The 63,127-nt window shown below is 36.6% G+C and overlaps 4 protein-coding genes across 4 annotated transcripts; 2 read left to right on the forward strand and 2 right to left on the reverse strand.

Annotated features, from left to right (window-relative positions):
* Positions 1–20,808: 20,808 nt before the first annotated feature.
* Positions 20,809–22,843, reverse strand: LOC128211234 (actin-5-like). Its single transcript, XM_052915785.1, has 3 exons — positions 22,706–22,843; positions 21,967–22,100; positions 20,809–21,679 (listed from the first exon to the last, which is right to left on the reverse strand). The coding sequence occupies exons 1-3, from the start codon at positions 22,841–22,843 to the stop codon at positions 20,809–20,811; spliced, it is 1,143 nt and encodes a 380-aa protein (XP_052771745.1).
* A 690-nt stretch (positions 22,844–23,533) lies between these two features.
* Positions 23,534–36,124, forward strand: LOC128212398 (signal recognition particle subunit SRP68-like). The gene is made up of 12 exons (XM_052917837.1): positions 23,534–23,647; positions 27,577–27,643; positions 29,022–29,135; positions 29,406–29,601; positions 29,733–29,815; positions 30,793–30,979; positions 31,237–31,476; positions 32,404–32,625; positions 33,110–33,204; positions 33,519–33,654; positions 34,017–34,148; positions 34,793–36,124. Exons 1-12 carry the CDS (start codon positions 23,554–23,556, stop codon positions 35,024–35,026), a joined length of 1,800 nt encoding a protein of 599 aa, XP_052773797.1. The 5' UTR covers positions 23,534–23,553; the 3' UTR covers positions 35,027–36,124.
* A 7,514-nt stretch (positions 36,125–43,638) lies between these two features.
* On the reverse strand, positions 43,639–49,310 carry LOC128212221 (intraflagellar transport protein 27 homolog). Its single transcript, XM_052917558.1, has 7 exons — positions 49,187–49,310; positions 47,187–47,266; positions 46,242–46,301; positions 45,991–46,050; positions 45,657–45,774; positions 45,026–45,135; positions 43,639–44,060 (listed from the first exon to the last, which is right to left on the reverse strand). The coding sequence occupies exons 1-7, from the start codon at positions 49,221–49,223 to the stop codon at positions 43,956–43,958; spliced, it is 570 nt and encodes a 189-aa protein (XP_052773518.1). The 5' UTR covers positions 49,224–49,310; the 3' UTR covers positions 43,639–43,955.
* Positions 49,311–52,195: 2,885 nt separating this feature from the next.
* Positions 52,196–54,917, forward strand: LOC128212497 (ankyrin repeat and SOCS box protein 8-like). The gene is made up of 2 exons (XM_052917980.1): positions 52,196–53,053; positions 53,402–54,917. The coding sequence occupies exons 1-2, from the start codon at positions 52,864–52,866 to the stop codon at positions 54,211–54,213; spliced, it is 1,002 nt and encodes a 333-aa protein (XP_052773940.1). The 5' UTR covers positions 52,196–52,863; the 3' UTR covers positions 54,214–54,917.
* Positions 54,918–63,127: the final 8,210 nt, after the last annotated feature.

A 63,127-nucleotide genomic window follows, 5' to 3' on the forward strand; every position in this document is an offset into this window, starting at 1 on the left:
CCGTCCCTGCATTTTTTATGAAAAACACTTTCTATTAGTCCTTCATACATAAATACACCCAAAACTAGCTCAATCTGATAGTCTGTGTCAGGTTTTCCAGTTTCACTGCCTGTCACCCAAGTGCCTTTGCGTCTGTATTTTCTAAGGCGTTTTGGCCCAAAATGCCATTCTTTGAGGTTTTTCAACTGAACCTGGACTCAAACGGCATTCTAGGCATCAAATGGGGCAGTTCTACACAACTTTGCACACATTTCAAGTTCTCGCAGTCAAATTTTCACCAAATTTGGACATTTTCAGTGCTCGTAAGATTGCAGACGACTCAATTTAAAAAAAAAAGGCGAAAGTTGTGAAAACCAGGAAATAGCATATTTTGATCAACCGGACAAGACAAATGCATTTGATTGTGAAAATTTGCCAGAAATAGTGAAATGCAATACATTTCTTGCCAAAAATGACACTTTTTAAAAAAGCAATTTGGTCCCTTTTAGGTTACCCACCACCATTGTCATTTCCTCTATAATTCAATGTGAAATGATTATTTTTAGACAATATTTAAAGGCATTTCGAGCGAATGCAGACTATGATAAATATATATATTCTTAAAGTACAAGCTTTAAATTACCTTTTAAGCCAATAAAAAGGGGGGTCAAGTTATTCCTAAGAAAAATCTCTCCACTTGAAAAACAAACTCTAAAAATTGCACATTCCGCCATGACAGTTCTTCCAAAATGACCTTTCAACTATAGGGCAGCAGTTTATGCTTAAATCTCTATTCTAAATGATAAATCAAGCAATAATAGATACTCAAGGTATAAAAGTTTCAGGAATAATGATATTTTTTATTTACAGTGTGTTGAGCATGTGAAAACATGTCTATCAGTCATAAAAACATTATTTTTTTATTGAGCATTTTCCACATAACGGAAGTACATATGACGCAATGGTGACGTCATACCTGTAACGGTCATCCGAATTCCCGTCAAACATGTCCGAACCAAATTCAAACTTTGGATAATCACTGTCATTCATGATAAAATTCAGCACTTCTTGCCCAGTATATATATCCCGAAACAACCTATTTTCGACCACAACCTATTTTCGACCACCTCCTGAAAATCGGTAAAACACTTCTATTTTGCGTCACTTCTGGTAAAAATAAGTATAGTGCACAACATTAAAAGCGCATCAAAATATGGTATGTTGCTTATTCTAAAATTAATAAAATTCATCTACAGGTAACTATATATTAAATTGCATTTGGGCGCTCAGTTACCATAAAATTAAACATATTGCAGCCTAGGCAGGTCATATGAGGTTCATTCAGAGTTGGACCAGTGATAACAGGGTTCATGATGGGTGAATTTATCATTTTGTACCCATGTGAAAGCCATTAGAAGGGATGATGCATTCCTTTGCCTCTCTTGTGGTGATAAGTAACTAAAAAGTGACTGTATGGCAAATATGTAAATATTTAATTACTTTTTTTTTAAATAAAATACATTTAACAGTTTAAACAAGTTATACAAATTAAAATAAAAAAATTTGTGCACAAACTTTTGTTGCGAAGTATAGTTAAAGGTCATGGTCGAAAGCATGTTGTATCTAGGTCAAATACAACATGTGACAGCCGCCATTTTGGATTCAAAATGTAAACAACAGACGATTGAAACATATTTTATTTTTTTGTTTTTTTGAAAGATGAATGATTGCTTTAAATGGTACACACAAACAATTTTTTTTTATTCTCACTTATTTATGATTAAAATGTAAATAATCCTTAGGCGGTCGAAAACCCGTTGTTCCGGGATACGTTTACTTTTAGCGGGAGCCAAATTAAAACAAACACATTTGTCCAAAATTTAATCAAACTTTAAATGGTGGTAGAATTGTCATTTGTTGACGTTATTTTCAAGAATCAGGAAATGAAATAAATGTTTTCATGTTGCCAATTTAGTCTCGATCATCTAGACGCGTGTATCCGGGTCTATATCGTTCATTGACTCTAATTAGAGCGGCTGCATGATCGAGCCGGTGCTTTGATAATTGTTACGATCGAAAAACGCAGTTATAAGGGAAAAGGCTACATTCTATTAAACAAATATTTTTTTTTTTTTTTTGCTTTTCTGAAGAAATAGGTGCGGGAAATGATAAAAAGTTAAACAAGTTATTAATTTGGTGTGGCCTAAAGGAGCAAAGAAAATGTGTCTAATTCGACCTCAGGGACTAAAATAGGAGATCGACATAGCCAAAAATTCGAGATAGAAAAATGTACTCGTTATCACTCGCAACTACAAAATAAAATGTGTATCCTACAGTTTAATCGAGTACTAGTTTTTGGTTTCGTCTGAATCCCGCCCATTAAGAATCGGTCGCATTATTTTGTGTATACTTTTATGAATCAAAGCACTGAAAGTGCTGAATGCGGCAATGCTTTGATTTTATCGATTGTTTGTTAACTAAAAGCGAAAATAATATTGTCTTGAAACTAACAACTGGAAAACCTTTGGTTGAAATGGCAACATCAAAATTCCAATTGTGCAATCATATGTAAATTTTTGAGTCGATAATCATTCTTTTATAAAGATCCAGTAGACATAATAATTTAACATTTTTCAACGTTGAAATGTTGGTGAATGATGATTGGTATCGAAAGTGTTGTAGACGCTTTCAACATTTAAACAACTGTCAAGTGTGTTACCAAAAGTTACCTAAACTTTAGTGTTAGGCTTACATCAAGTCATCAAGTAATCAAGTATAACAACATGTACATGCAATTGAGACTTTTAATCTCTCCTGAATGGATTAAAGCTAAAAAAAAAAGTCATACTAAACCAATTTCCAATCTACAAGTCCCCATAATGTGGTGTTATGTTTATATATATATATTAAAACTTCTTATAATATAATGTTAAAAGAAAAGTACAATATATTTCAAACATAAATACAAAATGAAGATGTCAAAATATTAAAGTCGAACCCCGTTGGCTCGAACTCACAGGGACTGGCGAAAGTACCTCGAGTATTGGAGAATTGGAGCGAAGCGGGAATGCATAGCTTCAGTATTAATCAAAGCGCTGATAGCGCTGCATGAACAGGGTTTTATACGGGTTTTCACCATTATGATTCACGATGATGTGTGTTTTTATAAGGTGCTGATATGTTGCACAGTGAATCTAAGAGTCCCCGTGTAAAACAACCACAGGGGCCGCCCCAGGCTCATTGAAGCATGAAGGTAAATGAAAATTTAATATTTTATTGACAATAAAATTAATGTCGCTGTTTAAGAAGGCAAACAAGGATGGAAAATGTAACCAATCCAAGCAGAACTCCATCATATGGTGTTACATATGACTCATATGATATGAGTATATATATACTAATCAAACTTTACTCATTAGAAAGAGTTTGCCTATGTTTGTCTTGTTATTCACAAAAAAACTTCGAACATACAACACATTAAAGTAAAATAGTTTCTTAATTGAAATGATGAAAATTAAAATAACGGATTTCAAACAATTGTGGATGAAACACCTAAAACGGTTATTAAATCTTCGATATTTTCTCATATTACACCAAAACCAGCAAAAATAGAAATCGATTCATTTCAATAAAATTCCATTTTCAAAAATAAATGCACAAACATCCGTCTTTACGTACACTATAAAAAGTGTGTATATATATAGTTATATATGTCATATAAAGTTAGCATAAAATCTTTAATTTCAAAACTTGTTTTCCTTCATTGTCGATATGGTCAACAACTCTCATCTATTTCTATATCGTCAGATAAATCGTCAGAACTATAACACGTTTGTTATTCCCACGCGGGCTATCATGTGATGTTTTAAGCAGGGAAACTGCGTGATCATTGAGATCAATGACACGGTGCATATCCATATCGGTACCCTCTTTGCGAAATCTACTGAAACGGTACCCTCTTTGCACATGCCCCGGTCATTCTCTGCTGAAAACAAATCGGCGATGAACAACAAGCCAGTAATTGTTCATTCAACAGATGAAAGGAGGGATGTCATGTGCAAAAGAAGATTACCACGGAACACTAGAATGTTAAAGCTATGTCTGTTTTAGTAATGTGCCCATTTTTCAATAACTGCGACTCCACAATAAGCTACACAATATTGATATGTCTTGCCTCGCCCACCGCCTCTGCATGTTCTGCGGGCTTAAATGAACCACTGGTTTGATTATGTACACCCCATACATATTACTGTAATTACATGTATTAATTTATATATCATATTCATACAAATGGCAATTTAAAGTCTAAAATATGTGGTTAATTCATAAAAACACCCTACTTTCGGTTTTGCAGCGGCACGGGATACCTCTTTGCTATTGATTGTTTATATCACAGGTACCCTCTCTCTCATTTTTTAAAGCAATGGAGAATGTTTGGCATTTTTAAATTTTGATCACATATATATATATCGGCGTTCTCTGTCACATATTAAACGATCAACGCAAAAATACGATAACAAAGTAAAAACATGTTACTTAACTCATACATCATAAAACATATCATTGACATGGAACTAACTGATTTATGGAATCAAACACTCCTACTCCCTCGTGCTCCCATGGTGACTTCTGTTATCCATGCATGTTATCATCTGTAACCAAACCCACATATATTAGTATATGGAAAGAGGCTAAAAGAATATCACGGAACTGCCATTCTCGGTTTAAATACAAAATCTGCTGATGTCGTAAAAATACATGACAAAACTAGATAAATGCAGCTGAATGAAATAATGATCATTCCAATCCATTGCTAACCCAAAACAAACACAAAAGATTACAAATGCAAATCAATACTAACCATCACAACATCAGATTCCAAGTAAAACAATCAAGTTTTTTAAAACAAAGTAAAACAAACATCTCTGTAGACTTCAACTGTGCACGACAATCAATCAAACTTGGATTTCCCGCTTTTTCTGTACAAAGGCAAGGGAGAGAAATCTGATTAACTTACTGCATTATCTTATTATGATTATCTCTCTTCGACTGTAAATTCACTTGGCTTCATCATTGTGTCACGTGATTGAATGGCGCGCTTAGAGTGGGTAGTAATTCTTTGTTTACGTTTCGATGTTCATTCATTTTTTGGTGCAGGGATACTACTTTAATGTTATCTTTATCTTAGTATTACATATTAAATTATTTAAATAGATATTGCGTTATGATTGCTTCTTGCTTTGTCAAATCTACCTCGGTTATTTGAAACATAGCTTGCAATTTATATAGTCTGCACTTTCTCAAACTATATTTTTGGTGGTAAATCGGCTGGCGACATTTGTTACTATTAATAGGAATTTTCTGTTGAGAGTGTCGAGTTTGTGGCTACACTAAACAGGGTTGAAAACAACCCTGTTCAAAAAATCGGTCCTTTACATCCAGTTCGAGCCAATGAGGAAATTGAACCAAGTTCTTACTTATTGAGTATAAAGGAAACCAGGGACCGCTTAGGTAGGGCCTCTTTTGACCACAGGCAATGTTGTATAGTCTTGGTGACGGACCACTCCATGAGGCTGCATGGGTGAGTGGTCATCGAGTGGGACAAGTGAGTTTTCTACAGTGTTCGCCACAACACAACACAACACAACTCTCTCGCATACCTTTATGCCAATGAGAGTGATTTAGTATTCATTTAACAACCATAGTCCAATTCACTCCGAATTTCACGGACCAGTATGGAAATCGACAGACATTATATATAGTATCCAAGAACATGTTCGTTTGGCCAATGGAATGCTGGTAGAAAAAAATAACGTCCAAAATAGACCTACAACTGTAAACATAGTTGTGTATAGGGTGTTGAACAAGTGTACCAGGTCATTTATGCCTACAACTTGCTTGGTTAAAGGGTGATAACAAACCATTTCAAGCAGTTTAGAGTAGATTTCCATGTAAAGATGGTTGTTGCGGGCTTGATTGTTAAAAAAAGGAGTGCAAAATGTGAAGGATGGCGAATTTGGTCAGCACATTTTGAAAGTGAAATGCCTTCACAGCTTATTCCTACACTTTATATTTCAGGTATGCGAAATTTGATTGAAACAGACGAACTACATGACTTTTTTGTGTAGTCCATCCCTATATTGGGTTGTACCTGTTATAACCACTTATTAGCGCTTTGCACACTTATTCATCTGAATTTATATGGATGTGTGTACGGTTTCGTAGTAAATCATAATATTTTCATATCATTAATGTCCTATTAAATGTGCATGTCCTAAAAATTCGCTGGGTGTCCTTTCCAGGTTCTGTTTTTCAATTATGTGGCATAAACTATGCTGCAGCTACTGATGGCTATTTCATGTTTATGACCTGAATTTTGAGAGGATTATAAAAAGTTGATGATTTGGGAAAACATCTTTTTTAACACGCAGAGTTTTAAAGACACGCATCCTGCATGTTTAATATGACATATATGGTAATATCCTGATGGTCTGATCATTAAACTGATGGACCTGTTATTTTGATTATATACAGTTCATGTTTCTTGACTAGCAGAAGCGAGTCATTCAATTATTCGTCACATGATTTGAAATGCCAAAATTCTCTGACGTCTTGCCGAACAAGTGTGGAATGGGCTGTTGTGAAAAAAGTTATATTAATTGATAAATTAATACAACTTTTTTCGCAATCAAAGTAAAATAAGTTAAACTAATCAGTGAATGCTTGATAAGGTTGGAACTAAAATATATGGCCTTCTATTTAACTATTCAAAAATGTCAAAATTATGAGTTTTTTTACCATTATTTTGTGCTTTTGATTCCATTGAAGATATTATTTCGGCAAACTTTGATGTACCATATCAGAACACTACCAGGCAGTTACGACAGCTTCAAGCAAGACTCTGCATTAGTCTAAAATAATAAATGTGTTATACGGGATTCTTCTAATCCACGATTTGCGATTTCAAAACTCGTAAAAACATCTGTCAACACAAAAGTATCTGACTAGTCTCTGCAATAGGTAAACTGGATGATCAACTAGTTATTACCATTTGATCAAGCGTTAATGGCAAAATTTGCTGCTGATCGAGATGTAATAAAGATATTTTGATCCCAGTGCTGACAATACCTACTTGAAGTGAATAAGTTACATCTTTGTATTTATAACTGAATCCATGGTTACTAGTACTACACACGAAATATAAGTTTTTATCATCATTTCTATTGATGCAGCACACACCAGCGCACTTAGCTATGAAACCATATAATGTTTGTAGTAAATTTGTAGTAAATTTGAGCTTACCATGTTAATGTTACTTAATCATAATGTTTCAATAACTTGATCAATACATCCGTTACACCATCATCACTTTCTTGTGTTGATCGTTATCGTGCTTTTGCACATATTCATACATTTGGCTCATGTATAAGTATGTGCATATTCTAAATTCAATTCTATTTTATTTCCGTTTGACTTCCGTTTGCAATGTTGCAATTACATGCCACGAAATTGAATTGCATGACCTTTTTCGTGTCATTTATTCCATGTTACTCACGGTTAGTGTAAAATTAATCCATATGATAATGTAAATCATTCCATGGACATCTTCTGAATAAGTTCACTTGATTTTTGAAATAAAATTCATGCTAAATGCTTGTTTGTTTTGTTATTCGTAAAATCCAACATGGCTGTTGTTAAATTCAAACTGTGTCAGAAATTGGTACATGACCAAGCTGACGTCACAGTAGACTTACATGTCCGCAACACGATCTGAATATTTTGGAACCTTTAATATCGGTCATGTACATTTCATTTAAGCAAAAAAAAATGTTAAATTTGTCGAATTGTTTAAATTTCGAACATCATTACATAAATAACGTCTAAACGGTGAATGTCTCGACGATGTTTATTTTGAAACTCTTTTTCAGGCGGATTCACAATTCACTTTTTCAGAATTGTTTGGCTTTTGATATAGGCGTGGAGTGATATATTCATTTTTATTTGTGCATAACTAGTACGTTAAATTTGAATGACCACAGACGAACGCTAGGATTCAATATCAACTAAGTCAAATATTTAGTAAAACTTCATTGAATGAAATAATTGTATATGCTTATTATTTATGGCATGCAATCCGATTAGCTATATCAATCTTAGATCCAATTAAGATCAGTATTGAAAACCCGACCCAACTTAAGTCGGGTTATTTAACAAACCTAAACATGCAGCCCTATAGCTATATGCAAGTTACTCATACATGTATTTAGATTGCTAATAAAAACTTTGTAATGAAACAAATACCACAATGTGAACATGCCGATTTTACTAAGCCTCGAACCATAACTCTGCTGATTTTGGTCAAATAAATAAATGTTTAGTGTTGTTTTTCCTCCATTACATGTCCATTAACAATTCTGTCAAGTTTCTTTAATTAAGTTAAACTAATTGTTTCTTGTCTTGTTTGCTGTTGTTGAATAGATGAACGAAAATGCAATTTTGAACCTTATTCTTTGTCAAATTGAACCACGTCTTACAAAGTAAACATGATTTATTATGTTAGGGCTTTTGTACCTATTTTTAAATACTTGTGTATTTGCTCAGATAGCATTTTCTTACTATTTTACATATTTCATGATAGCAAATCTTTTCTATTTAAATCCGTGACTTATAAAAAGTAACTTATCAGTTCTCAACGACTGTTTTCATCAACCCGCGTGATTCTGTTACAGAAAACTTAACTGTAGTTCTTTTACAATGCCCGATAGGTTTCCTAACGCATGCTGAATGAGGTTGAATAACACGACTTTATTTTCATATTTCCTGCTTGGTAGGCATATTTTGAAAATCGAGGCTGGTGTGCTAAACATATAATTAGTATGGCCTTATTGAAGGCGTTTCTGAAACATATACTGTTCTAACGAGTACTTAAAATGTTTTATGTTTTTTCTACGAGAAAGGTGATTACGGAGACGCTGAATAAAGCGTTATATTTCTTGACAAATAAATCACCCTGCATTCATAAACTCCTATAACGAGATATTCGTTTCCTTTTATAAGTATGTACATGTTTTGCACGTTTCAGTTCGTATTAAAGGGTCACAGGTGTTCTCATACAGCAAAAGTAGAAGATTGCAGATTTTTTCTGCATAATGAGAACACAGAAGTATAATTGTGTTCATACAGTATAATTGAATTATCCAAAATTGCTCTGAGTGATAACATACATGTAGCAGCTGCATAATCTTACATCAGTCATGCTGTTAATTGATATTTTTCTAGAATTCGTATTATTATTTGCTCGTTATCTCTCAACTAACATCGCATGAGGTATTAGGTTGTTGGGCTTCGTTTCTAAGCTGATTCGAACTAGAATAGAACTGTGAATTATTAATTGTTAGCAAAGGAAAATGCTTGTTATTGTAAAAAAACGACAAAAAAGTGTAGATGTTTTGACATTCGATGTCAAAAGTAACAGTGAGTGTATTAAAATTTGTCTGCCGTATAAGTAATTTCTCCAAACAAACACATTCAAGGCAATGGCAGTTGTGTCGAATGTCCGCGAAGCGTTGGCCATTTCCGCGGAAGAAGCACCTTCTAGCTTGTGGTCGGCACAGGCGGTGAACAACCTGGGAAGCTTGGTGCGCGGACTGACGGCCGCCGACATCCGGTCGCTGCCGCTGGATACGGAACTACTGACCACCATGGAGATACTTGGGAAATACGAGGACGAGCTTGATTCCAGCCAGGTAGGGGGTGCCTATATCTAACAGTTTAGTATATATAGTGAATACTTTTGTCTGCGTCTTATAACCTGAAGTTTGTTTGTTCAGTTTGTATTATATTCTGACATTCAGATGTTAAGGTAAACCATAGTTTGAATGCTTTGGGTTTTGCGAACATAATGTAACATCCTGAATATGCAGGTCTGAATTTATAAGTAACATTTAACAATTAAGAATTAATTACCGAATATACATAATTTATTAAGCTGACACCTGAGTGGCAAAACGTTCTATTCCAGACAGAAGCCATCACGGACAAAATTCGCCAATACTTCGACATCGTGAACAGAAACACGATAGATAACGCAGACATCATTACAATAAAGCAGATTGGGAGATTTTTGCAATATTTAAAGTATGTTGAACAAATTCTTATTTGTTATATAAAATGACTATTATATATATATATATTATTGAGTCAATAAAATTCTTTATTTCGGTATTGACTGGCAATGGCTTCTCATTTTATCCTCACATCGTAATACAAAAATATATATCATAGTACATTCACAATATTTCAAGGAATACATAGTGTTTATTGTTGCTTTACCAAACCATTGATAAACGTATTTCCTTTACTTGAAACCGTACACTGATGTACTACCCACTGAATTGTCAAAACAGTGCTTAACTAAATGGAACGTTGGATATTTTTTCGTCATAAATGATGAAATCAGAACCCGTCCTGGGATATCATTCGCGGAGAGGTGAGCTAAAAATCTTAATACTTCTGTACCGTATACTTCAGTCCTGAGTTTGAGCTGAGCAAATTCCCTGTGCAGTTGCGGCCCGTAATGGCAGTGGAGATGGGCGTGTCACGGCATACCAAGATCATGGCCAGGAAACGACAGCAGCTGCTCCACTTTTCCTTGAAAAACAGGGTTTAAAAGATAATTATTCATTATTTTTACAAATACAAAACTTTGAATAAGCTAGAACTAAAACATTTAACCAGTAGTTCATACAAAAGTGAATCCCGAACATGCCGTTGTTCCAAGTACACGTAATTGATAAGACAAAATCCGACAATGTATTCACTACGTTCGATGTGTCTTATTTTGTTTACAAAATTTCTGTATATGGTCGACTTCAACCTATAATCACTTTTGTTTGAACAATGCTACGCGAAACGTCGGAGAGGGGAGATATCGGATAACCCGGAGAGGGGAGGAATCGGATAACCCGGAGAGGGGAGGAATCGGATAACCCGGAGGAAACTCACTTAACCGAACCAAATCAGACACGCACCCTGGACGGGAATCAAACCCGGTCCAGGACGGGTTGTTGAGAAGCAAGTGGGCTCACCACTCACCGGTCCATGTCTTCTATAAATTGCTTTAACTATAGTAAACATATAAACACATGGATATTTTAGCCCGGTGGAGTGGACGCGTCCGAGGGTGAGATAACGGCTGACCATCTGCTAGACCTCGGTCACTTGGTGTGTGGACTCACCCAGGATCAGGTGGGTAGACCCCGTTATGCAAACATTGTTGGGAACTTGTCCTTTCATTAAAAGGTACTTCCCCATTTGAAAGGACATGCTATGGTGTTAAATCATATACACGTATAGAAGCTGTCCAAACAAGGGCTATGCGTTTCCTTCTGGGTGTTGGGCTTTACTAACCAAATAATGTATTGTATGGGAAACTATCCACACATGTATTAAACAATATAATTGCTGATATCATTGGTTTGTTCAGGATTTTTTTTCTATTTTCGTGTATAAAGCATTTGCTCGAAGAACGAATTTCATAACTTTACATGATACATGATTATTGAATGTTTAAGTACCAACTGATAAATTGTTGTAAAATCATTCGTACGTAATATTATTTCTGAATGGAGTTTAAATGTTTGCTACTATGTATGTTATTGTAAAGAATCTCAATTAGTTGTAAACTTATATAAACTGCCAAGCAAATGTTTATTAATGAAAAGTGATCATGGTCTACCATAGCCTACTTCACTGATGTAAATATGTGTGATGTTATGTGTGGAAATAAACTTGTTTTATGTTCTGTTTTGTTCTGTAAAACAATGAGGGTCTGCAGGACTTCAGTGGTATCGATATTGTAAAATATTTAGATATTGTTGTAATAAGAGAAATAATAATGTTAGAAATTGGCAATATATATATTCTGTCGCTTGTTTGCTCAAATATGTCATCTAAATCATATTGTTTAAAGGTTTTTGAACAAGGCATGGCTATCTTTATACATAAATGGATAAATAGATTACATTGTATTTATGGTTCTTCTGGAGTTGGTAGAAACAAACTCGGAACATATATGCTTTTTATATGGAAAAATAAATGAAATATAAATTTATGTAACAATATGCGTTCCACTACAACACAGAATAGCCTACTCAAAGTTTAGATGTGGCCCTCTAAGATTGGAGAAGGGTAGATATGAAAGTATTCCAAACGAGTCAAGAATATGCCCTATGTGTAGTATTTCTATGTGAAAGCAGGGTTGATGATTGAGAGTACTATTTACTTTTAGATATTAAATAAAATATAAAATATAATCATTATATGTAATTCGTAAACCTTTATGTCTAAAAATTGTAACATATGGTTACACATAAAAGTTCAAATAACCATTTTCAACTTTATATTCTCATATACATGTATTTCCTGAATTTTGTTAAATACTATTAGAGTCCACTATCATTAGATAAAAACCTTTACGTAATACTATTTGAAGGAACTGACTGGGAATAGATCACATTTTGTTTTCTGATTGTCTACATTGTATGGATGGTATTTACTACATAGAAGATTTCAATTAGATTTTGTATGATTGATAAAAGTGTCTTATAACTCAATTTGAGTGGCAATACTTTTTATAACCGTTTTTTATATTGGAAATGTTTTATTTATGTTATGAGGACTTTAATGAAATATGAAACTATATTCGTTGAACTTGCAAATGTTCATGAAGCTGGAGTATGCGTTTGGTGTTACTCGACTGTCCGTCAGTGTCATTCAAAATATCCATAAAGTTAGTTTGAATGATCTGAGATATTTCAATGCTTGTAATGTTTTAAATTTTTCAAAAAGGCCCCTTTATTTTTCCGCAGATCAAACGTCTGACGGCGGACGCGGTTGAGATTCACCTTGAACAATTGGAGAAGTGTCCCTTCCTGGAGCAGGAGGCACAGACGCTCGCCAAGAGGGCGGTCGACCTTAACATGTACGGTTTCCGCTTCTTACATACAGGGCTTCCATTTAGATTAGTTTATACTTATTTAACATCGACTGTGAAACAAGATAATACAATATTGTATTAATAACTGTCGTTGGCACGGTGTTTCGCTAGGGTATGTTCTTGTGTTATGGGGGAAATCGAAGTACCCAAAGGAATCCCACTTTCTGGCTTAGTGACCACAATCCAAGCTCACATCCGGGAATGAAACCCGAAACGCCTCCTTTAGATTGGAGTTCGCTTATTCGATATGGCTATTCTAAACACACACAAATCCTGTTTGCTGCATATATTTTACGCTCTCCGATGTACGAATAATAATGTTAAAAACACTGTTTTTCGTGGCGAGTGGCAGTTGTTTTATTTGTGTGTGTGTGTGTGTGTGTGTGTGTGTGTGCGCGCGCGCGCGTGCGTGTGTCTGTGTGTGCTCGCGTGCGTGCGTGTGTGGGTGTGTCTGTGTGTGCTCGCGTGCGTGCGTGTGTGGGTGTGTCTGTGTGTGCTCGCGTGCGTGCGTGCGTGGGTGTGTCTGTGTGTGCTCGCGTGCGTGCGTGTGTGGGTGTGTCTGTGTGTGCTCGCGTGCGTGCGTGCGTGTGTGGGTGTGTCTGTGTGTGCGTGCGTGCGTGTTTGGGTGTGTCTGTGTGTGCTCGCGTGCGTGCGTGTGTGGGTGTGTCTGTGTGTGGAAGCAATCTATTCATCTAAATATTGATAGGTCCCGTTTGAAGGCGAGGGAAGACATATCCACGATGGGCTCACTTTTACTGCACCTCGATGAGAACGATGTCGACCAGCTTAGTCAGGTGTGTATGGTAATTGTATCGCACCACATCGTTTGCCAGTAGACTATTTCAAACTAGTTAGTAAGCTGTTGCGTCCCCCGCCTTCCCACAACTATTTTCAAATCCACGTTTTATGTCGAGATAAAATAAAATATGAATAAAATAATAGAATACACCAAAATGCATCATTTAAGACTAAAAACATATTTTGGAGGGGGAAGGACCCCAAATCCGCATACCCCATATTAAAACCATAAACTATTATGTTCAGTGGAAGGGGTGCCGGTCCGAAATGGCGCCCCAACTTGGACCACCCTATAATTATTATTCATGGATCCGCCCCTTTAGGAAAACACCATGTGTATTTGAAATGACATATTAACAAACTAATGATAATGTCTCTTTTGTTTGCAGGGAGAGATTGCCCTTATCTCTGATTATATTTCATCATCCATCGACGCACATAGTCAGGAGTTTGATGAGCGAAGGAAGGGCGGTTTTATACGGGAAATGACGTCGTCAGGTACATCCCGTCTGCACGAGAAGACGACGGCGCTAGGACGCAAGCTACACCAATCAATGAAATCAACGTTCGGTACACGTTTTTTGCCTATATGTAATTTGAAAATATTGAACTGTTATTAATGGGCGATTTCTTCTGATATTTAATACAATAAAAGTATGGCGTCCAGGACATTATTTCTTATTCTTATTTTGCCTTTATATTCATACTAAGTGTCCGCATTCAAGCCTCATTTTAACGATACTAGACATGTGTAACGAAGGAACAACTTCTCTGTTTACACACATAGGTCAGAATAAATGTCACCAAGTTGTTCGTCTGGGAAAAGCGGCTACGACGATGGCTGCGCAACTTGACAAAGCCCAGCTGACCCGGTGTCTCGACTTCTTCCGGTCTTTAGACTGGACAGCGGAAACGGCATCCGAGGTCATCAGTAAAATGCGAATGGACGGGGTAAGGCAGTTTAATCGTCGGTATGATTGAAATCAATACAGATGTGAAGTATCATTGCAACGACGAAACAGTTTCATGTCTAATTGGTTCAGAGACAAAATCAATGTCAAAAGAACATATTTTTTTAAATATGAAATATATGTTCATAAATTTTACAGATAATGGACGCAAACAGAACCGAAGCTGATTACCTGCTGGAGAGGGCTCCGGAGTTGCTCAGTGGCCTTGGGGCGGAGTTCATCAACAGCCTTGACCTAAACGACGAGGACACGCTTGCCACTCTGGGAGGCGTCAGGAACCTGCCCAATTCACATGTATGCCGTCATCTTTGTGTACTTAATCAAGCTAATGGTAATGGTCTTTGTACTGGTATAAGAACTGTTTTTCTCAATTCACATACATGTATCTCTAAGACGCATGAAAAGGTTTGGATTGTTATTAAAAGGTTTTTTCTTTTTTTTTAAAAATGTGCACAAACCAAATATTGAATTTTCCGATTCGATATTGTGCAATATAAACTAAAAATAAAAATACCTCAAAGATTCTTGTAGAGCAGTAGCATAATTCAGGATACGCAGTCATCATTGAACTACAGAACTAAAGTTTCAAGGTCAGGATACGTCGTCTAGACAAAATTTTGTGGCATAAAGTTTTGTGTTGATCAGGTGAGTTTAATATAATTTTTTCGACAGAAAACTGCGGGTTTCTCGCACTGGGTAGCCCAGCGGAAGGTCAGCGGACCGGTGCGTGTCGAGGAAGTGGAGCTGCTAGGTGGCCTCGTATGTGGCGCGGAACCCAGCGGCGTTGAGCCAGGGTCTCCAACATACATACCCGGGGATGTGATTAGGTTTGCGAATTAAATGATTTCGGTGATCTCTGCAAAACAGTGTTTCTCTTACATAATAATTCACATGTAATTTAATTTGACCTTCGGCGAAAATTTGAGAAAAGAAGTTTTTATCCTATTATTCGCAATTTGCCCGTTATTTGAAATAATTCAAAATGATATTTATTATAGGATTCATTTATCAAAGTTCGGGAGGTGTAAAGGGGAGGTGTTGAAGGCGTTCGCGGCAAATTTAATGGAAGACTTGGACAACGACACTCGCAGTCTGGATCCGGCCATGATCGTGGAGATGGAAGGATTATTGGGTAACTTCTTTCAATGAAATATATTTATATAGCATTGTCTAATGCTACGAAAAGTTATGTGCCAATCATTTGCAAGTTGATCGTGTGTTGGAACCGTTACTTGACCAATCAACGTAAAAATAAATTATATTGAAATTTGAAAAGCGATGTTAAGCCGGAATGCCATTAACATGTTTCTGTTTGTAAAAGAAACTGCCTGCTGCCATTAACTATCTTAAGGCCCAAGTATCCTGCACATGATAATGTGTTTAACCTGTATCACTTGAATTCAAATGCGGTAGACAATAACGTACCCCTTATCACAGGTGGGTTGACGGCGAAGCAGCTCCAGTCCCTGACCACGAGTCAGCTTAAGTCCATCGCACCCCACGTGATCTCCGATATGGACCCACTACACCTCAAGGTATGTGGTGGTGACTTCGACGACGAATCCGACGACAACTCCGATGATAAAGATGATGCTGATGATGATGATGATGGTGATTTATAAAAGCAGTATACTTATCATATTTAGACACCATACAAAACAATAAATTCAGAACAGCTTTAACACGACTAAGAGTAGCATCACACAGATTAGAAATAGAAATGGGCAGATGGCACAAGCCCCAAATAATTTCAAGAAATGAACGAAAATGCCAACTTTGTAATACCCTTGAAGATGAATTCCATTTTCTCTTAGAATGTCCTTTATATCATGAATTAAGAATCTTATACATTAAGCGATATTATTGGCGCAATCCAAATATTCCTAAATTTATCGAACTGATTTCGAGCGAAAATGTAACTACTATTAGAAAACTATGTTGTTTTGTCTATAAGGGCTTTGAAATGCGTCAGTTTAGACATTAGACACTTTTCTCCACTAACTATTTTTCAGTATTTAAAGCAAATGTGATATAACTTTACTTTGTTTATACATTATGATTGATTTTGAAAGTTGTTCTATCGGAAATGTTTATATACTGTACATGTTTATATTATATGTAACTGATGGGCTGTAAGCTTATAGTTAATAAAATCTTCTTCTTCTATACTTAAGGTCTTTACTAGTTTTTGATCTCAACACATCAGTTCATGGGATACCTTATACATTTATTAGTTTCTTCTCATCAACGTCATTATCATCTTATGTGCAAATATGCATTGTTTATTGCAGGAGTTTACGGCTAGCCAGTTGTCTGACCTCACTGCTGTACAGGTACAGGCGACAACGAACATGCAGCGGTCCTACATGACACAGGAACAGACAGACGCCATGGGCATCTCACCATTCACCAGCCGTACGTCCATATACTCGTATTGATTAATATGTTTCAAAGATACACTATATGTTAATAAATAAAATAGTAACAAAAAAGAAAAAGAAAAAAGCATCTTGTTTTAACATCATATGGCCTTCAGAAATTGGCGATGATGAATTAGTAAAACACGAATGAGAATTTGTGTATGTTATTGTTAAAAGCCGAAATCGAACGGAATAAGTTAATTCTCGTTAAGTATTATGTGTCACATCTGTCATGTTCTAGATGCCGGAATGCCAGTACAGTCGAGTCAAGCCCTGCTGGTCATAGTGCTGGCCATGTCCCTCTTCACTGCGAGGTTCACCAGCTAAACTCTCAGGACAGAAAAAACACATCTCTATACAAAATAATATAAAAATATTTTTAGTCAATTCAGTGTCAGATTATTTTTTTTCATTTTCTGAGTTTTGGATGTACACTAAAGGCATACATATACATTGCACCTGAGTACATTCTATATGTTTTATGTTGTTTGTTTGTTGTATCCTTGGTGAAATTCATTTTGAGGTGTTTACGATCATTTTTATATTACATTCACAATCCACCTTGCCATATTAGTGCTACAGCCGTCGTTGACGAAGTTTGAAAGTGTATTATTCTATGTTTAACCAGGTGATTGATTCCTTCTGATGGTTTGTCTCTCTATTGTATTTCTCAATAAAAAGGAGAACTAGCATGTTTTTCTGTAGTTGCTCTTTTCTTCCTTTTGAATCATTCCTATTTATACGATCGCCTTTTAAAGATGCACTCCCAAATAAGATTTACCACAATTAATAATATTGTTATAATATTCCAAAAAGGATTAATAAATGTTGAAAACAATGGTTCTTATGAAGGATACCGAGTTTAATTTGAAAGACACGAGCATAAAACACAGTATTTCTATCTCATGAGACTAAAGTAGACTACAGTAATTCAAGTTATCCCTTTAAGGATAGCTTTCGTTATTGGTATCTTGGTAATACATCTAATTAATAGTGCTCTACAACCATATCGCCAGCAATTACATGACGTAACTTAGTAGACTGTTCTGATTGGCCGCAGTGCGCGCCCCCTACAAAGCACATGGTTATTCAGGCCTCCTTTGCTCTGACTATCGTAAGAGAAAGGTCAGTCTGTGGCAGCTCTTATATTAAATTCTGATTTATTTTTAGAAACCGGTAACGGAATAACGTCCCAGGCACACCGTATGAGCAAACCTTATACAGCAAAATTGGTCCCAACGTCCGCACGTGCAGGGATGCTTAGCTATATCTTCGACACGAGGTACCCCAAGTTGCACGCGTTAGGAAACGTTAACGCCGGTACGTCAGAGATGCGCCGATGGTCGCGTCACGTGGGGAATGAGGATACCTAAACGCCAATACCGGTCCCGACCGCCCCACACTTGTGGTAATACCGCTGAAAAACTGTTGTTTTGGACGCACTTTGCGGCCTTAGAAACCGATGACCAGTAACGTCCCAGGCACACCAAAAATTGCGTCACGTTGGTATGAGCAAACCCTACACAGCAAAATTGGTCCAAACGTCCGCACTTGCAGGGATGCTTAGCTATTTTCGACACGAGGTGCCCCATTTTAAGGTAAATTCGCGTCATTTTAATCGTAAACGAGAAGGTTGCACGCGTTAGGAAACATTGACGCCGGCCCGTCAGAGATGCGCCGACGGTCGCATCACGTGGGGAATGGAGATACCTAAACGGCAATACCGGTCCCGACCGCTGCACATTTGTGGTTCCGGAGATATCGTCGGCAATAACTTTATATTATTAGGTATGGTAAAACCTCTGAAAAACTAGGGTTTTGGACGCACCTTGCGGCCTTAGAAACCGGTGACCGAATAACGTCCCAGGCACACTAAAATTTGCGTCACGTAGGTATGAGCAAATCCTACACAGCAAAGTTGGTCCCAACGTCCGCACGTGCAGGGATGCTTAGCTATCTTTGACACGAGGTGACCCATATTACGGTATTATCGCGCCATTTTGATCGTAAACGAAAAGGTTGCACGTATTAGGTTACGTTGACGCGGCACGTCAAAGATGCGCCAATAGTCGCGTCACGTGGGGAATTGAGATACCTAAACGGCAATACCGGTCCCGACCGTGCCGCTTTGGTTGGTCCGAAGATATCTTCGACATTAAAGTCACATAACAAGCCCTGCAGGAGCCGGTTGAAAAGTATAAAAGTAGCGTTTAGGGGACACTTTGCGACGTAAGTAACCGGTGGCCAAGCAACGTCCCATGCGCCCCGATGGTTGCATCTTGTAGGGAATTGGGTATTGGGCAATACTGGTCCAAACCTCTGCACGTGCGGGGATGCTGAACTATCTTCGACACTAGGTACCACAGTTTAAGGTGTTATGCGCCATTTAAGAGTATATTAGAAACCGGTACGCGAATGGAAACGGTGACGCAATTACGTCAGAGATGCCCCGATGGTCGCGTAACACAGGGAACCGAGATACCTAAAACACAAGGCCGGTCCCGACCTCCCCGAATTCGTGGTTCCGGAGATATCTTCGACATTAACGTCCCATAACAAGCTCTGCCGGAGCATTTTGAAAATTATGAAAAGTAGCGTTTTGGGGATACTTTTCGACGTTAGTTACCGGTGACCAAATTACGTCCCAGGCGCCCCGATAGTTGCATGTTGCATCTTGTGGGGAATATGGTCCCCTTAAGGGCAATACTGGTCCCATCCTCCGCACGTGCGGGGATGCTCAGCTTTTTTTGACACTAGGTACGATCATAGATGCCCCGAAAAAGACAAGACCAGTCCCGACCTCCCCGCGTCCGTTGTTCCGGAGATATCTTCGACATTTACGTCCCATTACAAGGGTTAGGGCTGTGGTTAGACCGTACCTGTGCCGATCTTGTCGATCAAAGTATCGATGGAAAGGTCTTTTTGAGAGGTCGGTCATCGTCAACATTGAAATCCACCTCAGTAGACACTCTTATATCAGCAACAACATTAAGTCTAGCAGCCGCAGTCACCCTCGTCCCCCGTCAGCAGCCACTTTATATTTGGCTGCCACTTTACAGTTGTTGACTGCCAGTTTATAGTTGGCAGCCACTTTAAATGTTTTCAGCCACTTCAAAGATGTAGAAGTAGTTGTAGTAATAGTAGTGGTAGTGGTAGTAGTAGTAGTAGTAGTAGTAGTAGTAGTAGTAGTAGTAGTAGTAGTAGTAGTAGTAGTAGTAGTAGTAGTAGTAGTAGTAGTAGTAGTAGTAACTTATTTACTAAGTTACTAAGACCAAGAGAGATAGCAAGTTTTATATAATATAAAGTGCAAATCATATACAAAAAGTTTATGCATAAATTATATAAAACGATGAAGTGCTTATTCACTAGTTAAAAATAGCTATATCTGAATGCTTACACCATTGTACAAAAGCCTTCGTAAAGCCATATAAAGTTTAAGCAAATCGACATGAGTGTTGTCAGTAAACATCAGAAAGTATCAATTGATATAGCACACTGCAAGCATCAAGTAAGGCTGGACTAGCGATGTCTGCTTTAACCTGTACCATGCTAATAATAACAACCAGTGTACTCCAAAATGCGGTAATTCTTGTAAAACATTACTTCGCAACCTTGTATGGCAAATAGTTTAAGACATTAAAATTCAAAAGCATTTTTTATGCACGATGGCGGGGCCACTCTCTTTGTACTCCTCGCTTGTAATCCAAGCTTGGCAAAACGACGAGAGGGACGCCAGGATGGAGCCGCCGATCCATACGGAGTACTTTCGCTCGGGTGGCGATATCACCTTCACCTTGGTTCCCCGGGACGCGATGCAGGACACCTCGTGAAGCATGCGTGCAGCGATGTCCGTAAATACCGTCGAGCCTCCGGAGAGAAGTATGTTTGCATACAAGTCTTTCCTAAGATCGACATCACATTTGACTATAGAATTGTACACGGATTCGTGAAGCCCAGGCATCTCCATCCCTAGAAACGACGGCTGAAACATGGCCTCCGGGCATCTGAAACGCTCGCTGCCTACTGTGATTATTTCTCCATCCGGTAATTCATATGTTCGCTCAATACTATCCGTATACACAGACTTCTTAATCTCTTCGTCAAAGTCAAAAGCAACATAGCACAGTTTTTCTTTGATATCTCGGACAATTTCTCGTTCAGCAGAGGTTGTAAATGAGTATCCACGTTCGGTTAGTATCTTCATAAGGTATTCAGTGAGGTCGCGTCCCGCCAGGTCAATACGCAATATAGCGTGTGGCAGAGCGTAACCTTCATAGATGGGGACAGTGTGTGTTACCCCGTCACCGGAATCAAGAACTATCCCCGTGGTGCGCCCAGATGAGTATAGAGATAAAACGGCTTGTACGGCGACGTAAAAGCATGGGTGCTTAAACTTTTCAAACATGATTTCCAACATTTTTTCGCGGTTTGATTTCGGGTTCAGTGGAGCCTCTGTCACGAGTATTGGTCGTTCTTCGGGGTCAACTCGAAGCTCGTCGTAATACGCATGTTGCCTGAAATTCAAGCATCAGGTTTAACAAGGGGATACCTTATACAATCTAAATTAAGCCCAAGTAAGCATAGGCTATGATACGCATGACTTAGACGTAGCATTTCGTTTCTAAAATAACACTTTGCATCAATCCAATATATAATGTTGTTATATGGTTGTGCAAAGAAATATCATATCCTACTAAGCTGTATCCTAAATAAGGTCATTTCGGTTATTGGTAATCATCAACATTATGGCAGTGTTCATTAATAAGAGACAGCGTCAAAACATATGTGGGATAGGCCCTACCACACGCGTTCCATGTCGTCCCAGTCTGTTACAATGCCGTGTTCGATGGGGTAGCGAAGGTTGAGCACGCCTCGCATGGCCTGTGCCGCATCACCCACGTATGTGTCCCTGTGAACCACGCCCGGCATCACATCCTGCAACAAAGAAGTCGGGAATCAATCGTCAGCACTCGGTCACTTCCGGGAAAGCTTAGAGGATTGACTGTTTTGCATCAGACCGCGGTGTTCAGAAGTGCCGAAAAAATCCGCGAGCGAGCATTGCGATAAATTAAATTTATGAATACAGTATACAATGTTTATATGACTTGTTTTGTATATATAAATTATCTGAGCAATACGTAGAGCTTAGATCAAAAACAAGTCCAAGGAATACGCCCCTAATATTGTCCAAGCGACCTTTACATTGATGTTTATATAAAAAAAAATGTGTGTAGAATGCACCAGATTTCACCTTTTTTTCCAAAAATGTTCTTTGGGTGCCCCCCCCCCCCCTGTTTAGAACCTATAATGTTTCGATTCCGATATGGCATATAACGTTGTATCCCTTAGCCCTACATATAGCCGAAGTGATTTTTATTTGTTATTTACTTGATAGCGTGTTGCTGCCATAATTGACCGGCATAACGACACGTTTATTATTTAATATGCTTTATCCATGTCTTGCGGTTTCGCGGCTTCAATCTCAATGCTTGAAAATATAAAGCTAAACATTCATATGCATACATTTTCATTGTAAATACCTGATGTTTCGGTCGTCCAACAATACTAGGAAATACACTCAATGGGGCGTCGTCTCCCGCGAATCCCACCTTGCACATGCCCGAACCGTTATCGATGACGATCGCCGACAGTTCGTCATCATGAAGGTACGCTGACATTTCTCTCCAAATAAGTAAAAACAAGTATTTTATTATTTGTTAGTAGTAATAAAATGGTTGATTGTCTGTTAATGGTAATTCAAATTATCGGCAAATACAACATATATGCCTATTGAGTGAATGCGATCCGTTTGGCGTCTGTCGTGACAATCGGTTTCTATGGAAACACCTCACACCATAGAATTATGTTTGTTATGGAGATATTTCGCGATAAGATGTATAGAAATATTGGACTTTTGCTTAGTGATGAGAGTTCTATTTTAACTAATTTTTCTGACGGTTATGATATATCGAGCTTTCTGTGCAGCTCGCTGTGTGAGGTGCATGATCGCAAAATGCATTCATATGTTACGCACATATAGATAATTCCAAATGTTAAGTTTATGATGTTCAGAAGGGAAATGCATTCAGACAATAATTACCTGTTTGGTTTATCTTTAAATCACCATACCAAACATAAAATGTTGTCTTGAAAGCTCAACTAACTCTGTGTTTTAACTCAGTTATTATCATTACACGACATCGCTAGCACAAATGAAACGCAAAAATTATGAGTGCTAAAATAAAATTTCATCGATTCCAGAACAGAACAGAAATCACTAAATTTAATAGTGACATTCTAAATCCCGTAAACTCTTTTCGCCCCAGGCCGTTATGTCGAAAGTGATAGTATAGTGCGGTGACGTTTTCTTCAGACGTGTCAGTCCAAGATGGCCGCCGAAGAAGACATGAGCACTGATGAAACCAAAACTTCAATCGAAAATGCCGGTAGTCATACAGGAAGTGATATTTTTTCAATCGAAGGTAATACATTTTAACATTTTTAATAGCTTTTTTCACTTCGCATTGATATACAAAACTAAGCTTTCACCTTTTCCTACTTTTGGTTGATTTTGAGAAGTCCATATGGTCTCCGGACATAATGCAAGCTATTCAAGCCTTCTGTCCACTTTAAACAGACGTCGATAATGTTTGCTAACGTTTACCTGAACTTTTATTCTCCATATAATTTGTTCATTGTTTTACTGGCGGTAACTTACTAAATATTGCACGACCTGGCAATTCTTGCTTTTCGGCTAAAATAAAATATCAATCAATTTTGCAACCTTGAAAGAGAACAGATTTGACACCATATTTGATAATGACATCCTAAACAAATTCAACATGTTTTGGTTTCTGTTATGAACAAAAAACATCAAGAAATTGAAACGTTTGAAAAGAAAGAACCAACACAAAATACTACATGCAGTGTGTAGAGGAAATATACTGTAAAATCTATTTAAAGGTAGAGATATTAATATAGCTGACTTATTCTTTTCTATCTTTCTCTGTTTAATGTCAACTCCTCTTCCGAGTGTTACTGACATGAACGGTGCGCGCCGACTTGTTAGTGAAAAAAATAAAACACTGAAGAGGCAAACCACATCAGAAACGTGAGAACTAGGGTATAATACCTGTAATACCTGTAATACCTGTAATCTTCAGGCCGTAAATTTAGCTTTCGCTATCGTGGCCCCTCTGGTAAATGTCTTCTTTAGTGGTTTCTCGACTGAGTGCGGTTATGTTAACATAAAAACTTTTTTCTATTCCAATGTTCAATGTTAAGCATTGATTTAAACTGGTTTATGGACTTGGCAGAAACAGTCTCTTCACTAAGGGAATTCCAGTACATAATCGATCTCTGACTGAATGAATAAAGTCTTGAATTGTGTTTGCTTTTCTTCTTGACAAATTTGAGATGATGTCCTCTTAGGTCTCCAGACGAAAGAGTGAAGAGATGATCCCATTTTAACTCATCGTGGCCATACACAGACTTATAAATCTGGATCATATCCGCCCTATCTCGTCTATATTCCAGAGTTGGAATTCCTAAGGCTTTTAGTCTTTGCTCATATGACAAGTCCGATACATCTTTAACTAATTTGGTGGCGCGTCTCTGAACATCCTCTAGTCTTTTTATGTCCTTCTTTAGGTATGGAGACCATACACAAGAGCCATATTCTACAATTGGTCTAATAATTGACTTATAAAGGTTGAGAAACATATCTTTGTTCATGAACTCGAAGGATCTCCATATCATTCCAGTAACTCTGTGTGCTTTGGAAGCAATTTCTGTGATGTGTTCTTCAAAAGTTAGCCTCGAATCAAAAATCACACCTAAGTCCTTTTCTGAAGCAACTGGCTCGACTTTAACGTAGTTTCCATCAATGTCCTGCATAGTGTATCTAGCACAATCATTATTAGACCCAATGTGCATGACCTTGCATTTGCTTGCATTAAAGCTAAGTTTACTTTCAATGCTCCAGTTACATAAATTGTCAAGATCCTGCTGTAACTTTTCACATTGTTGAGGATCGCTAACGGCCGAATAAATCTTAGTGTCGTCTGCAAAAATCTTCACTATACCCTCCACCACTTGCGGCAAGTCATTTATAAAGCACAAGAACAGCACCGGTCCCAGCACGCTTCCCTGAGGTACCCCACTGACCACGTTTGACCAAGATGAAACGCATGATCCAATACGAACACTTTGGACACGATGTTGTAAGAATGATTTTATCCATTTATGTACAGTACCACAGATACCAAGATTATTCAGTTTCATAGACAGACGATCATGTGCCACCTTATCGAAAGCTTTACTAAAATCCAAGTAAATCACATCAATTGGGTTACCTTCATCTATCAGTTGAGTCCATTCGTCTAATATTTCAAGAAGTTGAATTGCACAGGACCTGCCACTTCTAAATCCGTATTGGTCATTGGATAAAAGTTTGTTTTGATTCAAGTGGATCATTAATGCATCACGAACTAGCTTTTCACAAAGTTTGCAAATAATACACATTAAACTCACTGGCCTATAATTGCTAGGATCCTTTTTACTTCCTTTTTTAAAAATGGGTGTGACAATCGCCTTTTTCCAGTCTTCTGGGACTTCTCCTTCTCTCAAGGATTTACTAAATAGTAAGTACAATGGATAACTGATTAAATCACTTGTTTCACATAAAACTTTTGGGTGAATATTGTCAGGTCCAGGAGATTTATCTGGCTTCAGAGTTTTAAGCACTTTATCCACATGTTCAGGAGTAATATGTAAATCAATTAGCAGGTTCTGAACATTTATATCCCTTTCAATTGAGTCACTAATAGGGTCTGTTCTCACGAACACACTGCTGAAGAAATCATTTAGTACCTCAGACTTCTCTTCATCTGTCACTGCTGTGGTATTGTCACTCTTGTTAAGATCACCTATTTTGTCCTTTGTCTTCCTTTTAGAATTTACATATCTCCAAAACGACTTTGCATTCGTTTTCACTTCAGAAGCAATTTTCTGTTCGTAATTTCTCTTGGCACTTTTAACTTCTCTAGAACATTCATTTCTTGCCTCTGCATACTTATTATAATTTGTCGTAGATCTAGAATATTTGTATTTCTTCCAAGCTTTGTTTTTCTTTATAGTTGCAAGTTTTGTATTTCTGTCTAACCATAATGGACTGTTACATTTCTTGATACTGGACTTTTTCTTTGGTACATGTTTGTCTACACTCACATAAAGTGTCTCTGAACACAATCCACATTTCGTTTACACTTTTCCCCTCCATCAAATTGACCCAGTTTACACTAGAAAGATCTTCTCTGATTTTTTCATAATTACCTTTATAGTATTGAAATCTCTCATTCGCCACATTATGATTCACGTATGAAGCGAACACAATTTAGGTAACATGATAAAAAGTGATTGGTGAACTGGTAAAAGGATAAAAACACTGCTCGCTTATCTAATGCTTAATGGTTGCCACAGCCACCTTGAATGTGTCAGGGGTGGGGATAGTGACAATATGATTTGGCAAACTGTTCAAAAGTACAACCGAGTGAGGATAGAATGAAAATTTGTGATAGTCAGTTTTTACTTGAATTTGTCTGAAACATAGTGGGTGCATTAGTCTGGTAAATCTTATTGGTGTTTGAATATAAGATGGCAGCGTAATAGCAACATGATGATGGTATATGTTGTAAAACATTACAAGTCGGGAATCTAGTCTACGTTGTTCAAGTGAGCGCCAACCAAGACTTTCCTGCATGTTTGTAACACTGGAGAGAGGAGAGAAGTCATGTTTAACCCAACGGATAGCCCGACGTTGAACCATTTCAATTTTATTGGTGTTTGATCTTGTGTGTAGGTGCCAAATTGTGCTTGCATATTCTAACTGTGGACGGACAAGGGTTTTGTAAGCTAAAGTCCTGACACTTTCTGTTTTTGTTTTTATTTTTATTTTAATGAAGTTGAGAGTATTATTTCCATTGGTGATAATTCTCGAGATATGAGTGTTCCAGGTGAGGTCTGCTGATATGTCAACACCAAGATATTTAGCGAGGGGTTTTGCCAGTTAGGGTCAGGTTGCCCTAAACCTTGTACAGATATGTTTAAAGCCAATCTAAGGCTCTTAAAATGCTTCAAAGCCAGGAGTTGACTGAAGGTGGCTGTGACCCCAGCCAAGCAGCTGCCCTGTAATAATGGGGCTAGCTTGGTCCATGGTTCCCTAGTATAAGGGTCAGGGATTTTTGCATTCAGCCATATTTATCCCTGGTCAATAAACTTAAACTGTATGGGGCCCTTTGGTAATGCTAGAATATCCTCTATGTGGGCATAAACAGACTAAAGACCTTAAACCTATAGTTCCATGCAAATACAGAAGTGTAACAGATTCACTGTACTATCAGTTTCATTTCAGTGTTGCAGATTATCAAGGAAGCACAGCAGCAGCATGGGTTGCGACATGGAGACTTTCAAAGATACCGGTAAGCATCAGCTTATATCCATCATTGATGACACGATGTGCCATTTTGTATCTGTTTTTGTGCATATTTGGGTTATAACACTTTTTATGCCCCCGAAGGTGGGCATATTAAAATCGCACCGTCCGTCCGGCTCTATAACTTTCCCTTGTATGGACAGATTTTAAAATAACTTGCCACATGTGTTCCACATACCAAGACGACGTGTGGTGTGCAAGACTCGTGTCCCTACCTCAAAGGTCAAGGTCACACTTAGTGTTTATTTACAATGGAGTGCTGCATATAAGGACATAGAGTATAGGTTGTCGTGTCCGGGCTGTAACTTCCCCTTGTATGGACAGATTTTAAAATAACTTGCCGCATGTGTTCCACATACCAAGACGACGTGTTGCGTGCAAGACCCGTGTCCCTACCTCAAAGGTCAAGGTCACACTTAGTGTTTATTTACAATGGAGTGCTGCATATAAGGACATAGAGTAAAGGTTGTCGTGTCCGGGCTGTAACTTCCCCTTGTATGGACAGATTTTAAAATAACTTGCCAAATGTGTTCCACATACCAAGACGACATGTCGCGTGCAAGACCCGTGTCCCTACCTCAAAGGTCAAGGTCACACTTAGTGTTTATTCACAATGGAGTGCTGCATATAAGGACATAGAGTATAGGTTGTCGTGTCCGGGCTGTAACTTTCCCTTGTATGGACAGATTTTAAAATAACTTGCCAAATGTGTTCCACATACCAAGACGACGTGTCACGTGCAAGACCTGTGTCCCTACCTCAAAGGTCAAGGTCACACTAAGTGTTTATTCACAATGGAGTGCTGCATATAAGGACATAGAGTATAGGTTGTCGTGTCAGGGTTGTTACTTTCCCTTGTATGGACAGATTTTAAAATCACTTGCTACATGTGTTCCACATACCAAGACGACGTGTCGTGTGCAAGACCCATGTCCCTATCTCAGGTGAAAGATACACTAAGTGTTTATTCACAAGGGAATTCTGAATATAAGGACATAACAGTGTAGGTTGTCAAGAATGGGTGGTATTTTTTTATGTTTAGAGGTAATTTAAAATAACTTGCCATATGTATTTGACACGTAAAGGCAAGATCAACTTTTCATGTACTGACCTTGTTCGTAGGTCAATGTCACATTCGGGGGCATTCGTCACATACTGTGACAGCTCTTGTTTATACATGAACACAATTCCTTCGTCATGAATAGTTTTTTGTCCATTTGCAATACTGTTTATCATAGTTGATCTTTAAAAAAAATTTTTTTCATTTTCAGCTAGGTTTTAGAAAATAAACTGGTTTTCAATATTAATAAAACTGGTTATCACAAATGTAAGAAGTTGACTTTACAGTTTGCAATTGTTTTCAGGGGCTACTGTTCTAGAAGAATAAAGCGTATCAGAAAGTCCTTGCATTTCCCTCAAGGTGACAAACGGCGTGTGAATCCGAAAAAGGTCAACATAGAAACAGTCAAAGATGTTAGGTAAGTCTTAACAGAAATTCCAGGAAGTTTTATCTAAACCAGCTAAATATACACATATGCATAAAAAACATTTCCTTAAACATTTAATTACCAGTACAACAGTATTTGAACCTTTTGCTTAAATTATTAAAGACTTCTAATGTCACACCTTAATGACATTTTTACCAGCAGATTTAATTTAATTCCTGCAGAGAATGTTTCTTTTTAACTAACACTGAAAACTATTTGTTAAAATCGAACGATGTGTTTAAAAGCTGCTATTTCATACAGGTACCTGCATCTGTCCCTGTTCTCTGCGGAGAGGGCCTGGGCGTACAGCATGCAGCTCAAGGCAGAGGCAAACACCGAGCTTAGAAAGAAGTTTCACATGCTTGCTAGGATGAAAAAGGCCATGGCCTACGCTGAGGAGTTTTACACACTCTGTGAACATGAGAAATGTGACGCACGTACAAAACTTGAGAGCCAGGTAAAACAATATATTTCACTCTCTTCTTACATGTATTTGACCACATAAAATTTACTTGCCTACACATTTTCACAAACTTATGTTTAAAAGTGTAAAATCTTGTGATTGGAATATATGATTTATATTTTCAGGCATACAGATTTTACATCAAAGGAAGTATAGAGTTTGAACTGGCAAAATGGAAAGCAGCGATGGAAAGCTACAATAATGTGAAGTAAGTAGGTTTGGTTTCTGTAGTTTAATCTGATTAATTAGCAATGATTGCAAAACAAGTTATACCAATATGATATTTATGTTTCCTTTTAAAGCATGAAATTTTGGTCTTGTTTGAGAAACAACACAATTATTTATGAAAGCGGTTTACAGATTAAAACGATTTTTGGTACATATGTTTAACACTGTATAATACAGTACATACATAACTTGGGTTACAAACAACCAATATTTATTGAGTTTGTGCCATTTTTCAACTTGCGATTTGCCAAAAATTTGGTGTCTGGACTACTACTCAAAAAAGGGTTGATTGATTTAATGATTTCTAGTACACATGCTTCAGGCCATGAAAATCAGGTCAAGATCATCTTTGGTTGACAGAGTTAAGTCCCTTTTTCCAGTTAGAATTTGCCAAAAATATGGTATCCGGACAATAACTTTTGATAGAAGCAATGGTTTAAAGTAATTTTTTGTACAAATGTTTTAAATTATACTATAGAGATTCGGATACCCCCAATACACACTATGCTATTTCTTTGTGTGCTGTGGGCAATTTTGACGAGGATAATCTTGAATCATGAATAATTAATGAGGCAGTTTCATTTGTTCTGCAAAGTACCAGGTGCTTTACAGTTGAAAAATATTCTGGCGATTGCCGGGGTTGAACCGGGTCCACTGTCTCAGTAGAATAATATTTGGCAGTAGTCAAGACCATATGGCCACAGAGGATACTGACATCTCCGCATATTCATTAATACAAGATTTTGTCAGTCAGTTGTCCCACGGTATGTATGAAGTGTAACGGAAAAAGTACAGTGGTTGCTGATGATGATACAGATTATGTTTGACTTTGTTTTAATGGAGTGAAAGCCACTTTTTGAAGAAATATTTCACAATTCCTGTGTCAAGGCGGTATGATGTGTTATTTGTTACTCCTGAGACAGCTGCAGTTGTAATTCTTGTTTATGGCATTTTCAGAACAATTTATGAGCGGCTTGGTAAGGCGTTTACAGAGGAACAGCAGGTGTTGTATCTGCAGAGGGTGGCTGAGATTGAACCAAACATTCGCTACTGTGCGTACAACATCGGTGACAGCTCTGCGCTTAAGGACCTGCAGCAGATGAGGAGGATGGCTGGTGGGGATATGATGTCAGAGGAGCTGGATGTAAGTATTGGTTCCTCTTTTAATTTCTTTAGTATTAATGTAGTTTGAATTATTCTTGAAAAACAGACTTTATATGATACTATTTGAAATGATCTTGAAAAAAATTGCTTACACAATTACTAATGGACTTCATTTCATCACACTGAGTTCAACTCTTGCTCTTAAAAAAAGCAAAGAGTAATAGAAACAGGTTATATAATACCAAAGCTCTCTCAATCCTTGATCTATCGCAGTTAGAATTATTTTGCTGTATTTAGGTACTGCTGGCACAGACCCGTGAGAAGCAGACTGCAACCCTGTCTGAGGTGACGTGGCAAGGCCGGACAGTGCCTGTAAAGAACGAGCCTGTGAGACTGTTCCTGCTCAGTCTGCAGGACAGCACCCAAGAGGTGGAGAGGGCAGAGGGGATGGACAACAAGATCTCTATCTATGAGAGCCTGCTTAAACAATGCATTGACGCTCAACAGGTGCTCAGAGACTCGCTACAGGAGGACCAGGTGGGTGTGGCTCGTCTTTTTTATATTAATATCTTTATTTAGAGAAAAAAACTGCCAAACTCTATTTAATATGTCCACTATTTAATTTGAGACAGACAGAAATGAAATTGAGGAAATGATTAAAACAAAGTTGTATCTTTCCATTATTTCATAAACATAAATAGCATCGCTGTCAAGAAATAACATCATTGTATGTTTTTGATACACAGCTAATAGTGTAATAACTTTTGATGTGACATAACAAAATGTTTCGCATTGTAAATTGACAGTTAAATATAGTGACGTTCTTGTTATGAATTGGTTTAAACAATAAAATACTGAAAAACTTGGTTTCATATTTAAAATGGCATAGTTTACAAAAACTTTCAGATTTCACAAACCAATTAAATATGTAAAAACAAACATGGTGGCTGCTGATTTGGACTCTTATCCACTGTGTCCAATATATGCATTTTTCTTGTATTTTTTTGCCTGTGTCATATCAATCCTAGCATTGTATACACAGTATAATTGGGTAAAAATACACATAAGTGTCATTCATTTCAAAATGGATTAATATGTTGACTCAAGTTGATGAAAGGTTGTCACAGCTCATTTGAGCAATTTTAGAAAACTTGTTTAATAAATTCTGTATTAAATGACCACTTCTGTTTTGTCATATACAATTCAGGCTCTTTATAAAATTGAATACCGTAATTCACCTAAGAGTTCGGACACCTTAAAATAATTATTTTGTTTGGCTTTCGAAATTCATAGAAAATTACCATTTTTACATTTTTTCTATGTCCGAAAGAATAAAACCTACCTAATATAAATAGGATAATAATATATTAATACGTAACTTGATCTATCTGACTTCAGACCCTGAACACTGAATTCAACTAGTTTTTTTCTTCTATATTCTTATTCTTATTTATACAATTGCAGAATTTCAAGTCAGCGCAACGAGGACAGCCATTGGAGGGTCAGGTGTCAAACCAGCATTATCTACACAGTTACCTGACATACATCAAACTAAGCAAGACTATAGAGCGTAATCTGCTGCTCATTGAGAACATGCGGAGTTACCTCCCTGGAGCCCAGGTGGAGGAGGGCCGTAAAATCACCAAACCTCAGGACCTGGTCAGGCTCTACGATATCATTATACAGGTATGAAATTGTGTATAAACATGTAAGAAGCATCTGCATGTTTCACATTTTTAACACAAAGTGCACAGTTTGATGGAAAATGAAATGATACTGTACAATGAACATGGTAGTTTCTCGACAATACTTTTATAAAAATTTTATAAAAATGAACACATGTTAATTTGCAAGTAAATAAACGCAATGAAAGTAATTTAGTCTTAGGGCTTTTCCAGTAAAACATATAACCCATAGGAGGGGGGGGATGCAATTATTTTTTTAGTATATAATAAATATATATACATGTATGGGTGGGTGTCTTTTCGCTTATTTGGACCCCAAAAGGGTAAATTTGCTTCTGTATGGGGTATGTATAATTTATAAGTACCTTCCCCCCGGCCCGGGGGTATATGTTTAAATGGAATAGCCTTTATTTTATAAAATATAAGACAATGTAGTACTTCAGTTATGGTCAGAAATGAAGATTTGTTTTGGTTCACCTTTTCAGAATTTAGGAGAAATACCAAATCTGAATGGAATAGAAGATGATGAATCTTTTAAAGAAGAAATGACCGTAAGAGCATTAGGATTTAAAGCATTTAGGTAAGTCTTATGTGATATAGCGATTGAACATGATTTGAATTAAGATTTAAGATCATCACTGTCATTGTAATCTGTTGTAATCACTTCTATTGATCTAAGGTTTGTTCAGAATTATCTTGCATAATTGTGCATATATGTGTAATTGAAAGGGAAACTGATTGTTTAGAAATTAAGAAATTGATAAAACATTGCTCACATATTCTTTTCCAACTTTTTGAAGCCAATTTATTGCCGAGTGTAAAATTCACCAGCACTAGTTCTCTTATAAATATATAAAGAATGATAGCCTAACAGTTGTTGTTTGTACATTTCAGGTGTTTTTATATAGCCCAGTCATATGTGAGTGCACGGAAGTGGAAGGAAGCTATAGCCCTGTATGGCCGTGTGCTGGAGTATGCACAGGAGGCTGTAGACCAGTACAAACGCCTGGCAAGAAGCTCACTTTATAAGGTAGGAATGAAGTTAATAAAAAATGATTGGCCAATATATACTAAAAGTTTACAACAGGATTTCCTGGTGTTTAGGAATGTGGTTTGTAGAATTGCCATTTGAAAAGTTTGAACTATTTATAATTAACTTTGTAAATTGTGTAAATAATGTTTGGTTATTAATCTTATTGCTATGGTTAAGCTTGATGTGTGCACTGAAACTTAGTATGACTGTTATAAAAGGTAGTTACTCTGTTTAATGAGCTTAACAACCTTTAAACCGATTTGTTAACAAGTTGTTTATAATGGCATACTAAGATGTTTATGTACATGCTTGGCTGTATAGAACATGAGTATAATGGTTGACACTGTCTTACACTACAGGCTGAGCAGGAGCACTTGTCTGGATTGATCACTGAGGCTGATGGCCTGCAGTACTCGTCCCATGCCTCGGCCATCCTCGACACTGAGGCCCCTACAGAACAGATGGCCTCTCTCACTGTTTCTAACAACAAGGTTAGTGTACACAAAGTGTCACATTGTATATTGCTTTTCTCTGCCTAATGTTTGATCTCCATGGGGAGTCACTTTTCAAGTTTCAAAGTGAGGCCTTGAAATGAGTTTTTGTTTTGATTAAGATGCACGGAGCTATGTAATACTATATTATAGTCTAGAAGTTCTTTGTTGACAACACACACTTAAAACTTGGCATTTTAATGATTTTCAAAGTAATTGATTGATACAATGAATAATAATAGAAAATTCTTAAAATAAAATAATTCATGACAATTTTAGCTCACTACTTATGAACAATGTATATATCATGGAAATATTTACTTAATAACATTGATTTACTATAAAGCCTTGAACTGTTGTTAAATTAGCCATCAATATTGAATGAATATAATATACATGTATATCATTCCAACTCTCATTTTGCTTTACAGAGAACTAAATTTTGTATTTGCTACTTTTCAAGTAAAATTTTCAGTTCACTTGTCCAGTATCTCTTCGAAAACATGTTGCATACTTTTATCTAAAATAATTAGATGAAATGGTAGAAGTACCAATACTAGCATGTGCTGAAGTTACAAAATGGTACAAGTACCAACACTAACATGTGCTGAAGTCACAATCAAAATGTGTGTAAATGATTTCAGCCCTTGTCTGAGAGGTTGGAGCAATACTCCGAGGACACAAGTGTGGCCGGGAAGAAGGCTCGCCTGGTCAAATTTCCCCCGGACTTCAAGGCCATTCCCTGTCGACCACTTTTCTTTGACCTTGCTCTCAATCACGTGGAAATGCCAAATCTTGACGCAAAGGCCGAGCAGAAAAAAGCTGCCAGTGGTATCACTGGGGCCATCAAGGGATGGTTGTGGGGTGGGAAAAAATAGTGATCACTGTGTTTCTAGTATTTATAAGAATTTTTCCATTCAACATTGTGTTCTGGCATATTGTATCATGTGTAGCCTTTTTATACAGCAGCTGAATGGACCTAGTGTTCGATGTTTTATTTCAGTGATAAGAGGACTTGATAGAGTAAAAAAATTGATCATGACCATTGTTCATCATAAACTACAAATCATGTGTAATGATTTTCTTCAATTAACATTAAATTGTGTGTAAGGATTTGTTTCAATGAAGTGTTATTTATAAGTACTGTGTTGTACCATCAAATCTTTGCTTCCCCTGTCATGGTTGATGCAGCTCAAAGCTAGCCATGCAGCCTGTTTGGTGTTTGAAGAAAATAATATTTTCATTTCTGTGAAATAAAAAAACTTTTTGACCTCTATAATTAACAACCCATTCCATTGAAACACATGAACAAAACTATTTTTTATCATACTGTTTTGACAAACACTTTTCTGGAAAAAATGCTTTTAAAAAGTGTATAACTTTATTTGTCCTATCATACTTTTTAGCATAATTTTACATTTCTGTATAACTAGTCAATCAAATTAATGTGAAACCAACTGAAAACTGAACTATTTTTTGCCTTAAAATTGTACAAATGTATTCACTAATAAACTGTTGCTGATTGTACAGTATAAGGCCTGGTAGAATCTTTGAAACATTCAAAAATATAATTATTGCTATATTTGGAGTAAAAAGAAAAACAAGTGAAGTTGATGGAAACTTCTTATTGAATTAATTATAATGTACATACATATTTTATTGGCTGTTTCTGAATTTACCTAACTATAAATCAAAAAGGTTAGAACTATAGGTACATTGAAATTCGTCAAAAGTATTTATTGTTTTAATGAATTCTATAACTCAATGAATTTCAAGCAGAAAATTCATTGATTGGAAAAGATGGTTTTCAATTAATGTTTGAATATGTGTATTTCATCAATATATGTTAGGTTGTGTTGAGAACAGACCAGATTGTTATAGGTTAAGGTCTATTTTATCATGCTTATGTGTACAGTCAATCATCATTCAAAAGAAAAGTTACAAAAAGGAAATTGATATTAAAAAAAGAAAACTTGCTTTGCTTTCTTCCTTATGTGCATACATGTCCAGTGAAGAGTTAGCAGCAATAAAACTGCTAAGGAACACAATGTATTTAAGCCCACAGAATTGACTAAATTATTTCTCTTTTGGCATAAAAACTGTTGAATCTACTATAGACTGATTTATTATAATCAGCCTGTAAACATTTTGAAAACGAATTGGACTTGCACTTTACAAATTTGGTAAAACACTCAGTTGTTCAGTTAGCAGTAGTAAGTGCACCGGCTTCTCACCAAGGCATCCATGACTCGATTCCCTGCTTGCAAGGGTCGTTGGCTGTAACAAAGCCTGACCAGATTTTCTCAGGCCAATTGTTGTAAAAAAATAGTTTAAACTTCAAGACTAGGTCCACTTTTTAGCTCAACTATTCGAAGAATTAAGATGCTCTACCACTTACATCAACGTCTTCTTAAAATTTTAGGGCAATTTTGCATTTTACTTAAAAACTGCAATACCCTTCATTTAATTTACTTAATACTTCACACACAGTTGTTTAGGACAATCTCACAATGAGGTTACATAGCTCCATATTATCCTAAATCCAAATTATGGCCCATGATTGACTAAGGAACTTAGGATAAGGTTTTAGGGCACATTGTGTTTGGTTCAAGTATAAGAGCAAGTTGGGATTTACACTAATGACTCATAACCTTCATTCAATAGACTTGATACTTCACACAGTTGTTAACGGCCATCACACAATTGGTTTACATTATTCCATATTAACCCTAAACACAAATTACGGCCCTTGTTTGACCTTTCATTATTGCTTTTGACGCATATTTTTTTTTATTTTTAACCATAGTGAAACCTGGGTTATAAGAAAGATGCACGCCATTGCTTGGTTGGACTGGCATGAGGGTGGCATCAAACTCTCCTATGATGTAAAATGATTTTAATAGGGTTTGATGAATGGTGACCAATCCTGGTATGTAGGAAGAGTTTATGGAGACCTTTCAAGGGATTGCCTTTGGAGCCCTAGGGTCAAGGTCACTTCTAAAAAGAGAAGTGGTTGGTACTGAATAACTTAAGTTAGGGTTGACATATGGCAACCAAACTTGGTATATAGGAAGCGTTGATAGGGCCATATCATGGGAGTGTTTTTTGTGGCCACTAGTCAAGGTTAAGGCCACTGTTATTTAAAATAGAACAATGGTTAGTACTGAATAACTTTAGTTAGGGTAACATAATGTGACCCAACTTGGTATAAAGGAAGTTTATTGAGACCTTTTATAGAATTGCGTTTGGGGCCCCTAGGGTCAAGATCACTGTTACTTAAAATATAAAAATGGTTGGTACTGAAAACCTAAGTTTGGGTTGACATCTGGCAACCAAAGTAGTATATCGGAAGAGTTTATAGAAACTTTTCATGGGATGGCTTTTGGGGCCCCTAAGGTCAAGATTAGGGTTACTTTTACTAAAAACTAGATAACCTTTGGTACTGATGAACTTTAGTTTAGTTGACATATTGTGACGAAACTTGGTATGTAGGTTGTGTTTACCGAGGAATTCCTTTAGGTTGCATTTGGGGCCTCTTGGGTCAAGGTACAGGTCACTGTCAATATAGAAAAAACAGTTAAAACTGAATCTCACAACGAAGGTTGAAGTTCTTCTGTCACATTGCAGCCTTTCTTGTTTATTTTTTAATTTGTCCTTTTTTAATGCTTTTGATAGGCATATTACATTATTATTGTATTAATTTCTTAGATAAAGCAGCATATAGTCGAGTGTGCTGTCCTACGACAGGTCTTGTTAGTTCCATTCTCATTGTCAAGTAGTTACTGTCAATAAGATTTGTCTGTGAAAACGTGATATAACAAATTCATAGATAAAAGAGCTCTCAGGCTTGATTATATGCTGCTGATTAAAAGAGAAAAAAGACTGTTTAAAAAGTGTATACTTTCCACATTATCAGTTGGTGTGTCCCCTTCTTATTGTCTAGAACATGTGTCCCCTTCTTATTGTCTAGAACAAGGGGCACAATATAGGTTGATGCCAAAAAAGGCATACAATTTGTGCACAGATTAAAAAAGTAACAGCCTTAATTAACAATTAATAACTACGGGGCCACAAATTCCCCAGTTGATCAAGTTTCAAAATATCCTTACTACTTCTTTTAATAGCTGTTACAAAATCATATGCTTTTTTTTGTTTTGATCATGAAAGTCAAATAAGTAAAAAACAATGCATTATTTATTTTTTTTGAAATTGGCATCAACTTATATTGTTTGCCTTTAAGGTCAAGGTTACACTTAGTCAAAGGGCAAAAGTACAGCATTTTTGTGCTACTTCAACATATATCAATTACTGGATGGATTTTGAAGTAATTATGCACAGATTTAATAATCTTTTATTCAGGCCAATGGGCAGATAACCTGTTCATTCAGCAATGGTTCAAGGCATAGTATAAGCCACGATAGTTCAACACTTGGTTCTAGTTTAAGCCGCAATGGCACAATGCTTAGTTCTAGTATAAGCCATGATGGTTCAATGCTTGATTTTAATATAAGCCGAAATGGTTCAATGCTTGGTTCTAGTATAAACAGCAATGTTTCAATGCTTGGTTCTAATATAAGCCGCAACAGTTCAATGCTTGGTTCTAGTATAGGCAGCAATGTTTCAATGCTTGGTTCTAATATAAGCCGCAACAGTTCAATGCTTGGTTCTAGTATAAGCAACAATGTTTCAATGCTTGGTTCTAATATAAGCTGCAACAGTTCAATGCTTAGTTCTAGCATAAGCAGCAATGCACCTTCATTTTAGAATAATATCAAATAACAAGACGCCAATGCGGCAACGCCGTATTTAAGACGGATTTTTTATTTGACGATATTTTGCAAAACTAGGATTTGAGCTAGTGACCTAGTATTTTTAACCAAAACTAGAGCTATTACTGAAGGTGATTAATACCCCCGAACGCCGCCTCTCATTATGATTTATCATTGTATGAAGTTTTATGAAATTCCATCAAGTAGTTTTCAAGTTACTGTACAGACAAAAATTTTACCAAAAAACCCACAGAAAAAGGCACTCTGTAATTTGCTAAAATAGTGTAATGATTCATGTACACTGAACTCCTTCTCATTGTGCAGTACCATTTATAAAGTTTTATTAAATTCTATCTGGTAGTTATCAAGTTATGCTCAGGACAAGAAAAAAGTAACAAAGGGCAATAACTCTGTAATTGGCTGAAATAGAATTGCGGTTCCTGTACACTGCACTTCCTCTCATTATGATCTATCACTGTATGAAGTTTTATTAAATTCCATCCAATAGTTTTCAAGTCATGCTCCGGACAAGAAAAAGTCACTGTATGAAGTTTTATTAAATTCCATCCAATAGTTTTCAAGTCATGCTCCGGACAAGAAAAAGTAACAAAGGGCAGTAACTCTGTAATTAGCTGAAATAGAATTGCGGTTCCTGTACACTACACTCCCTCTCATTATGATCTATCACTGTATGAAGTTTTATTAAATTCCATCTAATAGTTTTCAAGTTATGCCCCGGACAAGAAAAAGTAACAAAGGGCAGTAACTCTGTCATTGGCTGAAATAGAATTGCAGTTCCTATACACTGCACTCCCTCTCATTATGCTCTATCACTGTATGAAGTTTTATTAAATTCCATCCAATAGTTTTCAAGTTATGCTCCGGACAAGAAAAAGTAACAAAGAGCAGTAACTCTGTAATTAGCTGAAATAGAATTGCGGTTCCTGTACAATGCACTCCCTCTCATTATGATCTATCACTGTATTAAGTTTTATTAAATTCCATCCAATAGTTTTCAAGTTATGCTCTGGACAAGAAAAAAGTAACAAAGGGCAGTAACTCTGTAACTGGCTGAAATAGAGTTATGGTTCTTGTGCACTGCACTTCCTTTCATTGTGCTTTACCATTGTATTAAGTTTTAATAAATTCCATCTAGTTGTTTGCAAGTTAATGTCTGGAAAAATATTTGACAGCAAAAACAAAAACAAATAAAGGGCAATAACTTAGTAATTAGCTTAAGTAGAGTTATGGTTCTTGAACACTGCACTTCCTCTCATTGTGCTTTACCATTGTATGAAGTTCCAAAGAATTCCATCCAGTACTTTTCAAGTTATACTCTGGACAAACAAAAGTAACAAAGGGCAATAACTCAGTAATAAGCAAGAAAAGAGTTATGGTTATAGTACACTGCACTTCCTCTCATTATGCTCTATCATTGTATGAAGTTTAATCCAATTCCATCCAGTAGTTTTTAAGTTATGCTCCGGACAAGGTAAATTGCAACGGACCGACCGACAAACCGACGGACTGACCGACCGAACACAGGGTGACTCCAATTTTTGAAAAATATGGGTAGATATGAAATTCATGATTGGGATGTGTGTATATAAAATAGCAATTAAAATTTAGTTGTTGACTGATATGGATAGGTTTGGTAAGCATTGTGTAGGCATGATTATATGAAATGGTTAACCTTAAATGATAATGGTAATCACTTAAAAGGCAATCCAGACAGCTTTGTGGTCAATACAGAAGGTTTCCATGACATCTGTTTTGTGAGGCATATCTGAGACATATATATGGTCCAAGCCAGAGTGGTAGTCTGTAGTTTCACATTGAGGTGAAGGCTTTAGATTGATAAGAGTCCATGTACCCCTGAAGATTGTGACGGTCTGCACTGGGCATCAGCTGGTCAATGTTGAAGTCCTCAAGGGCTATCAGTGTATTTTCATTGGCTGGAAGTTGTGTGAGGAGATCTAGGAGACCAGTAACCTGAGCATTTGGTCTACGGTACACAGTTAATAGTGAAAAACACTTTGTTGACAACCTTAATTCCAGATGAACAACTTGACCATGTTTATCATGCAGATTGGTAACACTCTGAAGTTCAATATGTGGTTTGAGGTAAATGAATATGCCATCATGTGGTCTTGTCTGGATCTTTTTGTTAGTAAAGCACATTATAGGTTGATCAAATCCGGTCACAAAGTAATATTCCTCAAGATCTGTTTACATAACTGTAATTTTTGCAAAAATTCTATTATACATTAATGTGACTAAGATATCCTGGAGAAAAAAAAAACTGTAATAGTTTCATGAAATTTGAGAAAAAAATTTACGACATCAGGAAAATATTCCCTAAGATTTAATCTAGTGACCTAGTTTTTGATCTGATGTGACCCATATTCACAAATGTTTAAGACATCATATAGACAAATATTCTGACCAAGTTTCATAAAGATTTGACAAACAATTATGAATTTTTATGACCGTGGAATTCTTTCTCCTAAGATTTGACCTTGAGAAATAGATTTTGACCGGGGATGACCCATATTATAGAACTTTCAAGATAGTATGCAGACAAAAATTCTGACAAAGTTTCATAAAGATTTGACAAAAATTGTTGAATTTATGACGTGGAAAGATTTTCCTAAGATTTGACCTAGTGACCTAAAATTTGACCCGGGATGACCGATATAAAAAATAAGCAAGATATTATGCAGACAAATAATCTGACCAAGTTTCATCAAGATATGGAAAAAAAATGTTGAATTTATGACGTGGAAATATTTTTCCAAAGTTTTGACCTAGTGACCTAGATTTTGAACCGGGTTGACCCATATTAAAACTAGAACTCCGGGAGTCGGATGTGTCGCCTGACGAATTATTTACTGTCGACATTATAGCTGTTAGATTGGCATTTTATTCATTTATAGACAATGATGTTGCCATAGATGTTTTTTAAAGCAAAACAGGAAGTCGGCCGTTTTGTTGTTGTTGTTGTTGATCAATCGTAACCCCTTGTTGTATTTTTGTAGAGGGACACCCAAGGAAGCTTCCTGTCAAGTTTCATTGAATTTGGCCAGGTAGTTTCAGAGGAGATGTTCTTTAAGCAATTGTTGTCGGACAGATGACAGACAAAGACCGTTCAAAATAGCTCACCTTGAGCACTTCATGCTCTGGTGAGCTAAAAAAGTGTGCAAGGTAAAGTTAAACATGAAAATTAACAAAGGGCAATAACTCTAATATGGAAGCAAGAGATACAGTTTTTATGCACTGTTATCCCCTTCAATAAGATCTATCTATCTATAAAGTTTCAAGTTGATAACTCTTATAGTTTTCGAGAAATGCCCCAGACAAAATTTAAGCTTGAAAATTAACAAAGGGCAATAACTTTAAACATATAGATGCAAGAGTTACGGTTTTTGTGCACTGCACTTTCCCTCAATCAGATATGCCTACGGAATAAGTTTCAGGTTGATACCTCCTATAGTTTACAAGATATGCCACGGACAAAACCTAAGCATGAAAATTAACAAAGGGCAATAACTCTAAATAAAATGGCAGCAAGAGTTACGGTTCTTGTGCACTGCACTCGCCCTCAATGAGATCTATCTAGCTATGAAGTTTCAAGTTGATACCTCTTATATTCTTCAAGATATGCCCCGGACAAAACTTTAAGCATGAAAATTAACAAAGGGCAATAACTCTAAACATATAGATGCAAGATTTACGGTTTTTGTGCACTTCACTTTCCCTCAATCAGATATACCTACGGAATAAGTTTCAGGTTGATACCTCCTATAGTTTACGAGATATGCCACGGACAAAACCTAAGCAAGAAAATTAACAAAGGGCAATAACTCTAAAAAATATGGCAGCAAGAGTAACGGTTCTTGTGCACTGCACTTGCCCTCAATGAGATCTATCTAGCTATGAAGTTTCAAGTTGATACCTCTTATATTCTTCAAGATATGCCCCGGACAAAACTTTAAGCATGAAAATTAACAAAGGGCAATAACTTTAAAAGTAAGAAAGCAAGAGTTACTGTTATTGTGCACTGCACTTGCCCTCCATGAGATCTATTTAGCTATGAAGTTTCAAGTTGATAACTCTTATATTCTACAAGATATGCCTCGGACAAAACTTTTAAGCATGAAAAATAACAAAGGGCAATAACTCTAAAAATATGGAAGCAAGAGTAACAGTTCTTGTGCACTGCACTTGCCCTCAATTAGATCTATCTACATATGAAATTTCAAGTTGATACCACTAATAGTTTAGGAGATATACCCCGGACAAGCGAAAATGGGACGCGGACGCCGACGCCGCCGACAAAAGTAACCCCTATATGTCGTCTTTTCAGGCGACACAAAAATATGCAAGACATAATGCAGACAAGCATTCTGACTATGTTTCATCAAGATTTGATAAAAATTGTTGAACCTATTATTGTGAAATATTTCTTCTAAAGATTTGACCTAGTTTTTGACCTGAGATGACCCATATTCATATATATTTAAGATAACATGCCGACAAATAGTCTGACCAAATTTGATAACCATTGGATAAAAACTCTTGATTTTATTACATAAAATGAAAAGTTTAACGCAGAATTGTTTAAACCCGCCCACCCGCCCAGTTTTCACCATTTTATAACCCGTAATTTTTCGATGAAAAATCTGGCTAAAAAGTGCTGTTTTTTTCAAAATGAGTACAGAAAACCCACAACATAGTCAGAAAAAGTTTGAACATAATGCATCAAATGCAAGCATCATCTCTTATGATTCAATTCAATTGCTTGGTATCTACAATGAATTGCTGCAATCCTTTAGGAGCATTTTAGGAGCATTAAGATAATTTTAACGAGTATTACATATTAAACAACTTCATTTTTGATAAGATATATTCATATCTTTATTCAAAGCAGTTGTATATCTTTAATAAATAACATGTAAAGGTTTGGAGTTCAGATTCTGAAGAGGAGGTGTGTGGACGGAATGTTCACCATGTATAAAGGCGCTATTGAATGTTAGTATCACTGCATGCCCATGGACTGGAATATGTCGAGTCTCTCCTGGTACAACTTGTAGTATTCATTGGCCAGGTAGTAAAATGGGGCGTCCACTGCTTGCATCTCTTTCTGTAAACATAAGGAGACATTCACAACTATAAAGTAAAGGCTCACAACTTAAAAAAGAATATTTCATGTTTAATGTTAACAAATTGCTCTTTACAATTACGCCATAAAAATTAGTTTGGTAAGGGTTCCTTTTAAAAAATGGGTAGGGTAGGTAGGCTTTTTATCTTATTTTTTTATTACGCTTTATGAATTGTGATATTGTTATTGTCATCATTGAAGAATTGTGGTATAGTAATCTTCAGTATAAAACCTTAAAGATTTTAAACTACATATTAAAACACAAACTTGAAAAAATAAATATTTTGTTAACCAAGGAAAGTATTGTCCTTTTTTTAAAATTGAGATTGTTTATTCTTAAAAACTGACTTTTGGACAGCAATTTAATATATCCATATTTAAAAGTGTAAGACAAGGGAATATAATTGTACACTGTATACTACATCACTGCCATATTTGAGAGGTTATGTTAACTCTGACAGGGATGTGGTTGACCTGCATATGGGTGAAATTATATGGCAAGGGATTTGGGGACAACTTTAGACACCTGTTGAAGGTTATAAGAGGGCAAAGCACCCTGATGCAGAAGCAAAACTGGCTTTTAGAAGTCCAATGGAGGGTTCTCCTGTCTTCAAACTTAAAGCACACTGGAGTGTCAAAACTAACAAGAAATATAGGAAAATCCAATTAACATTTTTAATCATGTAAAAAAAAGTTTTATGTTATTTTATTATTGTTTATGTTTTTGGTTTGCTTTCCTGTTGTTCTTGAAGCGTAAATCCGTGAATCTGCAAAAATCAAACCTGTGTACTTAAAGCCAGAAGTACTGTGATTTCTAGCAATGATTCATTCCTACATGGAGTTCAGTTTAACTTAGTCTATGTAAAAAAACCTAGTTTCTAATAGGCTTCCTAAAATTGCTTTGTGAAGAGTAAGACTAACAACTTGATGTTAATTTATATACATACCGCTGAACATTCAAAGTATTTAAGCCCCTGTGAGTGAGCAAGGTCTGTGCCTACTTTAGGACTGATCACTCGTCGCTGGTCCAGATCTATCTTGTTGGCTATCAATACACCTGTAATCAATGTGCATCTTTGTGTTATTCAGTAGATTTGTATTTGTCGAATTGCAACACTTGAAGAAAAACAGCAAAAATATATTAGTTCATTCAAGTTTTTAATGACGTTAAAACTGTTATACAAGACTTACTACAATCTAATACCTGTCTATTGCGATTTGTGTGAAGAGTAAATTGATGACTGAATTCTCATCCTCAATTTTAATATTTATCATTATAGTGATTAGGTAGCCTTTTGTCTATAACTTTTATGAGATGACTTGCCCAAATTACTCAAAATATCTTATTCACAACTTGTTCAAGCTTCTTATTTCATTTCGCTTAATTACTTAAACTTAATTGAAAAAACAAAACAGTTTTATTGTGGTAATCTTATTAAAAAGTCTCAAAACTCAATAAAAGGAAAACATTAGACAATTTCTACCAAACCAAGAGAGAGTGTGCTTAAGCTTGATGCTGCTATACAAATAGGGATTGAGAAAATTGGGCCTGATGCTTGAACTCTGTAAAGACAATACCCGGGATGTTGACATCTGGGCTAATCTGTCGTACCCGCTGTAGCCACTTCTCACAGCTGTTAAAGGATGTCTCACTTGTGCAGTCATAAACCACAACTAGCAGGGATGGGTGGTCCCACTGGCAAACAGATATCATCCTTGTTATGGATAATAATAAATGAGTGCTTTATTTCTTCCTTCAATAATTCATATTAATAACAATAATGTTTTTTACTGTAAGCAAAAATACTTGGGCTATTCCATTTCAAGATATCATCATGGTTTTATTTGCACCTTTAAATATTATTTTAAAACATTAAAAGTTAAGACAAAGTTTTGAAAGCATATAACATACAAATTTTGTGACAAAGTCTGAAAACAGTTCCTTTCCTGCAGAATCATATAAAAACAGCTCCTGAAAAAAAAATGAAAAAATGAATGAAATCAAATTGCTTTAAAGTCTAAAGCATTTATTACAAAGTTCTTAATTAGTTATGTAAGTAATATCAAAGGAACTTTTTATTCATTGATACATCATTTATAAGTTCCAACTTCCATTTTTAATATTAATGAATTATATAATATTTATATTTGCAATGTGTTTACCACTGCATCCTTTGTATCAGGTATATTCACTGTTTTGACCAGCAGTTCAACACCAGTGGTCTGGAAAAAGGAAACATATATTGGAAGCTTTATATACAAATTGTATTTAGAAAAATTACAATATCATTTGATGATTAAAGAAATTAAATTTAAAAAAAAATGTGCAGATAATGCCAGAGTTCACTCATGTCACTCATGACATGGTTTTTGAATAATTTAATGATTTTGTCCAGAAGTGTCAGTTGGAATGGAACTTAAAAGTAAAGTACATGCACAAGTATAAATAAAGGTCACCGCAGGTAAAAAAAATAAGGGCATTAGGTCAAATCTTAGAAAAATGCTTTCCTGTCATAAATTCAATACCGGAGTAGTTTATTTTAGCCTATTGTTATGAAACTTGGTCACCTCAGCTCAAATAGTACGTCACTAGATCAAATCTTGGAAGAAAAAGAAACCCCCATCATAAATTTAATAGTTTTCATCCAATTATGAAACTTGATCATAGAAATTGTCTGCATGTTGTCTTGAACCCTAATGAATATGGATCACCTCTGGTCATTACTAGGTCACAAGGTCAAATCTTATCGAAAAAAAAAATCCTGGCTTAAAATCAATAGTTTTTCTCCAATTGTTATGAAACTTGGTCATGATGTTGTCCTGAACTAGTATGAATATACCTATATATGACAGGGTACCTGAGGTCAAAAACTAGATTTTTAACCAAATTTTCATTAAACTAAATGCACTTGCAATTCTTTGAACAGTTTAAATAACAAAAATCCCAATGCATTTTTTCAGTTTTTCAATATAATAAATCATAACCATTCTGGCAAAATAAGGAATTCTCAATGGTCAATCTAACAGATTCTAGATTAGACAAATACAATTTGACAGTAAATGAAAAAAATACTTTGAAATGCAATATAAAAGAAATGCAAAACTTACCATCGTGTAGTTTTTGGGAAAGAATGAGTTGTCGCTGTGGAAAACCTGGCATATTGAACTCTTTCCACTGGTAGAGTCCCCTATAAAATAAATATGTAATTCCAATAATAATAAGAATATAAAATATAATAATATAACTTGGGACACTAGCATCATCTGATCTTACCCTTCGAACAAGGGCTAGACCATTTAAAAAAAAAACTTGAACAAAAATCAATTGTTAAAATTAAAAACCTATATATTAAATTGAAATAGATTCCAAATAGACTGAAGTTTAAATATATTGTTTAGATAATTAGACATATAACAGGAATGCACACTTAAAAATTATCATTTCATGTTGGGGCAACTTAATTCAAATATCTGAGTTGCTAGCAAACTGGAGCAGTCACAAGACAGATTGTTCATCCTAGTGACTTGAAAGAAAAAAACTTGTTGAATACAGCACTAATCATCAACTGAGCAATTACTGATGTGGCTTTCACAGGCAGAGCATAAGTGACATTTAGATTAAAAAAGATGCTCGCTGGCATTCGGATTCTATACTCAACCGCATGAAACTTACTCCTGTGTATGTCACTGCAACAAATTGAGTCCTTCTATTGATTTATAAGTATTTGATATGCAAATTTTGATGTTGTTCGTGCTAAATTTAGATTCTACTTTTATTTTACTTTCAGTTTTGTTGCACTTATAATTGTATTTTTTTTTATCATACTTAAAAAGGTAAAAAAGGTAAAAAGAAGCCATTAAATATACAAACAAACAAATAAATTAAGAACACTAATATATATATATATATATATATATATTGGGACTATAAGTGATTAAGTATACATTATTTGCAGTTGAAAACCAGACATTATAGAACAGCCATTTGTCTGACACGGGCACCTTTAAGTAACAATACCTGAGGAATAAATAGTAGCAGCCTCTTATATTATAAAAGAGATGACAGACACGACTGACAACAAAAGCCAGGTGACGGCAGCAGCAAAATTTGAAGTTTTAATTGTAAATCATAGTCTCCGATGACAGAATAACTCAATTAATTAAAAAAAAAATTATTCTTAGTTAATTCTTTAGCTAATTTTCTAAAAATAAATAACATAATTTCAAATTTAGGGATGTTAATTGTATTTGATTAGGATAATACTCAAAAATATTTTGTAACAGAAGAAATCAGTAAATTTACTGCAGAATATCAGGTTTTGAAGTCTTATTCCAAATTATTCTTAAAAAAAGTTTTCTTATATTTATGCAAAACATATTATTTTCACCACAAATATTACTTATTACAATGATGTATGTATTTCTTTAGACCTTGCAGTCAAGCCTCAAGCATAACCTGTGAAAGTGCAAGCACTAGTACTTATTTCCAACCGGGTCCTTTGTTTTTTGCTAAAGGGACAGCATGCTGAACAGATAGTGGTTGGATACAAGGAAGTCTGGGTGTTATACCCTAGCTCTTTTTCGAAGAGACCCCTCGGTTCTTTTATGTGCTTGGTGTAAAGCACCGATACACAGGGTACAACTTTCCTGGGTTAAACCAGTACTGAGTACACCACTTTTCCAAGCACTATCCTTTAAATGCCGAGCGCCAGGCAAGGGAGCTACTTGTACCAACTTTTAACTTCTTTTGGTATGATGCGGCCAGGGATCGAAGTCACGACCTCCCACTCCATAGGCGTCTTAACCACTAGGCACGGAGACGTACCAAAAAATAACATACCCTATTGTCTCTTTAACAACATTGACACATACTTTACACCTGTAAAAACCTCCTTCAATAGCGTGCCAGTATGTGGTATGAAATCTCCGAGAATTGAAGTGGTACGAATATTGTGGTGGTTACTGGTACAAAGTCTCCGACATCCTAGGATCCTAAACAAATTCAGGTCTTTTATTGAATGATCCCATTTATTATCTAACTAGGAATGCAGTTTAAGTATGATCCTGCCATTCCGCGTGTAATATACTTAAACAAAGCTCACACTTACCAACAACAATGCACTTCGCTCTTAATAAATTGGGCATTTTGGAATTTGCAAAAGATTCACTCCAATGTTTACGGAATGTTTTCCTGTCAAGTTAGATGTAAGCCTGTCATTCATTGGCTTAAAAGTATGACAGTAAAAGCCGGTCCCGGGTCTTCATCAGATCCCTCCCGCTACTATGTAGAAAACAACATTTCAATTCAGTTTCTATTGTTGTATTCGATAACAGATTTTTTATGTTTTGTTATTTTAACCAGTTCTATAATTGAAGTTAGGATCTTTTTAAACTAAGAATTTGGAGTATATCATAATTGGTTTTAGATCGGAGGTAATAAAATAAGTAAAGTGAGTTATCAAGTGTATACTTATAAATATTTTCGAGAAACTGGCGCTGGAAAACATTCAGTATATTTTGCAACGATTCCACAATCTCCAGCATCCCCTCCATTAAGTTTTAGAGCTCATTAATAGAATTATTTTTGGATAGATCTATATGGATTTGATATAACTGGAGCCATCTACAATTCATGTGTTGCCCTCAATCATTGAGAGAGATCTCCAAATGTTTATACGTTTTATCATGACTTTTGAGTGCATGCATGCACACTAAAGTCATGATAAAAATTGTTGGCATATTGGTTTAAAGCAACGTTTAAATTGTCTGTATTTACACCTCAACCTCCATTCCTTAAATGAATGGCCTTTCGGTATTTGCGATTATCATCCGAAGAACGCAAAATATGTTCGGCAACTTTTTCCGGCTACGGTCGGGTTGCTCTATTTACAAAATGGGTGAGAAAGTATTACTGAAAGGTTTTCTTAAATAAAATTAAGTATTTTTTAGCACTTTTGGAAATGAACTATTGGTAAATATAAGTTTACACACTCGCACGGACTCCACATACTTTAAACAACCCAACTGCGTTCATACTCCGATAATGACATCAACCACGCACTTCATTCCTTAATCAAAACTATTTACATTTTCACTGTTTACACAATTATGTTCAGATATTCAGTAATGCCCAAGAGGAAAGTCTCTTATTATCGTGAAGGAGGCCCTGCGAGAGCTTGCTGAGATCAACGCACAGGTGCAAGTCAAACCTGTGAACCTGCTAAGAACTGCCAACCGTCATCGCCAAGCTATGAGACCCAGTGACTCAAAACCTGATGAACTGGATTTCGAAATCGATATGAATTTCATCAAAGTTGTTGACTTCCTCCTTGATGACATCACCAATGAAGGGGCATATACCGTCTGGTACAGTACGTGGAGCGGACATGGGTGGAGGGAAGTGTGTGGAAGCCAGAGAACTGGTCGGTCTTTAGAGAAACCGTGCGCACAAACAACGACGTAGAGGGTTGGCACCGGTGACAGCAGAGCCAACCGGTGCAGCCTACCGTTTTACGTTCTGGTTCCACTCCTGCGGACCGAAGCGGAGGACGTCAGTATCACAGTCTGACTGGTGTCAGACAACCTTGTAACCAGAAAACAGAGGCAAAAGTACAAGAATATACATGAGCGCCTCTTCGACATGTGGGATAAATATGAAGACGACAACCTCACAACATCCCAACTGCTCAGGGAAGCCAGTCACCTGATTGGTATGGGTCCAATCCCAGCATCAATCGAAAACCGCAGCGAAGACGATGAGTAGTATGACAATAAATTGACTAATTGTGTATTGTGCTGTATGTGGACAATATGTATTCAAGTATTTGTGATCTTCATGTTGATGATATGTATTGTATTTCATGTATGTTTCCATATTTTCACATGTTGTGTATTGCATTATGAATTATGTATTACCATGTTTTATGCCAATATCATTGAATTTAATTTATTTATATAGTGCTTTTGTTATGACCATGTGCTTTGTATCATGTGCTTTATTATTAACATCAATTATGCGTTGTTAATTTATTGATTTGTAAAAAATATCATAATATTTATGAATCCCTTGTATTTATGTTACTATCATAAAATAGCTACTATACTAATTGTCATGAAGCTAAAAGTCAATTTCTAACAGCTAAATAAACATCTTTAAAAGTGTAGCAAATGTGTGAAGTCTTGCATTCAAATGGCGATAATTACTAGTTATTATAACCTTTCAGACAGTGTGCCATCACATAATAGCCACTATATAATACATATGTGGTTCAGTTGGTCCTGAAATGGTACACTTAAGAACTGGTTCACTTGTGAAATGGTTCACTTCGTCCTGCACCCTTTATATACACTAAATTTTCATTCCACACAGAGCGCGGGCTTTCCTTATTTGCATATTACCAACCAAGTAAACATACGTACTATGCACGTACTACAATGTTATACCATCATACCACTTGAGGCTAATAACTTGATTACCTGAATATTGAAGGATTTGCAGGCGTCATTTTTACCATAAAGAGTGAAGATGTCCATCTCACTAAGTAGCGCAACCTCACTCATTAAAACACGGCCATGACTTATAGCTGTAGTCACATATCTGGACTTACACCTACATGTTAATATATGTGTCACCCTTGCAGTTAACATATTCTAACCAGATAGGGGTTGAAAAGTCTTTAAAATAGGGGTTGAAAAGTCTAAGGGCTGAAAAGTCTTCCTTTTGAAAAGGGGTTGAAAAGTCCTGCTCCCGATATACCGAATCCCTGAATATGTTACATACATGTACACCAGCCTGGTGAAGCCCGATATACATACATGTGTAGTGAGCACCTCGACTGCTAGGGAAAGGCTTGACGCAGCCATATTCGCCACGGGCGAAAAGAAGTCCATCGACTGTTAATGATGCACAGAAGCGCAATCGGACTTGAATAAAAAAGAAATTCCAAGTGACAGATATTTCTACCCAAGCACAGCTAGCACTAGCAGCCGCACCGCACTTCTGTAGGGCTGGTGCATATCGCCCCATTTGAACCGAGTTTTAATCAGTATTTTGCCTTTAGTACATAACGAGTTCTTTCATTCGTCGAATGAAAGAGTTCCTACCAATGGCAAAGCTTATTCTGAGTAAATTGATAATATTGAGCACTTCCGTCGTAGGAAAAACAACATCGACATATTCAGACTTCAGCGTATTTTAACTCATATTTCAGTGCCAGTACTTCTTTATTCTAACAAATTGTTGTTGTATATGGTCAGTGACGTTCATGCTGTTGGATAATCCTGTTATTCTGGACATCATTCCATGAAATGGATCAGCACTATCTAAGTATTGATTTAATTAGTCGGAACTTGAGAACTGGTGAAGTAGAGAAGGAAATGAAGAGCAATAATTTCAACGAAAATAACCATTTTAGTGAAATGTCAACAAAATAAGTTGGAAGTCCTTTATTAATTCCAGATATTGATTTTGCAAGTAACTTAACTGATTATTCAAGGAACTTAGGAAGAACTAGAATGAAATCTACCAACACTAACTCTTATAAGGAGATACTTATCTTGGAAGGCTGATGTCTGATTAATTTGACAAGGTTTAGACTAATTGCATTAGTCTTATCAGACAGACCACATGTTTCTAATGAATCTGATTAGGACAAATATGAAACTGCTGTAATCAGCTGCCTATAAAAATGGTCAAATTATCTGCTACACTGGAATAACAAATATTGATAGGGCACTTGATATTCCAAACACAACTCAGAGAAGCCTTGTCACGCACTTCAAGAGAATGTCAGTGCAGTCAGAAATGTGTCAGGCGCCAACAGCTCAGGATATTGGCTGTGTGGAGAAAGTTGTGATATCCAGAAATATGGGTGAACCATATCGCTCAAAACTTATTCCTACAACATCTTTTAAACCGGTGAATGATTACAACTTGTCACAGCTGGCATTTGATTTGTACATGGCAGTCATTTCTGGTAAGTCAAATTATTATGTTGTTTATTCCTTTTTTATTTTATTTTTGTTAATTTTTTTCACTATGTATTATATTCTCACTAATTACTAAATGTGTATGTAGAAAAGGTTTTAAGATGCAAGAATTCTGGTAGATGAGTACCAACAGTTGTAATAATTTCCTGAATATTCATAGTATTCAGAGCAGATTCAATTATGTTAAGTTTTTTAAGGGTGTTACTAATTAATGTGTTATGATAATAATTGTGATAATACTTATCATAATTAAGAAATTGTTTTCAAGTTTTTTTTATAGCAATACTGTTTATGCTTAATTTGTATTTTACAGTATTCATTTTGTTTATTTACAGGATACCAAGAAGCTGTGAGGAATATTTTGATGTCTCATCCTGATGTTGATGTCAACATCTCTGTGAAAGGAGCTACAGTTCTCTCGCTGTCCCTACAGAAAAGACAGTTCCATATATTTTCAATGCTTATAAAGCATCAGGAGAGGAGCAAAAAATTTGATTTGAACAAATGTAGTAAAGATAGTTTTAATAGAGTTGAGCCACCTGTTATAACAGCATGCAGAATGCATTTCTTTGAAGGTGTTGTAGCTTTGATCAACAATGGTGCTGACATTGATGCTACAGATCATCTTGGCCATACAGCATTATGGGTGGCTGCAAGACAACAAATGCCTGACTTAGTGGAATACTTAATTGTGAATGGTGCTAGTGTGAACAAAACTGATGTTTATCATCACACCCCACTGATTACTGCCATGATGTACCGGGTTAGCTCTGGGATCATTAAAATGCTCATCATGAACGGCAGTAGTCTGGAAGGTCCTCGCTACCCGGCAAACACACAGCTTTCTCCCTTGTTCTGGTCACTGAAATACAAAACACTAGAAATTCTGAAATTGCTCATTCATGTAGGTGTTTCAAACAGTGAAATTAGGTATGTTAGAAAAATTCTGTATGCTCGGAATGGAGATCCTCAGCTCATTGAACTGTTAGATATTGAAGCAAAAACACCAAGAACTCTAAAACAGATCTGCAGGAGGGAGATCAGAAAGCACATAAGTGATGTTTGCTTAGGAAAGACCTTCATTCACAAACTCAAAGACTTGCCAATACCAACAGTGTTAAAACAGTATTTGGCTTTGAAGTTGTGAAGAAAAATTATTTTAGGTCATAATGCCATCTATGTTAGCATTGTTTGTTACACTTAATGCGTAAAAGATTTTAAATGTCTAAATTGTATGACATCCTTTCATAGCAGACATTCTCACAAACATTTATGAAATGCATTTTGTTGTAGCTTTCCCAATTAATCACATTTTCTTTCTTTAGAGTTAGCTTTGAAAGTCTATTTTAATAGTTGTGGCTTATTTAACAAAAGGATGTCACTAATGAATCTCAACATTCTTTTCACATTTTACAATAGTCAATGTATACATGAATAAGACGTCTTCATGGGTGAATGTGCTATGTTATTAGAAAACACCACCTCTACTGACCTATAAGGTCATGGTCAAAATGTTTGCTGATAAATGTTTTATTGTTAATTAATATCTATATTATTTCCTTTTGGATTTTAGTTCTTGATTTGCATTGTCTCTTAACATTGGGTTAATGACTAGTTATACATGATATACATGTAATGGAAACTACATGGACAAGTCACCAAGCATCATATTTAGCCGAAGTATAAAGTCGCAAGGATGAAGAACAGACAAGACATTGAACTAGAGACACAGGCAAACACAACATTATTAGACAATAAGTATTTGACAAAAATATCAAAATATTGTTATAACTGAATGTTGGGGTTGATATTAAATTCAGTACTTTATCTAAAAAAAAAAAAAAATGCTAACTATATAGTACGATGCTTGTACAATTATAGGTATTGAAAAGCGAAAACTGTCAAATACGAGTATAGTGAGTATACTGCTTTTATCCATAAGTGGTCCACAATGAAATTTAAGGTACAGAGAAGATGCACCTTTGTTTTTTTCCACAGTCTCCTGTTTCATCATTGACTTTGTTGAACAGAACAGCTTTAAATGATGTACTGGTAATTGAGCCATTAGACCGTAGGAAATTATCAGAGAACCATGTCCAGAATTTAATGCTTGGAGCATATCTCCAAAATAAGAATTATTTAAATGAAAAATATGTATAAAAATATGTATTATTATTATTATTATTATTATTATTATTATTATTATTATTATTATGTCAGAGAAGTAATTCTTTACCAACATAATAAAAGAAAAAAATATTTAGTTTTGAATCTACATGATTCAGATCTAAAGGGAATGATATTTTCTGTGTTACTAAGTAACTATGATATGAATGAAGAGAACAATATAGCTTATATAAATTCTTTTGTCAATGACTGTAAGAATGTAATAATATATGAATTGTGTAAGCCGATTAATTATAGTGTGTTTGCATCCAACTTTTTAAGTGGAATTTGCTTGTGAAAACCCATAATACACATCATGGTGGATGATAGAGATGTTTCATATCAAACAACATTTTGTCATTTTCTATGACATAGTACGGCATTCAAGTCATGTACAAATACTGTGTTGTACGTTGCAGCGGACATCTGTGGCATTGTGTGAGACATGTACAGAATCGATGTGCCACTAATGGACATTAAAATCATGCAGTGTTTCCAACAAACACACTTTATAGATGTTAACATACATTAACATACTTGACATAGTCATGAACAATCTCAAACAGTGCTCTCAGTTTAAATAGTTTATAGGAAATAGCATTTAATGCACTTATAACATGTCTGAATAATAATGCACCTATAACATGTCTGAGCTACATGGAGGGAATAATTCTCTTGCAGTGGAACATTTCTCCTCAAGTTTGTTTTAATGGAAATGTATTTACTGTCACAGTAATCTCTACTGTTCCTAGGCAACATGACATGTATGTTTCAATAGAATTACCTGTAACAGCTGATAAACTGAAAGATGATATGTTGCTGTGGTTACTGATCTTTATCTGCAGTCATTAGAACTTGATATATATACATTTAGCTGACTTAAATACAATAACTTGTATCTGTGCATGAATTGTATCTTTTCTTGTATACACCTTTGATAACGACATGTTGGGTCACTCATGGTGGGTAAATAAGGCTGGCTGATGGAGTCTAGGAAATTGTATACTTTCTTAATTGTGTATTATTTAACATAATCTTTTTTATAAATTGGGGGCATAACATTCTGTCAGTATTAGTACCTTGTTAATCTATCTTGTTTATAACAAGCCAAATCACAAAAGTCACTGCCGAATTATGGCCCTTTAAGTATATTCTCTTCTATCACAAATTGACCAAATGTCTCCTCTAACTTTAGCAACAGTTAGCCTATGTTTACGAGCATTAAAATCTTATACATTCAGGTTACATGTATATATAACATCCCAGATTGCTAAGGTCACTCTTGACCCCCTTGGTCCTGTTTAAAAATTAGCCAAATTGAGACTGTCCACTCTCTAATCTTGTCACAAAACTTTGTATAGGGTAAGTTATATATATGAGGGTGTTTGAAAAAGCTCTTTTGGAAAATTCCTTCTTAATTGAAGAACTATGACTCATTATTTTACAAAATGAGCACTGTCTGTTCCCTTTAAACTTACACTGAAGAAATTCTCCAATCTTTACCATAATTGTTTACAATATATAAGGGCATCTTTCTCTGATATATAAGATAACCATTCTAATGCATGGTAATTGTTCACTGTGTACTAATGGCTCCAATGATTAGCGTGTAATGCTAGACCTGGCAAAAGTCTAGTATTGGTATAGTAATGTAGAATATTTTTGTAGTATTTTTCACTGCATATTGCTGTTGTTCTCAGAATTTTCAAGAAACAAATGATCTCTTTATAACCTCTTGCCATACATGATTGTTTATAGTTCAATGTATTTAGATATATTTATAAGCAAGATAGCTAAGTCATTTTGTGCAGGAGGTATTAAAACTATATTGGTGCACATGTATGGTTAATTAAGTACCATTTGACATTTCATTTACATGTATGTGCTTTACTTGTATTTTTGTTGCAAATTTTTTGATGTATTGCTTGTCGATGAATGTTAATATATTTGTCTAATGATAATTATATAAAGTAAATTATGTCATAATAAATATTGATAAATTATCACTATTGTCTCCAGTGTTTGTCTGCGTTTCCATACATCACTTTGTAATACATATGATGTATAAAATATGCTGTAATACCTTGGAAGAACCAATAATATCCTTCTGAATCCTCATACTTGCAGGAAGAATTTTCAAAAGAAATCAAGCTCAATCAATTATATAAGTATGAAATACTTTTAATAAAATAAAATGAAAAAAATCAATCTTCAAAAACATGATTTTTAGAAGAACTAGTAAACTTTGCTTCATTATGTCAATAAACAATGTTGCACCCGCTTTTTGGTGATATGTACAAAAATGTGTTTTCAAGTTTAGGTAAGCAAGAAAATATAAATCCTAACCCTAAATTTCGCTGCCCAGACTTGCTGGGTGGCGGGTAACTTGGCAAGCCTCGTGACAGTATTAAGTGTGTGCCATTGGGCAAAATTTTCTATCCAGACCGGAAACATATGATAGATATTATTAATCCAAGTATTTGTAATATTATGTAAGCCTTAGACATAGTTATGATTAATGACACTATTTATCACTGGTTTCACAGTTACAGCTCAGACAGGTGATAGTGGCTGATCCATGGTATAATGGTAACACACTTGACTTCAATCCAGGGGTCGCAGTTTCAATTCCCGGTCGCTTCGCTAAAAATCCTATAATAGTCTTCCGGGAGGACAATAATTGGGGGTCCCGTGTGACAGTGCTATACACTGGTGCACATAAAAGAACGAGGGTAGCTCTCACCAGGGTAACGTTCTGTCTGTGCACTATGCTCCAAAAACCTAAAGTGACTTACAATCATATCAGAGCACTCGCTGAATTGGCAAGGCCTGAGTGTGAATTTTAATATGCTAACACTTCTGCCCCCCCTCCCCTCCCCTATAGGTGAAGAGCATTTGAAGAAACAGAGTGGGAAAATAAAATAATCTTGACCAGAATTTGCTGGGTCTCAACATCATATACCTGTTGTAATTGTTAGAGACATCCAATTCAAGGCAATAATTGGTATTGTCATTATTGATGTGGTATATGTGGGAACATGAGATGTCCTTTTAGTAGTCATAAATCGGAGTTGAGCCTTGAAAGTTTAAACCCCAAAAGTAGTTCAAGCAGTGTAAAGCCTTATATGCACATATACTACTTGAGACAAAACTGCAATAATGTAATGTTAATAAGGTTTCACAGCTTTTGACATATCTGTTCAACCTTTAGGCACTTGTCTGGTGGAATAAAGACATTCAACCTATGGGCCCATGAGTCATATACATGTAGGCACTTGTGTGGTGGAATATAGACATTCAACCTATGGGCCCATGAGTCATATACGTGTAGGCACTTGTGTGGTGGAATATAGACATTCAACCTATGGGCCCATGAGTCATATACGTGTAGGCACTTGTGTGGTGGAATAAAGACATTCAACCTATGGACCCATGAGTCATATACGTGTAGGCACTTGTGTGGTGGAATATAGACATTCAACCTATGGACCCATGAGTCATATACGTGTAGGCACTTGTGTGGTGGAATATAGACATTCAACCTATGGGCCCATGAGTCATATACGTGTAGGCACTTGTGTGGTGGAATAAAGACATTCAACCTATGGGCCCATGAGTCATATACGTGTAGGCACTTGTGTGGTGGAATATAGACATTCAACCTATGGGCCCATGAGTCATATACGTGTAGGCACTTGTGTGGTGGAATATAGACATTCAACCTATGGGCCCATGAGTCATATACGTGTAGGCACTTGTGTGGTGGAATATAGACATTCAACCTATGGGCCCATGAGTCATATACGTGTAGACACTTGTGTGGTGGAATAAAGACATTCAACCTATGGGCCCATGAGTCATATACGTGTAGGCACTTGTGTGGTGGAATATAGACATTCAACCTATGGGCCCATGAGTCATATACGTGTAGGCACTTGTGTGGTGGAATATAGACATTCAACCTATGGGCCCATGAGTCATATACGTGTAGGCACTTGTGTGGTGGAATATAGACATTCAACCTATGGGCCCATGAGTCATATACGTGTAGGCACTTGTGTGGTGGAATATAGACATTCAACCTATGGGCCCATGAGTCATATACGTGTAGGCACTTGTGTGGTGGAATATAGACATTCAACCTATGGGCCCATGAGTCATAACATGTGGGCACTTGTGTGGTGGAATATAGACATTCAACCTATGGGCCCATGAGTCATAACATGTAGGCACTTGTGTGGTGGAATATAGACATTCAACCTATGGGCCCATGAGTCATATACGTGTAGGCACTTGTGTGGTGGAATATAGACATTCAACCTATGGGCCCATGAGTCATATACGTGTAGGCACTTGTGTGGTGGAATATAGACATTCAACCTATGGGCCCATGAGTCATATACGTGTAGGCACTTGTGTGGTGGAATATAGACATTCAACCTATGGGCCCATGAGTCATATACATGTAGGCACTTGTGTGGTGGAATATAGACATTCAACCTATGGGCCCATGAGTCATATACGTGTAGGCACTTGTGTGGTGGAATATAGACATTCAACCTATGGGCCCATGAGTCATATACGTGTAGGCACTTGTGTGGTGGAATATAGACATTCAACCTATGGGCCCATGAGTCATATACGTGTAGGCACTTGTGTGGTGGAATATAGACATTCAACCTATGGGCCCATGAGTCATATACGTGTAGGCACTTGTGTGGTGGAATATAGACATTCAACCTATGGGCCCATGAGTCATATACATGTAGGCACTTGTGTGGTGGAATAAAGACATTCAACCTATGGGCCCATGAGTCATAACATGTAGGCACTTGTGTGGTGGAATATAGACATTCAACCTATGGGCCCATGAGTCATATACGTGTAGGCACTTGTCTGGTGGAATATAGACATTCAACCTATGGGCCCATGAGTCATATACGTGTAGGCACTTGTGTGGTGGAATATAGACATTCAACCTATGGGCCCATGAGTCATATACGTGTAGGCCCTTGTCTGGTGGAATATAGACATTCAACCTATGGGCCCATGAGTCATATACATGTAGGCACTTGTGTGGTGGAATATAGACATTCAACCTATGGGCCCATGAGTCATATACATGTAGGCACTTGTGTGGTGGAATATAGACATTCAACCTATGGGCCCATGAGTCATATAAGTGTAGGCACTTGTGTGGTGGAATATAGACATTCAACCTATGGGCCCATGAGTCATATACGTGTAGGCACTTGTGTGGTGGAATATAGACATTCAACCTATGGGCCCATGAGTCATATACGTGTAGGCACTTGTGTGGTGGAATATAGACATTCAACCTATGGGCCCATGAGTCATATACGTGTAGGCACTTGTGTGGTGGAATATAGACATTCAACCTATGGGCCCATGAGTCATAACATGTAGGCACTTGTGTGGTGGAATATAGACATTCAACCTATGGGCCCATGAGTCATAACATGTAGGCACTTGTGTGGTGGAATATAGACATTCAACCTATGGGCCCATGAGTCATATACGTGTAGGCACTTGTGTGGTGGAATATAGACATTCAACCTATGGGCCCATGAGTCATATACATGTAGGCACTTGTGTGGTGGAATATAGACATTCAACCTATGGGCCCATGAGTCATATACGTGTAGGCACTTGTGTGGTGGAATATAGACATTCAACCTATGGGCCCATGAGTCATATACATGTAGGCACTTGTGTGGTGGAATATAGACATTCAACCTATGGGCCCATGAGTCATATACATGTAGGCACTTGTGTGGTGGAATATAGACATTCAACCTATGGGCCCATGAGTCATATACGTGTAGGCACTTGTGTGGTGGAATATAGACATTCAACCTATGGGCCCATGAGTCATATACGTGTAGGCACTTGTGTGGTGGAATATAGACATTCAACCTATGGGCCCATGAGTCATATACGTGTAGGCACTCGTGTGGTGGAATATAGACATTCAACCTATGGGCCCATGAGTCATATACGTGTAGGCACTCGTGTGGTGGAATATAGACATTCAACCTATGGGCCCATGAGTCATAACATGTAGGCACTTGTGTGGTGGAATATAGACATTCAACCTATGGGCCCATGAGTCATATACGTGTAGGCACTTGTCTGGTGGAATATAGACATTCAACCTATGGGCCCATGAGTCATATACGTGTAGGCACTTGTGTGGTGGAATATAGACATTCAACCTATGGGCCCATGAGTCATATACGTGTAGGCACTTGTGTGGTGGAATATAGACATTCAACCTATGGGCCCATGAGTCATATACTTGTAGGCACTTGTGTGGTGGAATATAGACATTCAACCTATGGGCCCATGAGTCATATACATGTAGGCACTTGTGTGGTGGAATATAGACATTCAACCTATGGGCCCATGAGTCATAACATGTAGGCACTTGTGTGGTGGAATATAGACATTCAACCTATGGGCCCATGAGTCATAACATGTAGGCACTTGTGTGGTGGAATATAGACATTCAACCTATGGGCCCATGAGTCATATACGTGTAGGCACTTGTGTGGTGGAATATAGACATTCAACCTATGGGCCCATGAGTCATATACGTGTAGGCACTTGTGTGGTGGAATATAGACATTCAACCTATGGGCCCATGAGTCATATACTTGTAGGCACTTGTGTGGTGGAATATAGACATTCAACCTATGGGCCCATGAGTCATATACATGTAGGCACTTGTGTGGTGGAATATAGACATTCAACCTATGGGCCCATGAGTCATATAAGTGTAGGCACTTGTGTGGTGGAATATAGACATTCAACCTATGGGCCCATGAGTCATATACGTGTAGGCACTTGTGTGGTGGAATATAGACATTCAACCTATGGGCCCATGAGTCATATACGTGTAGGCACTTGTGTGGTGGAATATAGACATTCAACCTATGGGCCCATGAGTCATATACGTGTAGGCACTTGTGTGGTGGAATATAGACATTCAACCTATGGGCCCATGAGTCATAACATGTAGGCACTTGTGTGGTGGAATATAGACATTCAACCTATGGGCCCATGAGTCATAACATGTAGGCACTTGTGTGGTGGAATATAGACATTCAACCTATGGGCCCATGAGTCATATACGTGTAGGCACTTGTGTGGTGGAATATAGACATTCAACCTATGGGCCCATGAGTCATATACATGTAGGCACTTGTGTGGTGGAATATAGACATTCAACCTATGGGCCCATGAGTCATATACGTGTAGGCACTTGTGTGGTGGAATATAGACATTCAACCTATGGGCCCATGAGTCATATACATGTAGGCACTTGTGTGGTGGAATATAGACATTCAACCTATGGGCCCATGAGTCATATACATGTAGGCACTTGTGTGGTGGAATATAGACATTCAACCTATGGGCCCATGAGTCATATACGTGTAGGCACTTGTGTGGTGGAATATAGACATTCAACCTATGGGCCCATGAGTCATATACGTGTAGGCACTTGTGTGGTGGAATATAGACATTCAACCTATGGGCCCATGAGTCATATACGTGTAGGCACTTGTGTGGTGGAATATAGACATTCAACCTATGGGCCCATGAGTCATATACGTGTAGGCACTTGTGTGGTGGAATATAGACATTCAACCTATGGGCCCATGAGTCATAACATGTAGGCACTTGTGTGGTGGAATATAGACATTCAACCTATGGGCCCATGAGTCATATACGTGTAGGCACTTGTCTGGTGGAATATAGACATTCAACCTATGGGCCCATGAGTCATATACGTGTAGGCACTTGTGTGGTGGAATATAGACATTCAACCTATGGGCCCATGAGTCATATACGTGTAGGCACTTGTGTGGTGG

The sequence above is a fragment of the Mya arenaria genome, chromosome 12, assembly GCF_026914265.1.
Source record: "Mya arenaria isolate MELC-2E11 chromosome 12, ASM2691426v1".
NCBI classification, from domain to species: domain Eukaryota; kingdom Metazoa; phylum Mollusca; class Bivalvia; order Myida; family Myidae; genus Mya; species Mya arenaria.

Bases quoted from the DNA above. Each gene is read 5' to 3' on its own strand.
- LOC128211234 (XM_052915785.1), bottom strand. From the start codon at position 22,843: ATGTCAGCGTACCTTCATGATGACGAACTGTCGGCGATCGTCATCGAT. The intron at 22,101-22,705 runs GTATTTACAATG...TCTTTGTTGCAG, and splicing joins TTGGACGACCGAAACATCAG to GATGTGATGCCGGGCGTGGT. The intron at 21,680-21,966 runs GTAGGGCCTATC...CTTGAATTTCAG, and splicing joins GACGACATGGAACGCGTGTG to GCAACATGCGTATTACGACG.
- LOC128212221 (XM_052917558.1), bottom strand. From the start codon at position 49,223: ATGCCCAATTTATTAAGAGCGAAGTGCATTGTTGTTG. The intron at 45,775-45,990 runs GTATGTTATATG...TCTGTTTGCCAG, and splicing joins CAGACTTTGTCACAAAATTT to TGGGACCACCCATCCCTGCT. The intron at 45,136-45,656 runs GTATTGTCTTTA...CATTGATTACAG, and splicing joins CCCAGATGTCAACATCCCGG to GTGTATTGATAGCCAACAAG.
- LOC128212398 (XM_052917837.1), top strand. From the start codon at position 23,554: ATGGCCGCCGAAGAAGACATGAGCACTGATGAAACCAAAACTTCAATC. The intron at 27,644-29,021 runs GTAAGCATCAGC...AATTGTTTTCAG, and splicing joins GGAGACTTTCAAAGATACCG to GGGCTACTGTTCTAGAAGAA. The intron at 30,980-31,236 runs GTAAGTATTGGT...TGCTGTATTTAG, and splicing joins TGATGTCAGAGGAGCTGGAT to GTACTGCTGGCACAGACCCG.
- LOC128212497 (XM_052917980.1), top strand. From the start codon at position 52,864: ATGTCAGTGCAGTCAGAAATGTGTCAGGCGCCAACAGCTCAGGATATT. The intron at 53,054-53,401 runs GTAAGTCAAATT...GTTTATTTACAG, and splicing joins GTACATGGCAGTCATTTCTG to GATACCAAGAAGCTGTGAGG.